Here is a 72,089-nt window from a genome sequence, read left to right on the forward strand (position 1 = left end):
GTCCAGAAGGGCAATTTTTTCACACAGAGGGTAGTGAGTGTCTGGAACAAGCTGCCAAAGGTAGTAGGAGAGGCGGATACAATTTTATCTTTTAAAAAGCATTTAGATAGTTCCATGAGTACAATGGGTATGGGAGAGATATGGGCCAAACATGGGCAATTGGGATTAGCTTAGGGGTTCTAAAAAAAGGTGGCATAGGCAATTTGGGTCAAAGGTCCTGTTTCCATGCTGTAAACCTCTATGACTCTATGGCTGTATGAGATTGTGCCAATCCCGGTTTTGCACCTAGCTTTGAACAGTTGCAATCATCCCAGTCCCTTCCTAATGGCAGAATTGGAATCGCATCCAGAAAGGGCACAAGGCTGATTAACAAATTTAAAGTAGTGTTTGAATATAGTCCATTTGACATCAGATTCTCCTAGTCCTGGAATCTTCCAACCTTCAGGCGCAGCGTGAGAATGGCGCGAATCATTACTGGGCTGGAACTATCTGGCTATTCATGACCCACCACTTCTGTCAGTGAGGAAGGTTACTTGAATGCCTCAGACCTGAACTTCAGCATGCAATGGATGTCCGGGTTCGTCCATGGTTTCTGGTTGAGAAACACATAGATTTGCTTCTTTGGCACACAGTCTTCTATACAGTTACTAATGGAGCCTGTTACTGTCGTGGGGTACTCATTTAAGTTGGCTCCTGCATTCTTAAATATTGACCAGTCCGCCAACTCAAAGCAGTCCTGTAGGGGATCATCTGGTTCCTCAGATTAATATTGCACAACTTTATCGGATTTTCCCACTTGTAAACTGGGAGCAGGAGCACAGCCTTCTGGTCTGATTTGCCAAAGTGTGGGCGGGTGATAGGCATCAAAAACAGAAAATGCTGGAAAATCTCAGCAGGTCTGACAGCATCTGTGAGGAGAGAATAGAGCCAATGTTTCGAGTCTAGATGACCCTTTGTCAGAGTCAAAACGTTGGCTCTATTCTCTCCTCACAGACGCTTTCAGACCTGCTGAGATTTTCCAGCATTTTCTGTTTTTATTTCACATTCCAGCATCTGGAGTATTTTGCTTTTATTTTAGTGGTAGGCATTTTTGATGTTTGTGTAGTAGTGGTTGAAGATGTTTGAGCTTCTGGTGGGATAGAGACATGTTGGTGATATCTTGGTAGGACACTCCAGCTGTAGTAAATGTAGTAAAGAGTGAGCTGGACAATATCAAACCTTAGGAGCACATGGGAAAACCAGTGAAATGTTAAATGAAATGCACAAGTTAGCTGAAATTTAATAAAGGAAAATGTGAAGAGATGCATTTTGGAGGGAGGTATGTGGGACTGAATATAAACAGAATGAAACAATTTTAGAAATGGGTGTTGGAACAGTGGTAGGACAAGTTGAGAAGTTGTCTAAAAAGCATTAAAAATACATTTAAAAGTGTATGTTATAAGGAGACACTGGATAGGCTGGGATTGTTTTCTCTAGTGCAGAAAAGGCTGGGGGGGCGGCATGATTGAGGTGTATAAGATTATGAGGGGTATGGATAGGTTGGGTAGGAAGCAGCTGTTCCCCTTGGTTGAGGGGTCAATCACAAGGGGGTATGCCTTTAGGGGAAGGGGCAGAAGATTAGGAGGGATTTGAGAAAAAAAGATTCACTCAGGAGGTGGGAATCTGGAATGCGTTGCCTGGGAAGGTAGTGGAGGCTGGAAAACTTACAATCTTTAAAAAATATTTGGATGAGAACTTGAAATATAACATTCAAGGATTTGGGACAAGTGCTGGAAAGGATATAAAATGATGTAGCATAGAAAGAGACTGTGTGGAGCATAAATACCAGCATAAATTAACTGGGTCAATGGTTAGTTTCTGTGCGGTAAGTTCTGTGGAAAATTGCAACTTTCCCAAATGTCTTTTCTCCAAGTGGTCATCTGTGAACTTTGAGAATGTGAGTCTGATTTTAACTCTGTGTGGGTGAATAGGTGAAATCACTGCACTGAAGTCCAATCATGTCTTCTTAGTCATAGAATCTCTATGGTGCAGTGGTGGTCATTCGGCCCAGTCAAGTCTGCACTGAACCACATTTTTATCTTACCCAGGCCCTGTGTAAGTTAAGGGGATTAGTGGGATAAATATGTGGATAGCTCCAGATATTTATCCCACCAATCCCCCTAGCCTGCGTATCTTAGGACACAAAGGGGCAACTTAGCATGGCCAATCACTTAACCTGCACATCTGTGGAAGGAAACTGGAACACCTGAAGGCAACCTACTCAGACATGGGGAGAATGTGCAAACTCCACACACAGACAATCACTCAAAGCTGGAATTGAACACAGGTCCCTAGTGCTGTGAGGTAGCAGCACTAACCACAGTGCCACCTTCATCCAATGTCCGCACCAAAGGGGTTCTGGCTCATTTTACCCTCCCTAACATCACAGCTCTGAAGTTAATTGTCTCACACTTAACAGCCACACACAAATTAACTTTCCAGCAGTGAGTTAGAAAATTGTTGAGTGTGAACCTGGCTGACTTTTCCTTCTCTAAATCAGGTGAATCTATTATATTTTGTGTTGGTCTTCATAGTGGAACATAAGAACATAAGAACATAAGAAATAGGAGCAGGAGTAGGCCATCTAGCCCTTTGAGCCTGCCCCGCCATTCAATAAGATCATGGCTGATCTGTTGTGGCTCAGTTCCACTTTCCCGCCCTCTCCCCATAACCCTTAATCCCCTCTCTTATCAAGAACCCATCAACCCGCTTCTTAAAAATATTTAGCGAGGCAGCCTCCACCACTTCAACGGGCAGAGAATTCCAGAGATTCACCACCCTTTGAGTGAAGAAGTTCCTCTTCAACTCCGTTCTAAACCGCCTCCCCTTTATCTTGAGGCTGTGCCCCCTAGTCCTACTGTCTTTTTTGAGCGGGAAGAGTCTCTCCACCTCTATCCTATCCATCCCATTCATCATCTCATACGTCTCAATGAGATCTCCCCTCATTCTTCTAAACTCTAACGAGTACAAGCCTAGTTTATTCAGCCTCTCCTCATAGCTCAATCCCCTCATAACATGCCAAAAATTGATGACAAAAAGGTTATGATGGGTGAGGGCCTAGAAACTATTATCACTAAATAAGTGTTGGGCAAGCTAATGGAATTAAAGGTAGACAAGTCTCCTGGCCCAGATGGAATGCATCCCAGGGGACGAAAAAGAGATGACGGAGGAAATAGCAAATGCATTAGTGACAATTTACCAAAATTCGCTGCAAGTTAGAGTGGTTCCCACAGATTGGAAATCAGCAAATATGATGCCACAGTTTAAAAAAAAATAGACAAAACGCAGGTAACAATGGGCACGTTAACTTAACTTCTATAGTAGCCAAAATGCTTGAATCTATCATCAGGAAATTGCAAGACATAAACTGTCCCATTGGTAAGACACAACATGGGATCATTAAAGGCAGTTCATGTTTAACTAATATGGTGGGATTCTTTGAGGATGTTACGAAAGTGGTGGACAATGGGGAGTCTGTGGATGTAGTGCACCTGGACTTCTAGAAGGTATTTGACAAGGTGTCACATCAAAGACTGCTACATAAGATAAAGGTGTATGGTATTATGGGTAATGTATTAGCATGGATAGAGGATTGGTTAACTAACAGAAGGCAAAGAGTAGGGGTAAATGGGTGTTTTCCTGGTTGGCGATCAGTGACTTGTGGTGTTCCTCAGGGATCAGTGTTGAGACCGCAATTGTTTACAATTTACATAGATGATTTGGTGTTGGGGACCAAGTGTAGTGTGTCAAACTTCGCAGATGACACTAAGATGAGTGGCAGAGCCAAGTGTGCAGAGGATATTGAAATTCTGCAAAGGGAAATAGATAGTGTAAGTGAGTGGGCAAGGGTCTGGCAGATGGAGTACAATGTTGGTAAATGGACTTTTATTTAAATGGGAAAAAATTGCAGCATGCTATTGTGCAGAGGAACATAGGTGTCCTTGCGCATGAATCACAAAAGGTTGGTTTGCAGATACAGCAGGTAATTAAGAAGGCAAATGGAATTTTGTCCTTCATTGCGAGAGTGATGGAGTTTAAAAACAGAAGGTTATGGTGTAGCTGTATAAGGTACTGGTGAGGCCACACCTGGAGTACCATGTACAGTTATGGTCTCCTTAACTGAGAAAGGATATAGTGGCATTGGAGGGGGAGCAGAGGAGATTCACTAGGTTGATTCCGGAGTTGAGGGGGTTGGCTTATGAGGAGAGACCGAGTAGACTGGGGTTATACTCATTGGAATTCAGAAGAATGAGGGGGGATACTATAGAAATATATAAAATTATGAAGGGAATAAATAAGATAGAAGCAGTGTTTCCACTGACAGGTGAAACTAGAACTAGGGGCCATGGCCTCAAAATGACGGAAGCACATTTAGGAGTGAGTTGAGGAGTAACTTCTTCACCCAAAGGGTTATGAATCTGTGGAATTCCCTGCCATTGAAGCAGTTGAAGCAGCTTCGTTGTATGTTTTTAAGGCAAAGATAGATAGATATTTTAACAATAGGCAGCACAGTGGCACAGTGGTTAACACAGCTGCCTCACAGTGCCAGGGACCCAGGTTTGATTCCTAGCTTTGATCACTGTCTGTGTGAAGTTTGCACATTCTCCCCGTGTCTTTGTGGGCTTCCTCCGGGTGTTCCAGTTTCCTTCCATTGTCCAAAGATGTGTGAGTTATGTGGATTGACCATGCTAAATTTCCCCTTAGTGTCGGGGGACTAGCTAGGGGAAGTACATGGGGTTATGGGGATAGGGCCTGGTGGGATTGTACTTGCTGCAGACTCGATCGGCTGAATGGCCTACCTCTGCAATGCAGGATTCTATGAATAAAGGAATTAAGGAATTAAGGGTTATGATGAGCAGGCAGATAAGTGGTCCATGAAAAGATCAGCCATGATTTTATTGAATGGCGGAGCAGGCTCGAGGGGCCAGATGGCCGACTCCTGTTCCTAGTTCTTATGAATCACTCTCTTTGCTTTACAGAGACCAGGGTTTTAACTTGTTTGCATAGCTGAGCTTGGCCAAATGGTGTATCTGTTTATCAGGTCAGTGGAGAGCTTTTTAATCTGCTTTAAGGTCTGCTCATAGTAACACAGCACTTTGTTACAGAGGACCAATGGTGTATCTAGCTTCCTTTTTTAAACATCCATCAACTTCCTTGCCATGAATTTGGAAAGTGTGGCTTTGTATCCCCTTTCCCAATAAAGGTCACACAGTCTATTTTTAAAACGCGCCATAGTTTTTCTGTTTGTCTCTGTATTTTTATAATCTTTCATTTGAACTAAACATTCGGCCACAAGCTGAGTTTTCATTTCATGCAATTTATATTATCACCCAACAGCCAACATTTCAGGGGATGTTTCTTAACATACCAAAACTGGTTGGAGATATACATGATACACACCCCTTCTTTTTCATGTCACGGCAAAAGGAACGATCATTTCATTGATGCAATGCAGGATTATACTTTTAGGATTAAAGACAGACTCTGTCTCTTTCAGACGCAGCAGAGTGTGCAGCAACTTAGTTTTATTGGAGAACCTCCATTTCCAGCTTGCGAGTTGATCTTTGGAAGAAGTAAGATAAAGGCAGCTGCCAGGCTGCAGTGGTAGAAGCTGTGTACATAACTATAATCCCATTCCTACAAAGAGAGAAAAGTGAACCTGTATCAATTGGCCCAATACTTATTTCTGAATATTACACACAATTTGTAAATAATCATTCATTTGCTCAGCATATGAACAACAACCTTGCATTTATATAGTGTGTTTCATGCAATTTATATTAAGGATTGAGATGTGAAATATTTTAAAAAATCATCAGCTGGGCTACTTTATAAAGTTTTTTTGTGCATTTCAAAATGGATAATGGATAAGCAAAAATAAAACGGCTCCAGTTGCTCACCTAATGCCTTGCAGCATTTTTAAAGTTACAATGGCCACATGGACAGTGAGTCTGCTTCAGCCACATTCAGCAAACCTCTGCAGGTCTTAACCTCCCATAACAGCCTAAGTATGAGCTGTTCTAACACAATAGTTTCAATAAAAGGGTTTTGTCTAGTTACACCTAAAGCAGTGTCTTCTGAAAACTACTCCAATCGGAACTGACTCCAATTAAATGTCTTAAGCTTCCACAGAACCAAAACAGCACAAAAACAGGCCTTTTGGCCCTTCTTGTCTGTGCTGAACCATTTTTCTGCCTAGTCCCACTGACCTGCACCTGGACCATATCCCTCCACACCCTTCTCATCCACGTACCTGTCCAAGATTTTCTTAAATGTTAAAAGTGAGCCTGCATTCACCACTTCATCTGGCAGCTCATTCCACACTCCCACCACTCTCTGTGTGAAGAAGCCCCCCCAATATTCCCTTTAAACTTTTCCCCCTTCACCCTTAACCCATGTCCTCTAGTTTTTTTTCTCCCCTAGCCTCAGTGGAAAAAGCCTGCTTGCATTCACTCCATCTATACTCATCATAATTTTATACACCTCTGTCAAATCTCCCCTCATTCTTCTATGCTCCAGGGAATAAAATCCTAACCTATTCAACCTTTCTCTAAAACTCAGTTCCTCAAGTCTCGGCAACATTCTTGTAAACCTTCTCTGCACTCTTTCAACCTTATTAATATCCCTCCTGTAATTAGGTGACCAAAACTGCACACAATGCTCTAAATTTGGCCTCACCAATGTCTTATACAACCTCACCACAACATGCCAGCTCTTATACTCAATACTTTGATTTATAAAGGCCAATGTTCCAAAAGCACACTTTACGACCCTATCTACCTGTGACGCCACTTTTAGGGAATTATGTATCTGTATCCTCAGATCCCTCTGTTCTACTGCACTGTTGAGTGTCCAACCATTTACCATGTATGATCTACCTGGGTTTGTCCTTCCAAAGTGCAATGCCTCATGCTTGTCTGCATTAAACTCCATCTGCCATTTTTCAGCCTATTTTTTTAGCTGGTCCAAATCCTTCTGCAAGCTTTGAAAACCTTCCTCACTCTCCACTACATCTCCAATCTTTGTATCATCAGCAAATTTGCTGATTCAGTTTACCACATTATTATCCAGATCATTGATATAGATGACAAACAACAATGGACCCAGCACTGATCCCTGTGGCACACCACTAGTCACAGGCCTCCGCTCAGAGAAGCAGAGAAGCAATCCTCCACTCTCTGGCTTCTTCCATTGAGCCAATGTCTAATTCAATTTACTACCGCTCCATGTATACCTAGTGACTGAATCTTTCTAACTAACCTCCCATGCAGCACTTTGTCAAAGGCCTTACTGAAGTCCATGTAGACAATGTCCACTGCTTTCCCTTCACCCACTTTCCTGGTAACCTCCTTGAAAAACTCTAATAGATTGTAATAGATTGTTAAACATGACCTACCATGCACAAAGCCATGTTGACTCTCCCTAATAGGTCCCTATCCATCCAAATATTTGTAGATCTTATCTCTTAGTACTCCTTCCAATAATTTACCTACTACTGATGTCAAACTTACCGGCCTATAATTTCCCGGATTACTTTTTGAGCCTTTTTTAAACAACAGAACAACATGAGGGACACATTCAGCACAACTTTGTGGGCCAAAGGGCCTGTATTGTGCTGCAGTTTTTCTATGTTTCTATGAGCTATCCTCCAATCATCCGGCACTTTACCCATGGATATCAATATTTTAAATATATCTGGGTAAAAAGTCTGACAACACCAGGTTTTAGTCCAACCTATTTATTTGATAATATACTCACAAGCTTTCGAGGGACACCCTCTTCGTCAGGTGAATGGAGAGTTCTGGCCTCAGACAGAGCATATAAAGCACAGACAGTTTAGAGATTACTGATTAGAATGCGAATCTTTACACCTAACCTGCTGTTCAAGACCTGAAGTGGCTGATAATGTGAGTGGAAGGAGCACTGATCACAGTTTAAAGAGATGTGTATTGTCTCCAGACAGTACAGTAACCTGGTGTTGTCAGACTTTTTACTGTGTTTACGCCAGTCCAACGCCGGCATACCCACATCATTAAATATATCTGCCAGAGCCCCTGCAATTTCAACACTAGTCTCCTTCAAGGTCCAAGGGAATACCTTGTTCGGTCCTCGGGATTTATCTACTCTGATTTCCCTTAAGACAGCAAGCACCTCCTCCCCTTTAATCTGTATAGGTTCCATGACCTCTATACTTGTTTGCCTTATTTCCATAGACTCCATGCCAGTTTCCTTAGTAAATACGATGCAAAAAACTGTAATATCTCCCCCATTTCTTTTGGTCCATACATAGCCAACCACTGATCTTCAAGAGGACCAATTTTATCCCTTACTATCCTTTTGCTCTTAACATACCTGTAGAAGCTCTTAGGATTATCCTTCACCTTGACTGCCAAAGCAACCTCATGTCTTCTTTTAGCCCTCCTGATTTCTTTCTTAAGTAGTTTCTTGCACTTTTTATACTCCTCAAGCATCTTATTTGCTCCATGTTGCTTGTACATGTCATACATCTCTTTCTTCTTCTTTACCAGAGTTCCAATATCCCTCGAGAACCAAGGTTCCTTATTCTTATTTACTTTGCCTTTAATCCTAACAGGAGCATACAAACTCTGCACTCTCAAAACTTCTCCTTTGAAGGCCTCCCACTTACCAATCATATCCTTGCCAGAGAACAGCCTGTCCCAATCCACGCTTTTAAGATCCTTTCTCATTTCTTCAAATTTGGCCTTTTTCCAGTTTAGAACCTCAACTTGAGGACCAGATCTATCTTTATCCATGATCAAGTTGAAACTAATGGCGTTATGATCACTGGAACCAAAGTGTTCCCCTACACACACTTCCGTCACTCATTTCCTAATAAGAGATTTAATATTGCATCCTCTCTAGTTGGTACCTCTATATATTGATTCAGAAAATTTTCCTGAACACATTTTACAAACTCCACCCCGTCTACACCTTTAATAGTATGGGAGTCCCAATCTATATGTGGAAAATTAAAATCCCCTACTATCACAACTTTATGTTTCCGGCAGTTGGCTGCTTTCTCTGCAGATTTGCTCCTCCAATTCTCGCGACTATTGGGTGGTCTATAATACAACCCCATTAATGTGGTCGTACCTTTCCTGTTTCTCAGCGCCAGCTATATGGCCTCAATAGACAAGCCCTCTAATCTGTCCTGCCTGAGCACTGCTATAGCATTTTCCCTGGCTAGCAATGCCACACCCCCCACCCTTCATCCCTCTGCCTCTATCATCTGAAACATTGGAACCCTGGAATATTGAGCTGCTAGTTCTGCCCCTCCGGTAGCCAAGTTTCACTAATATAGAAACAAAGAACAATACAGCACAGGAACAGGCCTTTCGGCCCTCCAAGCCTGCGCTGCTCATGAGCCCAACTAGACCATTTGTTTGTATCCTTCTATTCCCAGTCTGTTCATGTGGCTATCTAGCTAAGTCTTAAACAATCCCAGCATGTCCACTTCAACCACCTTGCTTGGCAGAGCATTCCAGGCCCCCACCATCCTCTGTATAAAATACGTCCCCCTGACACCTGTGTTGAACATTGCCCCCCTCACCTTGAACTTGTGACCCCTTGTATTTGTCACCTCTGACCTGGGAAAAAGCTTCCCACTGTTCACCCTATCTAAGCCCTTCATAATTTTATACACCTCTATTAGGTCGCCTCTCATCTCTACTCATAGCTAAGACCCTCCATACCAGGCAATATCCTGGTAAACCTTTTCTGTACTCTCTCCAAAGCTTCCACGTCCTTCTGGTAGTGTGGCGACCAGAACTGGATACAGTACTCCAAATGTGACCTAACCAATGTTCTATATAGCTGCAACATCATATGCCAACTTTTATACTCTATGTCCTGTCCAATAAAGACAAGCATTCCATATGCCTTCTTCACCACCCTCTCCACCTTTAGGGATCTGTGGACTTGCACCCCCAGGTCCCTCTGTATGTCTATACTCCTGATGGTTCTGCCATTTATTATATAGCTCCCCCCTACATTAGATCTACTGAAATGTATCACTTTGCATTTATCTGGATTAAGTTCGATTTGCCATTTCTCTGCCCAATTTTCCAGCCTATCTATACCCTGCTGTATTCTCTGACAATGTTCATCACTGTCCGCAACTCCAGCAACCCTTGTGTCGCCCGCAAACTTACTGATCACACCAACTACATCGTCTTCCAAATCATTTATATATATCACAAACAGTAGAGGTCCCAGTACAGAGCCCTGCGGAACACCACTAGTTATAGACCTCCAACCAGAAAGACCCATCCACTGCAACCCTCTGTCTTCAATGGCCAAGCCAGTTCTCCACCCATCTAGCTAGCTCACCTTTTATCCCGTGAGATTTAACCTTTTGCACCAGCCTGCCATGAGGGACCTTGTCAAACGCTTTACTAAAATCCATACAGACGAGTTAGGGACCTGGAGCTGGAACTGGAGGAACTAAGAATTATTCGGGAAGCAGAGGCAGCTATTGACAAAAGTTACAGGGAGATAGTTACTCCTAAAAGTGATGAATGGGCAGTCAGAGCAGCAATCCCCTGAGGCTGTTCCTCTCCAAAATAAGTACTCTGTTTTGGATGTTGTTGGGGAGGAAGACTCAACTGGGGTAAGCCATGGAGTACAGGTCTCAGGGGTAGAGCCTGTCCCTGATACTCAGGTGGGAAGGGGGAAGAAAAGAACAGGATTAGTGATTGGGGATTCCATAGTTAAGGGGATAGATAGGAGAGTTTGTGGGAAAGAGAGAGACTCGCGGTTGATATGTTGCCTCCCAGGTGCCAGGGTCCATGATATCTCTGAGCGAGTGTTTGAGATCCTTAAGGGGGAGGGGAACCAGCCCCAAGTTGTGGTTCATGTAGGCACCCATGACATAGGTAGGAAAAGGGATGGGGATATAAAACAGAAATTCAGAGAGTTAGGGTGGAAGCTCAGGGCTAAAACAAGCAGAGTGGTTATCTCTGGTTTGCTACCTGTGCCGCGGGATAGCATGGAGAAGAATAGAGAGAGAGAACATTTGAACTCGTGGCTAAAGGGATGGAGCAGGAGGGAAGGGTTCAGATACTTGGACAATTGGGGCTCATTCTGGGGTAGGTGGGACCTCTACAAGAGGGATGGTCTGCACCTGAGCCAGACGGGAACTAATATCTTGGGGGGAAAATTTGCCAATGCTATTCAGGGGAGTTTAAACTGATTCTGAGGGGGGATGGGAACCTGAACTGTAGCTCCAATGTACAGGAGAACGAGAACAGGGAGGTCATGGATAAGGTTTCTAGGTCACAGCAGTGTATTGGCAGGCGGGAGGGTGGTTTGAAGTGTGTATACTTTAATGCAAGGAGCATACGCAATAAGGTGGACGAACTTGCAGCCTGGATTGGTGCCTGGGACTTCGATGTTGTGGCCATTACGGAGACATGGATAGAGCAGGGACAGGAATGGTTGTTGCAGGTTCCGGGGTTCAGATGTTTCAGTCAGAGCAGAGAACAAAGAACAAAGAACAAAGAACAAAGAACAACACACAGCACGGGAAACAGGCCCTTCGGCCCAACGAGCCCGCGCCGCCGTCCTACTATCTCAGTGACCTATTCATGATTTTAGTCTACGCCTAACGTGCGAGGATCAGGGAGGTCCAATTTAGGGACAATTTTAGTACCCAATCAATCAGCCTAAAAGCACATCTTTGGGGGATGTGGGAGGAAACCGGAGCACCCGGAGGAAACCCACGCAACCACGGGGAGAACGTGCAAACTCCCACAGACACAGGCCCAAATCCATGTGTCCGCACAGCAACAGAGATAGTCTCTGAGCTGTCATGTTGCCCTCGAGATGGTCCAGTTTAAGCACACTAACGACATGAAGCAATAGGCAACTCCCGAAGCAACATCCAAGAGCAGCCCACTACAACCTGCCGCCTGCATGCCCCTTGCTGGACTTAAATGCCTGTGGAGACAAAAAAATTCATTATTAAACAGGCAAAGACTAACATTCCTGAGGCAAAACGTATTCCCAAGCCTACAATGTTCAGTAAGGCCTACTATATCCCCCTATATGTAGCCCGCTCATATGGCTGTCTAAGTGACTCTTAAACAACCCTAGCGTGCCTGCTTCCACCACCTTACTCGGCAGTGCATTCCACACCCCCACTACCCTTTGCGTGAAAAACTGCCCTCTAATATTTGTCTTATACCTAGCCCCCCTCACCCTAAGCCCGTGACCCCTCGTTCTATCCATTTCTTGTAGCGGAAAAAGCTTACCACCATTTACTCTATCTATCCCCTTCATAATCTTATAAACCTCTATTAGATCCCCCCTCAGCCGACGTCTCTCAAGGGAAAACAGCCCAAGTTCATTCAATCTTTCCTCGTAAGACAGCCCTTCCATACCAGGCAACATCCTGGTAAATCTCCTCTGCACTCTCTCCAGGATCTCTACATCCTTCCGGTAGTACGGCGACCAGAACTGGACGCAGTACTCCAAGTGAGGCCTAACCAACGTTCTATACAACTGCAACATCAGACTCCTACTCTTATATTCTATACCTCTTCCTATGAAGGCTAACATACCATACGCTTTCCTCATCACATTCTGCACCTGTACCGACACCTTCAGGGACTTGTGCACTTGCACCCCCAGGTCTCTCTGCGTATCTATACTCCGGATAGTTCTACCTTTTATCGTATAACTCCCCTCCACATTATTCCGGCCAAAGTGCATCACCTCGCATTTCTCCGGATTAAATTCCATTTGCCATCTATCTGCCCAATCTACCAGCCTGTCTATGTCCTGTTGCATTGCCAGGCACTGCTCCTCAGTACCCGCCAATCCAACCATCTTGGTGTCATCAGCAAATTTGCTGATCACACCACCTACCCCCTCTTCCAAGTCATTAATATATACCACAAATAGAAGAGGTCCAAGTACCGAGCCCTGCGGCACACCACTGGTGACAGGCCTCCAATTGGAAAAGGAGCCTTCCACTACTACTCGCTGTCTCCTCCTCCCAAGCCAGTTCTCCACCCATCTACATACCTGGCCTTGTATCCCATGAGCCTTCACCTTTTCTATCAGCCTACCATGAGGGACCTTGTCAAACGCCTTACTGAAATCCATATAGACAACATCAACGGCTTGTCCTTCGTCAACCGTTTTTGTCACCTCTTCAAAAAATTCCACTAGATTCGTAAGGCACGACCTCCCTGTAACGAAGCCATGCTGCGTATCCCTGATCAGATTGCAGCGCTCCAGATGTTCATACATCCTATCCTTGAGGATCCTCTCCATTAGCTTGCCTATAACTGAAGTCAAGCTCACCAGCCTATAATTCCCTGGGTTATCCCTCTGACCCTTCTTAAACAACGGTACTACATTTGCAATGCGCCAATCCTCTGGGACCTCACCTGTGTCCAAAGAAGAGACAAAGATTTGCGTCAGAGGCACAGCAATTTCATCCCTCGCCTCCCTTAACAGCCTGGGTTAGATGCCATCAGGCCCCGGAGATTTATCCGTCTTTATACTGTCTAAAAGTCCCAACACTTCTTCCCTCGTGATGACTATATCCCTCAACGGATCCTCAAACTCCTCAAGCACAGCACCAGACATCAGGCCCCTCTCCTGCGTGAATACCGACGCAAAGTATTCATTCAGGATCTCCCCCATTCCCCCAGGCTCCAAGCATAGTTCCCCTCCTCTGTCCCTGAGAGGACCAATCTTCCCTCTAACCATCCTTTTATTTCTAACATAGGAGTAAAATGCCTTAGGATTTTCTTTAATCCTACCCGCCAAAGCCATTTCATGGCCCCTTTTTGCCTTTCTGATGCCCTTTTTAAGTTCTCTCCTACATTCTCTGTATTCTTCTAACGCTATCTCTGTCCTCAAATGCCTAGATCTAATGTACGCCTCTCTCTTCCTCCTGACCAGGTCCTCAATATCCCTAGTTACCCACGGCTCTCTAATCCTACCCTTCCCATCCTTCCTCTTGACTGGCACGTGCCTTTTCTGCAAAGATTTTAGTTTTCCCTTGAGAGACTCCCACATACCCAGTGTCGACCTGCCATCAAGCAGCTTACCCCAGTCCGTATCTTTAAGATCCTGCCTAATCCGGTTGTATCTAGCCCTCCCCCAGTTTAACACCCTCCCCTTAGGACAGGCTTCATCTTTATCCATTAATATCTTAAACCAGACAGAGTTGTGGTCACTGTTAGCCACCTGCTCTCCTACTTCAACGTCAACCACCTGCCCAGGCTCATTCCCCAGAACCAAGTCCAGTATAGCCCCCTCCCTGGTCGGGCTATCCACATACTGCTCCAGGGATCCTTCCATTACACACTGTACAAATTCCTCCCCGTCAGCACCCTCTGATCTCGGCACCTTCCAGTCTACCCCGGGGAGATTAAAATCTCCCACTACCACCACCCTATTCTTCCTGCACTTATCTAGAATGTCCCTGCTTATCCCTTCTTCCACAGCCCTCGGGCTGTTGGGCGGTCTGTAGTACACACCCAACATAGTAACATCTCCCTTCCTATTCCTCAACTCCACCCATAGCGACTCGATTCCTATATCCTCTATTCCTCCCTCCCTCTGCACTGCTATGATGCAATCCTTAACTAACAACGCCACTCCCCCACCTCTCTGCGACCCACCCCTATCACGCCTGAAGCACTTATACCCGGGAACATTCAACTGCCAGTCCTGCCCTTCCTTTAACCAAGTCTCTGTCACCGCCACCACTTCCAACTTCCTTTCGAACATTATTGCCTTCAGTTCATCTGTTTTGCCAGTCACACTCCTAGCATTGAAACACATGCACCGAAGACACTCAGAAACAATCCGATCCTTCTTCCTACCCTCCGGGCTTACCCTATCCCCAATCCCAGTTCCGTGAAGGTGGTAGAAGAGGAGGAGGCGTGGCATTGTTAAGTCAAGGACAGTATTACGGTGGCAGAAAGGACGTTTGATGTGGACCTGTCTATTGAGGTAGTATGGGCTGAGATTAGAAACAGGAAAGGAGAGATCACACTGTTGGGAGTTTTTTATAGGCCTCCAAAAAGTTCCAGAGATGTAGAAGAAAGGATTGCAAAGATGATCCTGGATAGGTGCGAAAGTAACAGGGTAGTTGTTATGGGAGACTTTAACTTTGCAAATATCGATTGGAAAAGCTATAGTTCAAGCACGTTAGAGGGGTCAGTTTTTGTCCAATGTGTGCAGAAAGGTTTCATGACACAGTATGTAGATAGGCCAACAAGAGGTGAGGCTACATTGGATTTGGTATTGGGTAATGAACCAGACCAGGTGTTAGTCTTGAAGGTAGGTGAGCACTTTGGTGATAGTGAACACAATTCGGTCACGTTTACCTTAGTGATGGAAAGGGATAGGCATATACCGAAGGGCAGAAGTTATAGCTGGGGGAAAGGTAATTATGAGGCTATTAGGCGAGATTTAGGATACATAGGGTGGAGTAGGAAATTGCAGGGGCTGGGAACATCTGAAATGTGGAGCTTATTCAAGGAGCAGCTACTGCGAGTCCTTGATAAAATGTACCTGTTAGGCAGGGAGGAAGTGGTCGAGTGAGGGAACTGTGGTGTACTAAGGAAGTTGAATCTCTGGTGAAGAGAAGAAGGAGGCTTATGTAAAGATGAGACGTGAAGGCTCAGTTAGGGCACTGGAGAGTTATGAAATAGCCAGGAAGGAGTTAAAGAGAGAGTTAAGAAGAGCTAGAAGAGGACATGAGATGACTTTGGCGGATAGGATCAAGGAAAATCCTAAAGCTTTCTACAGGTATGCTAAGAATAAAAGATTAGTTAGGGCAAGATTAGGGCCAGTCAGAGACAGCAGTGGAAGTTGTGTGTGGAGCCTGAAGAGATAGGAGAGGCACTGAATGAGTATTTTTCGACAATATTCACACAGAAAAAGGTCAGTGTAGTCAAGGAGGATACTGCGATACCAGGTAGTAGACTAGATGGGATTGAGGTACATAAGGAGGAGGTGTTGGCAATTCTTGAGAGTGTGAAAATAGATAAGTCCCCTGGGCCGGATGGGATTTACCCTAGGATTCTCTGGGAGGCTAGGGAGGAGATTGCAGAGCCTTTGGCTTTGATCTTCATGTCGTCATTGGCTTCAGGTATAGTGCCGGAAGACTGGAGGATAGCAAATGTTGTCCCCTTGTTCAAGAAGGGGAATAGAGACCACCCTGGGAATTATAGACCAGTGAGCCTTACTTACTTCTGTTGTGGGCAAAGTTTTGGAAAGAATTATAAGGGATAGGATTTATAATCATCTAGAGGGAAATAAATTGATTAGGGATAGTCAACACAGTTTTGTGAAGGGTAGGTCGTGCCTCACAAACCTTATCGAGTTTTTTGAAAAGGTGACCAAAGAGGTGGATAAGGGTAAGGCAGTTGACGTGGTGTATATGGATTTTAGCAAAGCGTTTGATAAGGTTCCCCATGGTAGGCTATTGCAGAAAATGCAGGTGCATGGGATTGAGGGTGATTTAGCAGTTTGGATCAGGAATTGGCTAGCTGATAGAAGACAGAGGGTGGTAGTTGATGGGAAATATTCAGCCTGGAGTGCAGTTACAAGTGGTGTACCTCCAGGATCTGTTTTGGGGCCACTGCTGTTTGTCATTTTTATAAATGACCTGGATGAGGGTGTAGAAGGATGGATTAGTAAATTTGCTGATGACACCAAAGTTGGAGGAGTTGTAGACAGTGAGGATGGATGTTACAGTTTGCAGAAGGACATAGATAAGCTGCAGAGCTGGGCCGAGAGGTGGCAGATGAAGTTTAATACGGAAAAGTGTGAGGTGATTCACTTTGGTAGGAATAACAGGGGTACAGAACATAGGGCTAATGGAAGGCCTCTTAGTAGTGTGGACAAGCAGAGGGATCTCGGGGTACATGTGCATAGCTCCCTGAAAGTTGGCACCCAGGTTGATAAGGTTGTTAAGAAGGCGTACGGTGTGTTAGCTTTTATTGGTGGAGGGATTGAATTTCGGAGCTGTGAGGTCATGTCACAACCGTACAAAACTCTGGTGCGGCCGCACTTGGAGTATTGTGTACAGTTCTGGTCGCCGCATTATAAGAAGGATGTGGAGGCATTGGAAAGGGTGCAGAGGAGGTTTACCAGGATGTTGCCTGCTATGGTGGGAAGGTCTTATGAGGAAAGGCTGAGGGACTTGAGGTTATTTTCATTGGAGAGAAGAAGGTTACGAGGTGACCTGATTGAGGCATACAAGATGATCAAAGGATTGGATAGGGTGGACAGTGAGAGCCTTTTACCTCGGATGGTGATGGCTAACACAAGGGGACATAGCTTTAAATTAAGGGGGGTAATTATAGGACGGATGTCAGAGGTAGGTTCTTTACTTAGAGGGTAGTAAGGGTGTGGAATGCCCTGCCTGCAGCAGTTGTGGACTCGCCAACTTTAAGGGCGTTCAAATGGTCTGTGGATAGGCATATGGATAACATTGGAATAGTTTAGGTTAGAGGGTCATTAGATTGGTTCCACTGGTGGGCGCAACATCAAGGGCTGAAGGGCCTGTACTGCGCTGTAATGTTCTATGTTCTATGGCCCTTCCCTCATCAATCGTTTTTGTCATGTCTTCAAAAAACTCAACCAAGTTTGTGAGGCATGACCTCCCTCGTACAAAACCATGCTGTCTATCGCTAATGAGATTATTCCGTTCTAAATGCGCATATATCCTATCTCTAAGAATCTTCTCCAACAATTTCCCTACCACGGACGTCAAGCTCACCGGCCTATAATTACCCAGGTTAACCTTGCTACCGTTCTTAAATAATGGGACCACATTTGCTATCCTCCAATCCTTTGGGACCTCACCTGTGTCCAGTGAAGAGACAAAGATTTGTCAGAGGCCCAGCAATTTCATCTCTTGTCTCCCTGAGCAGTCTAGGATAGATGCCATCAGGCCCTGGGGATTTGTCTGTCTTAATGTTTCCCAAAAAACCTAACACTCCCTCCCTTGTAATTGAGATTTTTTTCTAACGGGTCAATACATCTCTCTGAGACATTACCAGTCAACATAGCCCTCTCCTTTGTGAATACTGATGCAAAGTATTCATTTAGGATCTCACCAACTTCTTTGGGTTCTAAGCATAATTTCCCTCCTTTGTCCCTGAGAGGTCTGATCCTTTCCCTGACAACCCTCTTGTTTGTAACGTATGTATAAAATGCCTTAGGATTGTCCTTATTTCTGTCTGCCAAGGACATTTCGTATCCCCTTTTTGCCCTTCTAATTCCCTGTTTGAGTTCTTTTCTACTCTCTCTGTATTCCTCCAGTGCTCCATCTGTTTTTAGCTGCCTGGACCTTACGTATGCCTCTTTTTCCTTTTTGATCAGACCCACAATTCCCCTGGTTATCCACGGCTCTCAAATCCTACCTTTCCTATCCTTCCTTTTTACAGGCACATGCCTGTCCTGCAGTCCCATCAACTGCTCCTTAAAAGACTCCCACATGCCAGATGTGAATTTACCCTCGAACAGCCTCTCCCAATCAACAGCCACCAAATCCTGCCTCATCCGACTATAGTTAGCCTTCCCCCAAATCAGCACCTTACCCACAGGACAACACTCATCTTTCTCCATTACTATTCTAATGGCTATAATGTCATAATTCTGTGTGTCAATCCATGCCCTTAACTCGTCTGCCTTCCCCATAATACTCCTGGCATTGAAATAGACACACCTCAGAAGATTATTACCACCACACACAATCTTTCTACTTGTGATTTTGCATTAACTATTAACATCATTTATTTTCACCCCTGCTCCACTATCTGCTCTGGCACTCTGGTTCCCACCCCCCTGCAAATCTAGTTTGAACCCTCCCCAATAACACTAGCAAGCCCCCCTGCAAATATATTGGTCCTCTTGTAGTTCAGGTGTAACCCGTCTCTCTTGTACAGATCCCACCTGCCCCAGAAGTGGTCCCAATGATCTAGAAATCTGAAACCCTGCCCCCTACACCAGCTCCTCAGCCACGTGTTCATCCTACTCTTACCCTCACTGGCACGTGGCACAGGTAGCAATCTTGAGATTACTACCCTCAGGGTCCTGCTTTTTAACTTCCTACCAAGCTCTCTATACTCACTCTTCAAGACCTCCTTACTCTTCCTTCCTACATCATTGGTACCGATGTGTACCATGACATCAGGCTGATTACCCTCCCACTTCAGAATGCTGTGCATGCGATCAGAGACATTCCTGACCCTGGCACCTGGGAGGCAACAAACCATCTGAGAGTCTCTGTCATGACCACAGAACCTCCTGTCTGTACCTCTGACGATCAAGTCCCCTATCACTACCGCTCTCTTCTTCTTCCACCCTCCCTTCTGCGCTGCAGAACCAGACTCAGTGCCAGAGATCCAGAGAACAGTATCCAAATCGGTATACCTGTCTTGGAGGGGAATGGCCACAGGGGAACCCTGCTCTGCCTGCCCTTTCCCCTTTCCTCATCTGATGGTAACCCTGTGCTCTGAGCCTAACTACCTCTCTGAAACTACTAGCTATAAACTCCTCATTCTCCCGAATGATCTGGAGGTCATCCAGCTCCTGCTCCAGTTCCCTAACGCGATTTGTTAGGAGCTGCAGCTGGACGCACCTCTTGCAGGTGTCATTGTCAGGGAGACTGGAGGTCTCCCTGACTTCCCACATCCTGCAGGAGGAGCATTCCAACATCCTGCCTGGCATTCTTTCTACTCTGAAGAAACAAAAAAAACTTATCAAAACCTACCCTCGCCTCTGCCTGTTCACGCCGAAGCCTGTTTGAGCCAAAGCTGTCCCACACTGCTCCCTCTCGCTCCACTGTCTGTTGGATAGAGCGGCCTGCTTTTTAAACCTTCCACGTGCTACTGGCTGATGTCAGGCACCTGCGCAGTCTCACATTCCAGTTGCTGTCTCCCTTGGTCCAACTCCCGGCTTAGAAAAAGAAACTCCGAAAAAGGTAAGATAAAAATCCCTCTTATGGACAAGCTCTCTTCACTGAATCACCAGAACAACTGCTCTCCAACAAGTTGCTTTCCTACTATGGAAATATGCACCCAAAAGAGAAAATGCTGGAAAATCGCAGCAGGTCTGGCAGCATCTGGAAAAAGAGAAAAGAGCTGATGTTTCAAGTCAAAGCTTTTGACAAAGGGTAATTTGGACTTGAAACGTCAGCTCTTTTCTCTCCTTACAGCTGCTGCCAGACTTGCTGAGATTTTCCAGCATTTTCTCTTTTGGTTTCAGATTCTAACATCCGCAGTAATTTGCTTTTATTTATATGGGAATATGCATCCTTTGTCCAACATTGAGGTATGTCACATGACTTCCTCTAAGCTGCACTGTAATATTGTCTGATGGAACTGAATTAACACAGTTACTGTTAGGATATAGAACACTCCAGCACAAACAGGCCCTTCGGCCCACAAGTTGCGCTGATCATATCCATACCTACCAGGCCTACCTATAACTCTCAATCCCGTTAAATCCCACGTACTCATCCAGAACCCCAGCATGTTTGCCTCTACCACCACCGACAGCAGCCGATTCCACTCACTCATCACCCTCTGAATGAAAAACTTACCCCTGACATCTCTGCTGTACCTGCTCCCCAGCACCTTAAACCTGTGTCCTCTCGTAGCGACCATTTCAGCCCTGGGACATAGCCTCCGAGAATCCACCCTATCTATACCTCTCAACATTTTATAAATCTCTATCAGGTCGCCTCTCAACCTTCGTCTCTCCAGGGAGAAGAGACCTACCTCCCTCAACCTATCTTCATAAGGCATGCCTCCCAATCCAGGCAACATCCTTGTAAATCTAATCTGTTTGACCTCCAAATTGAGCAGAATTCTGGGCAACAGCCTGTGTTGTCGACATTCAACTTGGTGGCAGCAGAAAGAGCTCTGGCCCTTATTAAACCTACCAACTGCTGGAACCTTGTGCGCCCAGACTAACTCCCTCAATGTGCTTTTCCTTATATGGAAGTCTTGGAAAGACAGAGCATTCCACAATCAGTCAGCCTCCTCTTGGAAGGAACATTGCAGTTGACTTCTGCATTTGGACTCTGGATGCCTGTAAAATCCTTACTTGTATTTTATCATGATTGTGCCTTGAACCTTTTTCTTTATCCTCCATTTATTGTGTGAGCATAAGAGGGGTGAACGTTGTGAAAGCCCTCTCGCGCATGTGCAAACGTAAAAATAAACCAACCTTTTTTATTTCATCTGACCTCGAGTTTGCTGTGTGAGTTATTAATAGGTGATTGGAACATTCCAAATTTAAGAGTTGGGAAAAAAAAGCACCATTTATAAATGGGGAAATGGGAATAAAAAACCACCTTTCTGTTTATGGACGGGTAGAGAGGAAGGAAACCATGAAACCCCCCTCTGATCCGTGACAAGGATCATGATACAACACAGGAGGCCTTTTGGTCTGTTGTGCCTGTCTAGTTCTTCAAAATTGTAATCAAATTTAGTTTCATTCCTTGCTCTTTCTCCATTATTCTGTAATTATTTTTTGTTCAAAATCAGGAATTGTTTTTGCAAAGTTAAAAAGGAGAAATTGTTTCCAGTGCCAGAAAAGTCTTTAACCAAAAAACACAGCCTTGGTTTCAGGTGATTGGAAAAAGGAACAGTTTCTGTGGTGTCTCTAAGTAATTGAAGTTCCTCGACACTGGTATCTTTCTAGCAAACCACCACCACACCCTCTGTAAAACATTAAAATTGTTCTTAAGATGAGGTGATGCCAAAGCAGTGTTTTATAAAGATTGAGCATAACTTCCTTGCTGTTGAAGATGTGGCCATGACACATCTGAGGAGAAGGAGGAAGAGCGCTGGGCAGTGGACAGGGCCAGAATTGACCATTGAATAAGAGATGCCCTGATCAGCTCTCATTTCAGGGAGGAATGGGAGTTGCAGGTGGTGAGATCTCCCACAATGGGTGTAAGGTTAAGCTAATGATGTAGTCCCACCAAGATCTAACCGTTTGGTTGCACATATTCAATGGCAGGGGGCTGAGGCCATTGATCTGACTGGCAAAGCAATGCTTCTCTCAGCCTCAGCGATATGTCTGACTCCTGCCTAACGAAGAGCTGCATGTGCAATACTAATAAATGGGCACATCATGGGTTTATCAAAGCTGGAGTAATAGTCTCAGGTACTACAGGCCCCTTTAAGTATGTGGCCAGGGTTTTGCTCTTTAGGGCAGCATGGTGGCACAGTGGTCAGCACTGCTGCCTCACAGCGGCAGCGACCCAGACTTGATTTCCAGCTTGGGTGGCTGTGTGAAGTTTGCACATTCTCCCCGTGTGTGTGTGGGTTTCCTCCTGGCGTTCCGGTTTCCTTCCACAGTCCAAAAGAGGTGCTGATTAGGTGCAATAGCCATGCTAAATTCTTCCTCAAGGCATCAAAGTGTGGCGACTAGGGGACTTTCACAGTAACTTTGTTGCAGTGTTAATGTAAGCCTAGTTGGGACACTAATAAATAAACTTTAAAACTGTCATGTTACACCCAAGGTGGGCAGGCAATCAGCATCTCAACAGCACCTTGCCCTCTACTGCTCAAGAGATGTAAAATTGAACTGCTCTGGTCTGGATGGATGGATGGAATGGGTTTGTTCCTTCCATGAACAGGGTCTCGGGAAGGATGGCAGGAATTGAAGCGGGGGGGGGTGGTGGGATTGCCTGCAACAGGGCTTCATTACTCTGTCCTCAGTGTGGGAGAGACACAGCACAGCCATTCTCACAGTCCACAGGGTGTGTACCAGGTTCTGCCAAGCTTGGTGGCATGAAATGCCAGGGTGGAGGCTCTGTGAGTGATTTATCACAATCTAGGTTCTCCTGCAGGATCTGCAGCTGAGGTTGAGGAAGCCTGCTGACTTCCATGTTGTGTTGTCTGAGGCAATCTTGGCAGGTGACCCCTGAACCATCAGGGCTTTCAGACAACATGGATATAGCAGTTGGTGCATGGGGCAGGAGGTGCTCCTCTCTGCCACTTATCCACTTTGGTAGAAATAATAGTAGGAGGGATTACTATTTAAAGGGCAAAAAGCTGCAGCATGCTATAGTGCAGAGGGACCTGGGGGTCCTTGTGCACGAGTCACAAAAACCTAGTCTGCAGGTGCAGCAGGTGATCAAGAAGGCGAATGGGATGCTGGCCTTTATAGCGAGGGGGATAGAATATAAAAGCAGGGAGGTCTTGCTGCAACTGTACAGGGTACTGGTGAGGCCGCAGCTGGAGTACTGTGAGCAATTTTGGTCGCCGCACTTGCGGAAGGATATATTGGCCTTGGAGGGAGTGCAGAGAAGGTTCACTAGGCTGATACCGGAGATGAGGGGGTTAGCCTATGAAGAGAGATTGAATAGACTCGGTCTGTACTCGTTGGAGTTTAGAAGGCTGAGGGGGGTCTTATAGACACATATTCTCGGAGGCTATTTCCCAGGGCTGAAATGGTCGCTACGAGAGGACACTGGTTTAAGGTGCTGGGAAGCAAGTACAGAGGAGATGTTAGGGGTAAGTTTTTCACTCAGAGGGTGGTGAGTGAGTGGAATCGGCTGCCGTCGGTGTTGGTGGAGGCGAACTTACTGGGGTCTTTTAAAAGACTTCTGGATGAGTATATGGGATTTAATGGGATTGGGAGTTACAGATAGTTCTATGGCTTGGTAAGTATGGATGCGATCGGCGCAACTTATGGGTCTGTTTGTGCTGTAGTGTTCTATGTTCTGTAAGATAATGAAGGGGATAGGTAGGGTAGAGGTAGAGACATTCTTCCCACTTAGAAAGGATAGCAGAACTGGAGGGCACAGGCTCAAAATAAGGGGGGGAGGGTGCAGTTTAGATCGGAGTTGAGGAAGAACTTCACTCAAAGGGTGGTGAATCTCTGGAATTCTCTGCCCGTTGAAGTGGTGGAGGCTACCTCGCTGAATATATTTAAGTCACGGGTAGATAGGTTTCTGATAGACAAGGGAATTAAGGGTTATGGGGAGAAAGCAGGAAAGTGGAACTGATCCAATTCAGATCAGCTATGATCTTAATGAATGGTGGGGCAGGCTCGAAGGGCTAGATGGCCTACTCCTGCTCCTATTTCTTATGTTACCACCCCCCCACTTTCTCAATACTACCTGTCCCTCTACATATCTTTGTATCACCTGCAAACTTAGCAACAGTGCCTTCACTTCCTTCTTCCAAATTGTTAATGTATATTGTGAAACGTTGTGGTTCCAGCACCGACTCCTGAGGCACACCACTAGTCACCAGCTGCCATCCTGAAAAAGACCCCTTTATTCCCAATCTGCGCCTTCTGCCAGTCAGCCAATCCTCTATCCGTGTCAGGGTCTTACCCTTAACACCATTGGCTCTTAACTTATTTCTCCTATGTAGCATCTTGTCAAAAGCCTTTTGGAAACCTAAATAACTTACGCCCAGTGATTCTCCTTCATCTAACTTCCTTGTTACCTCCTCTAACACATTTGTTAGACATGACCTCCCCTTGATAAAACCATGCTGACTTAGTCCTATTTTGTCATGCACTTCCGAGTACTCTGCAATTTCATCTTTAACAATGGACTCTAAAATCTTGCCAATGACCAAAGTCAGGCTAACCGGCCTATAATTTCCCATCTGCTGCCTCCCTCCCTTCTTAAACATTTTAATCATTAGTTACTTTCCAGTCCTCTGGGATCCTCCCTGCCTCCAGTGATTCCTGAAAGATCACCATCAATGCCTCCACAATTTCCTCAGCTATCTCTTTTAGAATCCTGGGGCGTAGTTCATCCGGTCCAGGTGATTTATCCACCTTCAGACCTTTCAGTTTCCCCGGAAACCTTTCTCCTTAGTAATGGCCACTGCCCTCACCTGTGCCCCCTGACTCTCCTGGAGCTCTGGCATCCCACTGGTGTCTTCCACTGTGAAGACTGATGCAAAGCTGGGCGAATGGGCCAGGAAATGGCAAATGGAATTTAATGTTGGCAAGTGTGAGGTGGTCCACTTTGGTAGGAAGAATGGTAGGAAGGACTATTACTTACGTGGCGAAAAACTGCAGCAGGCGACGGTGCAGAGAGACCTCGGGGTCCTTGTGCATGAGTCGCAAAAACCCAGCTTGCAGGTGCAGCAGGTGGTCAGGAAGGCGAATGGGATGCTGGCCTTCATAGCGAGGGGGATTGGATATAAAAGTAGGGAGGTCTTGCTGCAGCTGTATAGGGCACTGGTGAGGCCGCAGCTGGAGTACTGTGTGCAGTTTTGGGCGCCGCACCTGCACAAGGATATTTTGGCCTTGGAGGGAGTGCAGAGGAGGTTTACTAGGCTGATACCGGAGTTGAGGGGGTTGAGCTATGAGGAGAGGCTGAATAAACTAGGCTTGTACTCGTTAGAGTTTAGAAGAATGAGGGGAGATCTCATTGAGACGTATAAGATGATGAATGGGATGGATAGGATAGAGGTGGAGAGACTCTTCCCGCTCAAAAAAGACAGTAGGACTAGGGGGCACAGCCTCAAGATAAAGGGGAGGCGGTTTAGAACGGAGTTGAGGAGGAACTTCTTCACTCAAAGGGTGGTGAATCTCTGGAATTCTCTGCCCGTTGAAGTGGTGGAGGCTGCCTCGCTAAATATTTTTAAGACGCGGGTTGATGGGTTCTTGATAAGAGAGGGGATTAAGGGTTATGGGGAGAGGGCGGGAAAGTGGAACTGAGCCACGACAGATCAGCCATGATCTTATTGAATGGCGGGGCAGGCTCGAAGGGCTAGATGGCCTACTCCTGCTCCTATTTCTTATGTTCTTATAAAGTAACTATTCAGTTCCTCTGCCGTTGCTCTGTTTCCTATTGTTACTTCTCCAGTCCCATTTTCCAGTGGTCCAATGGCTATTTTTGCCTCTCTCTTACCTTCTATATATTGAAAAAATCTCTTCCCATCTTCTTTTACATTACTAGCTAGCGTACACTCATATTTCATCTTCTCCCCCCTTATTGCTTTTTTAGTTGTCCTCCGCTCACTTTTACAGATTTCCCAATCTTCTGACTTCCCACTAATCCTCACCACTTTGTATGCTTTTTCTTTTGCTTTTATGCTGACCTTGACTTCCCTCATCAGCCTTGTCCTCCCCTTAGTCTGTTTTCTCTTCCTGGGATGAATTTCTGTTGTGCCTCCTGAATAACTCTCAAAAACTCCTGCCATTGCTGTCCCACTGTCCTCCCTGCTAGGCTCCCTTTCCAATCAACTCTGGCCATCTCCTCTCTCATGTTTTTGTAGTTACCTTTATTTAATTGTAATAGTGTTACATCTGACTCCAGCTTCTTCCTCTCAAACTGCAGGGTGAATTCTATCATATTGTGGTCACTGTTCCCTAAAGCTTCCTTCACCTTAAGTTCCCTAATCAAGATTGCCGCATCACACCTCACCAACTAACCCCACACACCTACTCCACTAATCCTCCTAACACCACACACCTAATCCACCAATCCACCTAACCTATACATCGTTGGATGCTAAGGGGCAATTTAACATGGTCACTGGTCAATCCACCTAATCCGCACATCTTTGGACTGTGGGAGGAAACCAGAGCACATGGGAACATGGGGAGAACTCCACACAGACCATCACCCAAGGCTGGAATTGAGCCCGGATCCCTGGCTCTGTGAGGTGCGAGCCACTGTGTGCAATGGGGAGGATTTCAATGATTTCAGCTTGCTGGAAGGTCTCAGCAACATCCAATCAAAGCTGTGTGTATACAATGGGGCTGAGTGTACAGCTGTGCAGAATGGAACCCCCTTTCCCATCCCAGCCCCTCAAAGGCATCTGCTCACACCTGCTGCTTCTGACAGGGAGAAGGGGAAATCTTTGCTGTAGAATGGAGTGCTGCAGTAATCTAAAAGCCAACCAAAGGTAACCAAGGGATATGGAGATGAAAGTGACCTGTGCACTTCAAAACTTTCACAGCCGACAGGCAGGGCTGCCTAAAATCACCATGCCAGGAGTGATCTTCAAGTCTGCTAGGGCGAGAAGGGCAGTCTAGCATTGAGACCCTGGGGAAAGTGAAGAGGTGAACCCCTTTTCCCCAACCCCCAGGACCCTTGAGGGGCCCTTGCTCTGCAGGCTGGCAGCAGCAGAGGGGCAAATGGCCACTGGACCTATTTCCCTGACTCGTCTCTGAGCCCAAGATGCCAGCCCAGGATGTCAGTGTCAGAAGCAGTGCACTGTTGGCACTACCAAGAATAGGGTGCCTGAATGGGAGGGGGTGGGATGAGGGGGAGAGAGGTGTCTTCGGGAAGGGGCACCTGAGTGGGGGTTTAAGGAGAGAAGGGGGGCTGAGGAAGGTCTGAAGGGGAGCTGAGTGGAGGATCTGAGGGGGAGGGGGTTGAATGGGAGTTTGAGGGGAGCTGAGGGGGGAGGTGAGTTGAGGGGGGAATGGGGCTTGAGTGGGTTGTCTGAGTGTGGAGGGCATCTGAGTGAGATTGGCGAGGACTGAGGGGGAGGGTCTTCAGTGGGGAGCTGAGTGTGGGTTCTGAGCAGTGGGGGAGAGCTGAGGAGGGTGGGGGGGGGAGGTTGTGATGGGGTAGGGCCCAAGTGGGGTATATGGGGTCAAAGTGTGGTTGTAAGTGGTTGGATCACCCTTATGCCTGTAATGAACCAGGCCAGGTGTTAGATTTGGAGGTAGGTGAACACTTTGATGATAGTGACCACAATTTGGTTACGTTTACATTAACAATGGAAAAGGATAAGTATATACTGCAGGGCAAGAGTTATAGCTGGGGGAAAGGAAATTATGATGCGATTAGGCAAGATTTAGGATGCATAGGATGTGGAAGGAAACTGCAGGGGATGGGCACAATTGAAATGTGGAGCTTGTTCAAGGAACAGCTACTGCGTGTTCTTGATAAGCATATAGCTGTCAGGAAGTGGTCGAGTGAGGGAACCGTGGTTTACTAAAGAAGTTGAATCACTTGTGAAGAGGAATAAGGAGACTTATGTCAAGATGAGACGTGAAGGCTCAGTTAGGGCGCTTGAGAGTTACAAGTTAGCCAAGAAGGACCTAAAGAGAGAGCTAAGAAGAGCCAGGAGGGGACATGAGAAGTCTTCGGCAGGTAGGATCAAGGAAATCTCTAAAGCTTTCTCTAGGTATGTCAGGAATAAAAGAATAACCAGGGTAAGATTAGGGCCAGTCAAGGACAGTAGTGGGAAGTTGTGCATGGAGTCCAAAGAGATAGGAGAGGTGCTAAATGAATATTTTTTGTCAGTATTCACACAGGAAAAAGACAATGTTGTCGAGGAGAACACTGACATACAGGCTATTAAACTAGACGGGATTGAGGTTCATAAGGAGGAGGTGATAGTAAAGTGTAAAAATAGATAAGTCCCCTGGGCTGGATGGGATTTATCCCAGGATTCTCTGGGAGGCTAGGGAGGAGATTGCAGAGCCTTTGGCTTTGATCTTCATGTCGTCATTGTCTACAGGAATAGTGCCAGAAGACTGGAGGATAGCAAATATTGTCCCCTTGTTCAAGAAGGGGAGTAGAGACAACCCTGGTAATTATAGACCAGTGAGCCTTACTTCTGTTGTGGGTAAACTTTTGGAAAGGATTATAAGAGATAGGATTTATAATCATCTAGAAAGGAATAATTTGATTAGGGATAGTCAGCACGGTTTTGTGAAGGGTAGGTCGTGCCTGACAAATCTTATTGAGTTCTTTGAGAAGGTGATCAAAGGGGTGGATGAGGGTAAAGCAATTGATGTGGTGTATATGGATTTCAGTAAAGTGTTTGATAAGGTTCCCCATGGTAGGCTACTGCAGAAAATACGGAGGCATGGGATTGAGGGTAATTTAGCGGTTTGGATCAGAAATTGGCTAGTTGTAAGAAGACAGAGGGTGGTGGTTGATGGGAAATGTTCATCCTGGAGTTCAGTTACTAGTGATGTACTGCAAGGATCTGTTTTGGGGCCACTGCTGTTTGTCATTTTTATAAATGACATGGACGAAGGCGTAGAAGGATGGCTTAGTAAATTTGCGGATGACATTAAAGTAGGTGGACAGTGCAGAAGGATGTTGCAGGTTACAGAGGGACATAGATACGCTGCAGAGCTGGGCTGAGAGGTGGAAAATGGAGTTTAATGTGGAAATATGTGAAGTGATTCATTTTGGAAGGAGTAACAGGAATGCAGAGTACTGGGCTAATGGTAAGATACTTGGTAGTGTGGATGAGCAAAGAGATCTCAGTGTCCATGTGCACAGATCCCTGAAAGTTGGCACCCAGGTTGATAGGGTGGTTAAGAAGGCATACGGTGTGTTAGCTTTTATTGGTAAAGGGATTGAGTTTTGGAGCCATGAAGTCATGTTACAGTTGTACAAAACTCTGGTGCGGCCGCACTTGGAGTATTGTGTACAGTTCCAGTCGCCGCATTATAGGGAGGATGTGGAAGCATTGGAAAGAGTGCAGAGGAGATATACCTTGGTCTGGTGGGAAGGTCTTATGAGGAAAGGTTGAGGGACTTGAAGCTGTTTTCGTTAGAGAGAAGAAGATTAAGAGGTGACTTAATAGAGGCATATAAGATGATAAGAGGATTAGATAGGGTGGACAGTGAGAGCCTTTTCCCTCGGATGGAGATGGCTAGCACAAGGGGACATAGCTTTAAATTGAGGGGTGATAGATATAGGACAGATGTCAGAGGTAGGTTCTTTACTCAGAGAGTGGTAAGGGTGTGGAATGCCCTGCCTGCAACGGTAGTGGACTCGCCAACATTAAGGGCATTTAAATGGTCATTAAATAAACATATGGATATTGGAATAAAATTGGGTTTTAGATTGGTTTCACAGCTTGGCGCAACATCATGGGCCAAAGGACCTGTACTGCGCTGTAATGTTCTATGTTCTAGTTCTGGACTCCCCCACAATTGGGAACATTCTTTCTTAATCTACCCTGTTTAACTCTGTTAGAATTTTATAAGTTTTTATAAGATCCCCTCGCATTCTTCTAAACTCCAGTGAATATAGTCTCTCCTCATTTGAGAGACCTACCATCCCAGGAATCAGCCTGGTAAACCTTCACTATACTCCCTCTATAGCAAGGACATCCTTGCTCAGATAAGGATATCAAAACTGCACACAATACTCCAGGTGTGACCTCACCAATGCCCTATACAATTGCAGCAAAACATCCCTATCCCTATACCCAAATCTTCTTGCTACGAAGACCAACATACCATTTGTCTTCTTTACTGCCTGTTGTACCTGCTTGCTTACTCTCAGTGATTGATGCACGAGGATGCCAAGATTTTGTTGAGTAACCACCTCTCTCAATTTACACCCATTCAAGTAATAATCTCTTCCTATTATTGCTACAGTGCATATTTATCCACATTGTACTGCATCTGCCATGCATATACCCACACACTCAGCTTGTCCAAATCATGCTGAAGCATCTCTGCATCCTTCTCACAGTTCACCCTCCCACCCATTCTATTAACTACAAATCTCATGACATTACCTGTAATCCCATGTGTTTTAACTTTACACAGTAGTCTGTTATGTGAGACCTTGTCGAAAGCCTTCTGAAAGTCTAAATAAACAACACCCACTGGTTCTCCTTGGTCAACTGTACTAGTTTCATCCTCAAAAAATTCCAATAGATTCGTCAAGCATGATTTCCCTGTTGTAAATCTGTGCTGACTTTGTCTGATTATACCGGAAGACCATATATTACTGCCTTCCAAATGACGAGTTATAAAATCCTTATTGATGGACTCTAGCAACCCCCCCAGTCCAACCTTAGGCTCACTGGCCTACAGTTCCCTGTTTTCTCTCTACCTTCCTTTTTGAATAGTGGGCTTACATTAGCTACCTTCCAATTGTAACAACCAGTCCTGAGTCTGAAGAATTTTGGAAAATACTATTTGGATCTGCTATTTCCAGGACGACTTCCTTAAGTACTCTGGGGTAAAGATTATCAGGACCTGGAGATTTATCCACTTTCAATCCCATCAATTTCCCCATTTCTCTACTAATGCTGATTTCCTTCAGCTCCTCACTAAAACTTGTTTCGCTATAACTTCTCTACTTCTTAATTCTATCCCCTAGAAATGTGTCCTTGTTAACCTCTGATGCAACATTTGATGATTGATGTATTTGCATTCAAGGTCCCTTTGTTTCTCTCCCCCCACCTAGACTTGCAAATTCCAGGTAATAAGTAACCTCCTTATTCTTCCTTCCAAAATGTACTTACTACCTCATGTATATCTGCATTGAACTTCATTTGCCAATTATTTGCTCATTCAAATTTACCCCTGTCCTCCTGTAATTTGTTGCTGTCTTGTACAGTATTGTCTTGTACAGAATCTATGATTCTGACTCTATTGACTATTCTCCTAATTTGGTGTCATCCACAAATTTAGAACATGTGCTTTTGATGCTAAAGTCCTATCATCAATTGTGAACAGCTATGGTCCCATTTTTGATCTTTGTGGAACATCACTCCCAGTTTCTGCTATTTTTTTCCATCTAATCCCATGCCCAAAGAGTAGGAATTAATGGGTCCTTTTCCAATTGGCAGGCTGTAACTAATAAGGTGCCATAGGGATCAGTGCTGGGATCCCAGCTATTCACAAAATATGTTAATGATTTGGATGAGATGAGGTATTTTATGCAAGACTTTTATGGAGTGATTGCAGAGAGAATGTTTCTTCTTATTGTGAAGAGCACATCTAGAGGCTATCAATTTAAGATAGTCACCTCAAAGTCCAAAAAGGAATTCAGAAAAAAGCCCCTTTTACACAGTGTGATGAGATTGTAGAATTCGCTACCATAGGGAATGGTTGAAGCAAACGGTAGAGATTACATTTAAGTTAGCTAGAAAATTGGACAAGCGTAAGAGACAGAAGGGAACTGAGGATTATGATGATAACTTTAAATGGGAAAAGATGGAAGAAAGCCGGAGTGGAATATAAACACAGGCATGGACTACTTGTGCTGAATGACCTGTTTCTGTGCTGTGTATCTTACGTAATTTCACTCTCAATCCCTTCAGAATTTACTCAGAAGCTTGGTGCTGAGCTTTTACATATCAGCCATCTATCAGAAATTTTTAGAAAGTGTTAAGAACTTAGGGATTGTGAAACAAGAAAGATGAAACATCAAAGATTATGGATTCTGAGCAGTTTGGTTACAGCATTTAGTGACCGTGCAGGACTCCACCTTCACTGGCCTGGCACCATTTAGTTTCCTGCTCAGCTGAGGAATGGTGCATGGTGATGAAAAAGGACATCTGCAAATAGTTGACTATTTTAATACCATTACTAGAGAGTTTGCACACAACCAAAGGGAGAGAGAGTTCATTCGGACTGAGACTCAGCCAGAGTGAGGGTATCAGAAATTTGCAGCTGATTAGGAATTTGGTGCTGAGGGAGAAAAGGTACTTTCCGCCTTTTCCTTGCTTTCTAACTTCTACATCCTGGCTGTGGCCTTGCCCTGCTGCAGTAGCAGAGGACACAAGGGAAAATGATGATTGGTAAGCAGTAAGGCCAGGTAAATATTTAATTCTTCTTTCACTTACAGTTTCAGAGGTAATCTTTGTGTTTAGTTTGTAAGGGTTATATTTGGAAAAGTGACACCTGTGCTAAATTTGAAAAAAACACTGCAAAGCTAATTAATACAATGATTAACTGAGTCAAAATGGCTGGGCAGGTAATGTGCTGTAGCTGTATGATGTAGGAGCTGACAGATCCCCTTGTGAGCTGCAGTGACCTCATCTGCAGCAAGTGTTGGCTGCTTGAGGAACTTCAGCTCAGAATTGATGAGTTTGAGCTTCAGACGCTGCGTTACATCCAGGAGAGGAACAGTTACCTGGATGCTTTGTTTCAGGTGCTGGTCACACCCTGTAGTTTAAGTACCTCTAATTCAGTCAGTGGTCAGGGACAGCAGGGTCTCACTGCAAGTGAGTAAGGTAGAGGGATTCTGAATTCAGGAACAGAGGAGCCTCAGCTCTTGACCTTGTCCAAAGGTACGAGGTACTTGCTCCCTCTGTGGATGAGGAAAAGGGCTACAGGGAGAATGAAACCAAAAGAGAAAATGTTGGGAAATCTCAGCAGGCCTGGCAGCATCTGTAAGGAGACAAAAGAGCTGACGTTTCGAGTCCAGATGACCCTCTGTCAAAGCTAAAAGGCATAGGCATAGGTGGGAGATATTTATACTGCAGAATGAGGGAATGAAAGACGAGTCATAGCCACAGAAACCAGGGGAAAAGGCTGCTAATGGCAGCCCATAGAAAGAAATAAAGGGTGTGAATGGCCAAACGCCAGAGAAGCTGAAATCAGAGGGTAAACTGTGACAGATGAAGATGTGGGAGGAGGTGAGGGGAGAACGGGTGGGAGAGAGATAAAATTTAGAAAAAGGGGGAGAGGGGAAGCAAAGGGGGAGAAAAGGTAAGGAGAGGAGGGATAAAGTAGGGGAAAGAGTGGGCTGGGGTCAAAAAAGAAGAAAGACAATAAAGAAATGAAAGATAGAGAACAATAAAAAATAAAATAAAATGAAAACAAAGGGGGTGGAGGTGGGGTAGAACAAATCACCTGAAGTTGTTGAATTCGATGTTGAGATCAGAAGGCTGTAAAGTGCCCAGCTGGAAGATGAAATGCTGTTCCTCCAGTTTGCGTTGAGTTTCACTGGAACTTTGCAGCAGGCCAGGGACAGACGTGTGGACATGGGAGCAGGATCATGTGTTGAAATGGCAAGCAACCGGAAGGTCAGGGTCCTGATTGCACATAGACCGAAGGTACTCAGCAAAGTGATCATCCAGTCTACACTTGGTCGACATTGAAGACGACATTGGGAGCAGCAAATGTAATCCACCAAATTGAAAGAATGAATTGCTGCTTAACCTGGAATAAGTGTCTTGGGCCTTGGATGGTGAGCATGGAAGAGATAAAGGGACAGGTAGTACACCTTCTGCAATTGCATGGGAAGGTGCCATGAGTGACGGGAGAGGTGTTAATGAAAGAACAGCACTCCGAAAGCTCGTGCTACCAAATAAACATAGAACATAGAACAGTACAGGCCCTTTGGCCCTCGGTGTTGTGCTGAACTACATCCGAACCCAAGATCAAGCTATCCCACTCCCTATCATTCTGGTGTGCTCCATGTGCCTATTCAATAACCACTTGAAAGTTCCGAAAGAGTCCGACTCCACTAGCATAGCAGGCAGTGCATTCCACGCCCCAACCACTCTGAGTAAAGAATCTATCTCGGACGTGCCTCCTATATCTCCCACCGTGAACCTTATCGTTATGCTTCGTAGTAACAGCTACATCCACGGCGAGGAAATAATCTCTGCATGCCCACTCTATCCCCCCATCATCTTATAAACTTCTATTAAGTCGCCTCTCATCCTCCTCGCTCTAAAGAGAGAAGCCCCAGCTCCCCCAACCTTTCCTCATAAGACCTACCCTCCAAACCAGGCAGCATCCTGGTTGGCCTTTAACCTGGTGTTGTGAGACTAGTTACTATTTTAGATTTAGTATTATGTAATGAAGAAGGGTCGATGGTCTTGTTAGAGATCCTCTTGGAAAGAGTGGTCACAGCATGCTAGACTTTCAGATTCAAATTGAATGAGAGAAGAACAAAGAACAAAGAACAAAAACAGCCCGGGAAACAGGCCCTTTGGCCCAACGAGCCCACGCCGCCATTTTAACATTACCAGTCCCCCCTCCACCCATGACCCTTATCTATGATTATGGCATTCCACATTGAGGGGAGACTAATTTAGGGACAGGGTGCCATACTAGAGTTTTAGCATTGGGCAGAGGTAATTGTACAGGCCTGAGGAAAGAGTTGGCCCAAGTCAACTAGGCACAAATAATTAAGCACAGGGCATAGCTGAGGGACAATCAAGGAAATAGTGAATACCTCTCAATTAAAGTATATTTGTGAGAGAAAGAAGAATTGTAAAAGGGAGAAAAGCATTCTATGGCTAGACGAAGAAATGAAAGAGGATGTGGGCAGTATGGTGGCACAGTGGTTAGCACTGTTACCTCACAGCAACAGGAACCCAGGTTCAATTCTGGCCTCTGGGTGACTGTCTGTGTGGAGTTTGCACGTTCTCCCAGTGTCTGCGTGGGTTTCCTCCGGGTGCTCCAGTTTCCTCCCACAGTCTAAAAATGTGCGGGTTAAGTGGGTTGGCCATGCTAAATTCCCCCTTAGTGTCAGGGGCACTAGTTAGGGTAAATACATGGGGTTATGGGAATAGGGTCTGGTGGGATTGTGGTCAGAGCAGACTCGGTCGTCCAAGTGGCCTCCTTCTGAGCTGTACGATTCTATGACAAAGGCAGAAAATACAACATAATAAAGTGAAAAAGCTAATGGCAAGCTGCAGGATTAGGAGAACTTTAAGGTTCAGCAAAAGGCTACTAAAAAAATCAAGAGCTAAGATGAACGACATAAGGAAACTAGCAGAAAACATAAAGACAGATACTAAAAGCTTCTGTAAGTGTGTAAAGAGGAAAAGAATATCTAAAGTAAATGTTTGCCCTTTAGAGGATAATAATGCTGAGGCATTAATGGGAAATACAGTTGGTGGAGGCACTTTTGCCTGTCTTCACAATAGAGAATAATGAAGATTTTCCAAAAACTGTCCTTAATGCAGAGGAACTTGGTGCAATAACCATCATTAGGTAGAAGGTATTGACTAAACTACAGTTTATAGGCACATAAGTCTCCAGGACCTGATGGCCTGCACCTTGGGTATTAAAGGAAGTAGCAGCAGAGAGAGTGGATGTATTGGTTGTGATATTGCAAAATTCCTTGGATTCTGGAAACATCCCAGTGGATTGGAAACTTGTTAATGTGACGCTCCTATTCAAAAAGGGAGAGAGGCAAAAACTAGAAAACTATAGGCTGGTTAGTTTGACCTCTGTGGTGGGGAAGTTGCTGGAATTAATCATTAAGGACAAGATGACAGCATTTGGAAAGAGAAGCTCAATCCACCATTGTCAGCATGGTTTTATGAAGGATAATTCATGCTTGACAAACTTGCTTGAGTACTTACAGGGCATAACCAGCAAGGTTGATAGTGGAGAACTTATGGATGTGGTATATCTGGAGTTCCAGAACGTGTTTGACAAGGTGCTGCATAAAAGACTGATCCAGAAGATGAGATCACAGGAGATTGGGAGCAGAGTACTGGATTGGATTAAGTATTGGCTGATTGATAGGGAGCAGAGGGTCAGGATAAATGGGTCTTTCTCTGGCTGGTGAAATGTAACTATTGGAGTGCTGCAGGGGTCAGTCCTGCAGGCAAAACATTAACCCCTGTAATATGAGTAAAGGTACATCTGAAATCTGTCAGAAATGTTACTTGTCAGAATGAAAATGATTCCACTATACCTCAAAGAAGAATCGTAGCATCAAGGCAAGTGCCCCGAAACAGAAGCCTGGGCCAATCTGTTGTGTATAGATGCTCTTATCAGGGTAAAGGCCTTTTTTATCTTTCATCTTTTTTAACTGTGAAATTAAACGTAGCAGTTATTCAGCAATCTTCTTTATACTTATCCCTTACAGCAATAATTTTCCATTAAAGAATTAAAATGTGTCTCCTTTTCTCACATCAAAAATGTAATTTGTCTTGCATCTTTGGTTACCATGAAACTATTGTGTTTATTATTGTAAAATCCCATCTAGTTCACTCGTGCCCTTTAGGGAGGGAAATCTGATGTCCTTATTTGGTCTGGCCTACATGTGACTCCAGACCCAAAGCAATGTGGTTGATTCTCAACCGCCCTCTGAAATGGCATGGCAAGACATTCATCAATGGCAATTAGAGATGGGCAATAAATGCTGACTTTCTCACATCCCATGAAAGAATAAATTAAAAAGGAATACATAGTCCAAGTCTCACTGCATAGGAATGTGGTGATGACAGCTACTCTGTGCACTCTGACCTCTGTTGACCTGTGGAGGTCTTTGTTGTAAAACACTTGCTGGTGTCATTTGTAGAAGACTACGCTGGCTGAACTGATTGGCTGTTGGATCTCCTTCTCAATGGTGACCTTTTGAGAGAAGGCCATGGCCACTCCTTTAAGATATATGGGAAGTGAGAAATTGAGCTGTTTGGGTGTGGGTTGATAAACAAATTCAGTTTCAGCAACATTTAAGAACAGGATGAATTTCTTGTATGCAGAATTAAAGAGATCAAAAGTGGCTTGCAAATCTGGTGCAGAGTGCGCAACAACACTGTAATCATCTCCATGATGTAGATCATGTATGTCTATGGTGGGGAGTTTAGTTTTGGCATGGAGGCGACTGAGATTAAAGTATTTTCCATACAGATGGTATTTATTACTCATACCAGTGGGCATTTGATCTTTGTGGAGGTGAATAGTCACTGTCAGACAGACTTTAAAAAGTAAAGGAACTGTCTCACTGCCTTTCTTGATGAAATATGCGTTTTGAAGGCATCTGTTTCAGATCTTCCAATGAGGACAGTTGTGGTCATATCATCATGAAGCAATTGCAGAATTGCAGTGAAGTTCCTTGGATATCCAAATCAATCCATGGAGCCTTGTGATTTATTGATCAAATGCCAGGCCAGTAAATAAAATCATAATTTTATTTCTGCTTCACTTTTGATTTTTAAGTGAATCTTTATTGAATCTTACTTTGTAGACATAGATTCAAATCTAGATGTGATTGTGCTTTGATTAATTACTCAATGGGACAATGCTAGTTTATTATAAAGGATGTGATAACAGGACATTTAGAAAATATCAACAGGATATCAGCATGGGATTTATGAAGTGGAAAATCATGTTTGACAAACCCACTGGAGTTATTTGAGGTCCTAACTAGCAGAATAGATAAGGGAGAACAAATGGCTGTGGTGCATTTTGATTTTCAGAAAGCTTTTGATATAATCCCACATAAGAGGTTAGTGTGCAAAGTTAAAGCGCATGTGATTATGGGTATATACTGGCATGGATTGAGATTTGGTTGGCAGACATGAAAACAGAGAGTAGGAATAAATGGGTTTCTTCAGAATAGAAGACAGTGACAAGTGAGTACTATAGGGATCAGTGCTTGGATCCCAGCTATTCACAATATATATCAATGATCTGGATGAGGGAATCAAATATAATATTTCCAAGTTCGCTAATAAAACTAGGTGGAATTGAATGGTGAGGCGAAAGTAAAGTGGCTTCAAAGCGATTTAGACAAGTTGAGTGAATGGGCAAATCCATGGCAGCTTCAGTATGACATATAAGTGTGAAGTTATCCACTTTGGTAAGAAAAGCAGAATGGCAGGTATTACTTAAATGGTGATATATTGGGAAATGTTGCTATCTAAACGTATGGATTAAAAGCAGGGGTAGACCACTCAGCCTCTAGAGCCTGCTTGTAACTTCAACCCCACATTCCTGCCTACCCCTGATAACCTATCACCCTCTTGTTAATCAAGAATCTATCTAACTCAGTCTTAAAAACATTGAAACACACTGCTTTCATTGTGTTTTGTAGAAGGGAGATCCAGACACTCATGGCCAGTTGAAAGAAAAAGATTCTCCTCATCTCTGTTTTAAATGAGCAACCCCTTATTTTTAAACAGTGACTTCAGGTAATAGATTCCCCAGCAAGAGGAATCATTCTTTCCACATCATCCTGTCAATACCCCTCAGCATCTTACATGTTTTAATCCAGTCGCCTCTTATTCTTCTAAAGTCTACAGATCCAAGCCCAGCATCTCCAAGACAACCTGCCCATTCTTAGTTTTAGTCTAGTAAACCTTCTCTGATCTGCTTCTAACACATTTACATCTTTCCTTAAGTAAGGAGACCAATACTGTACACAATATTAAAGATGTGATCTTACCAATGCCCTGTACACCCGAAGCATAACTTCCCTACTTTTGTAGTCAATTCCCCTCACATGATAACATTCTTTTAGCTTTCCTAATTATTTGCATTATTTATATCCTGAAACAATAAAGTCGCCAAAGTTCCAGATGACTATAGGTGGGTGGTGATTTTAACTGGAGGATCTTTTTGCCATTCCTTGATGTTCTTTATATTCTTTCCAATCTTCTGAACTGCTACATGTTTTTGCACAAATACATATTGCTGCTCTAACAGTGCAATGGACTGGGAAACATCAGCAGGGGAGTTCAGCAAGTTCCTGCTGGGTGCCACGGCCTCCACGTGTCTCCGGCTTCAAGATTTATGGAATAATCAGCTCCGTACTAGAAATCAATTTAAACATTTAAATTGCTATTTCCATCCTAATTGCAGGCCTGAGACTGAAGTGTCCGGGCTTGTTAGCGTCTCCCCACCGTCCCACTCCCCATCAGGAGTGATTCATTGAAGCGGGGTTTACAACAGCTCCCTGATGATGGGAAGCAGGCAGCTGACTCCACTGAAGGGAACAGATGCTCTGGAGGCGCCCCCCCCCCCCCCCCCCCCGCACCCCCGGCGGTTGGGGGTAAGGAAGTGCCCCCAAGCATTGCTAGCATGGCAGTGGCAGCCTGGACCCCTGGCAATGCCCAAGGGGAACCTTGGCACTGCCCAACTGGCATCATGCAGTGCCAAGTGGGTGGAGCTTGAGGGGCATTTGGTGGGGTTGGGGAATCCTGCTGCCACTCTCCACAGGTACTGGTGACACAGGGAGGGAAGAGGGTGATTGGGACTGGACATCCAGGTGTTAGGGGATGGGGGGGGTGGGGTAGTGGTGTTGTAGGGGGCTTCTGTAGGGTGGGGAGGCCCATCGGGGTTGGCCAGGAAGGAAGACATCAAGGTTTACCCAGAGATGTCTGGAAGGCCAGTAACTGGGGGGTCACGGGGCTAGCCAGCGATTGGGAGACTGGCAAAGTGGCGTCAGTGTGCATGTACCAATCTTGGCCCTGACAGATCAGCGCATGCGCAGTGGTGCACTCAGTGCTATGCTGCTGGCCTCTCCAGCAGGAATGGGCCCTGCCCCCTTGATTTTCAGAGTGAATGACACTGGGCACTCTTCAGTGCTCAGAGTGTGGGAGATTCATTTTGAAAATCACCCTAAAAAAAATCAGTGGGAGTTATTCCAAGTGTCATGTGAATTCAGCACAGAAAATGTTTTGCTTTTTCCCCCAGTTTAATATTGTCTTTAGTTAACCACTGATGAAGGGCCCTTCCCTTGGAATTTTATTTCTCATTGGAATGTACTTATTTTAAATTATCCCTTCAAATGTCTGCCAATGGAACATCTGTTGATCTATCATTTAAGCATATTTGCCCGTTCACTTTAGCTAACTCTGCTTTCATGCCTCATAATTCCCCTTATTTAAGTTTAAAATACAAGTTGTGGGTGCACTCCTCTCTCCCTCAAAAGAATGTAAAATGCAATCATATTATGATTACTGATACCTAGGGCTGCCTTCACTCTGAGGTTATCAATGAATCCTCCCTCATTGCACAATATTAGCTCCAAAATCATCCGCTTTGTGGCTGGCTCCAGAATACGCTATTTTAAGAAACTTTTCATAGAACACAGAATGCAGAACATTACAGCACAGTACAGGCCCTTCAGCCCTCAATGTTGTGCCGAGCTATGTCTAATCCCAAGATCAAGCTATCCCACTCCCTGTCATTCTGGTGTGCTCCATGTGCCTATCCAATAACCGCTTAGAAGTACCCGAAGTGTCCGACTCCACAATCACAGCAGGCAGTGCATTCCACACCCCAACCACTCTCTGGACGAAGAATCTACCTCGGACATCCCTCCTATATCTCCCACCATGAACCTTATATTTACGCCCCGTAGTAACAGCTACATCCAGACATGGAAATAGTCTCTGCATGTCCACTCTATCAATCCCTCTCATCATCTTATAAACCTCTATTAAGTCGCGTCTCATCGTCCTCTGCTCCAAAGCGAAAAGCCCCAGCTCCCTCAACCTTTCCTCATAAGACCTACCCTCCAAACCAGGCAGTATCCTGGTAAATCTCCTCTACACTCTCTCCAATCCTTCCACATCCTTCTTATAGTCAGGTGACCAGAACTGAACACAAAATTCCAAATGTGGTCTCACCAATATTCGGTATAGTTACAGTATAACTCCATGGCTCTTAAACTCAAACCCCCTGTTAATAAACACTATCACACTATAAGCCTTCTTCACGGCTCTATCCACTTGAGTGGCAACTTTCAGAGGTCTGTGGATATGAACCCCAAGATCTCTCTGTTCCTCCACATTCCTTAGAACCCTGCCGTTGACCCTGTAATCTGCATTCAAGTTTGTCCCACCAAAATGAATCACCCCGCACTTATCAGGACTGAACTCCATCTGCCACTTTTCAGCCCAGCTCTACGTCCTATCAATGTCTCTTTGCAGCCTACAATGTTTTTTCCAAAAACATTCTATGAACTCTTCTCAGCTATCTTTGCACATTTCATTTTTCTAATGTTTATGTAGATTAAAATCCCCCATGATTATTGCTGTAGCTTTCTGACAAGCTCCCATTATCCCTTCTTTTATACTCTGCTCTACCATGTAATTACAACCAGGGGGCCTGTCCACCACTCCCACAAGAGACTTCTTGCCTTTATCGTTTCTCACCTCAACTGAAAAATACTTCTACATCCTGGTTTCCTGAACTTGGTCATTTCTCTCTAATGTGCCAATACCGTCATTAATTAACAGAGCCACCCCTCCAGCTGTTCTTAATTTCCAACCTCTCCGAAGCGTCGCATACCTTTCAATTTTCAGTACCCAAATTATGTTGTCCTGTAATAGCTATTGGATTGTAATTATTAATTTTTATTTGCACAATCAATTTATCTGTTTTGTTTTGAATGCTACATGCATTCAGATACAGGGCCTTAAATTTTGACCTTTTATTATTTTTGTGGCATCTAGCTTATTTGCTGATTTATTCTTAGATTTGTACTTTCTGTCCCTTCCTATCATGGTCTGTTTATCATTTCCCATATTGTTACCTTTCTCTCTTTCCTTGACTCTACTCTTTGGTAAACTACATCTTCCCAAATGTAATTGCTTGTCCCTACTATTTAGTTTAAAACCCTCTCTTCCTTAGGTATGCAACTTGCTAGAACATCAGCTGCAGCACAATTCGGATGTGGACTGTCCCACTGTTACAGATCCCACTTTCCCTACTACTGGTCACAGTACCTCACAAACTGGAACCCATTCCTCCCAAGCTAGTATTTTGAGCAATGTATTGATTTCTCTAATCTTATTTGTCCTGCGCCAATTTGCGTGTAACACAGATAAGAATCCAGAAATTATTACCTGAGGGTCTGTTTCTTAATTTGATGCCTAGTCATTCTGATTATGTAGAACCTCCTTCCTTGTCCTGCCAATGTCATTCAAACCTCTATGGACCATCACTGCCTGGATCCACCTCCTCCCACTGCAAGTTCCTCTCTAGCACTGAGCAGATGTCCTGAACTCTGGCATCAGGCAGATACTTCTACTGTACAAAAGGGACTGGGTGTCCTATACACTAGTTATTGAAAGCAAGCATGCAGGTGTAACAAGCAGCAAGGCTTACCTAACCCACATTCTGTGGGCTTCAGGAGGCCTTGAAACCCCTCTATGTGTTCTCCAGAGCCACTGTTAAAATACTGGTAAGACAGGTAAGTGAAGTTGAAGGTTCTGCAAGAGGAATGCTCCTTCAATCACAAAGTGTTGCTCTCCCACTAGTGAGCCAAGTAGCAGCAATTGTGGGAATGAAAGAATCTTTGTTAGGAGGAGCAGCAACATCAGTGGCGTTGAGCTTGCCGGGGAAGAAGAGATTTTTGGGAGGAGTGAGAGCACACAGGAAAACAAGGTTGTGTGGGTGTGTCTATGTGTGTGTGTAAGGATGAGCATGTGACAGGGAAACTCCTGAGAGGGAGAATGTAAGAGGGAGAGTGTGAGACAGCAAATGTGTGTGTGTGCGTCAGTAAGTGTGTGAGAGGGCAAGTGTGTGTGAGAGAGGGCAATTGTGTCTGTGTGAGGCAGGGTGAGTGTCTCTGTGTCTGTGAGACAGTGTGTCTGCATTTTCTTATTCATTCATGGACAAGTTGGGTTGAAGGCTGAAAGTAAATCTCTGACTGTACGACTCTAATTAAACTATTCAGCCTATGGAGTCCATGTTAGCTCATTTCCCCAGTCTGTCCCCGTAACCCTGCAGCTTTATTTCCGTCAATTTTCATTTGAAATAGGCATATGTTAAAATATTTATAAGGAGCAAAATCCTCAGAAGAAGCAGCCAAACTTTACACAGAAAACAGCCTGAAATAAAAGTGATTAAAAAGATAGGATTAACAGATACTTCTTTATTATGCTGCTTCTATACTGCTTAGAAAGGGGGAGATGGTGGAGTTGTGGTAATATTGCTGGATTAGTAATCCAGAGACCCAAGCTCATGCTCCTGTAGAATTTGAATTCTATTAATAAATCTGGAATATAAAATGAATCACCAATGATGGTGACCATGACTATTATTGATTATTGTAAGAACCCATCTGATTCACTAATGTCCTGTCACCCTTAGCTGGTCTGGCCTACATGTGACTCTTGACACACAGTTGACTCTTAACTGACTGAAATGACCAAGCAAGTCAAGCAATTAAGGATGGGCACCAAAGCTGGCCTTGCCAGTGAAGCCGACATCCCGTGATGGAATAAAAGTGAAATACAAGAACAGGAGAGAAACAAGGACAGATGGATAGCCATAAAGACTTGAAAATAACAAACTGTAATAGTGATATAACACCAAGACAAGTGTAAATGCTTTAGTACTCTACATACAAATTTGATGGTTATTATGAAGACAGCGGTTCCAATTGGTCCAGAGTAAACACCATAGCCCCACCGATCTTGATAGATCCGCACACTCAGAGTCAGCACTCCAAATATAACCAAAGTAGATCTTTTTGGTTCCTCAAATTCTGCTAATGCTAAATAATAAATAAGCAAAAAATAATGCATTTTTAAAGTTACTTATTATTTCATACAAATTGTGAAAGTGTTTAGGAAAATGTTGTAGCTATTTTATTCACAGGAATATCTTTCAAACAGCAATTAGATAAATAATTCACACATTAGACAACTCATTTTCCTATATTACTCAGTGCCATTTTATGAGATACAATATGTAAGCTTTGAGATTTTAACACCATATGAGCTGCTACTAGCCATGAAGAACCCAAATCAGAAATTTAATACAAAATATTGCTCAAGAAAAGAGACATGCCAGCTTTTCACCTTATAGTTATCAATATAGATCCAAACATACAAATTAGGAGCAAGAGTAGGTCTCTCAGTTCCTCCAGCCATTCAATAAGATCGTAGTTAATCTGACTGTAACTTCAACTCCAAATTCCTGTCTCCAAATAACCTTTCACCGCCTTGCTTATCAAGAAACTATTTGGCCCTGCATTAAAAATATTCAAAGGGTCCATTAACACCACATTTTGAGGAAGAGTGTTCCAAAGACTCATGAGCCTCAGAGGAAAAAAATCTCCTCATCACTGTCTTGAATAGTTGAAGCTTTGGGTGGGATTTTCCGGCCACACTGTAAATTACAGCCCAAGCTCAATGGACCTTTAAATCATCCGCCAAATGTTTTGTCTAGCCCACTACAATTTTCAGCCAATGTCTGTCTGGCACTGAAATAACAGAAGCTAATATAACAGTTTCGTAGAAACTGATACCTTGTTATTTCTGAAGAACGCGAACAACTCCCTATGGGTTGTGGAGAACAATTGAAAGGGCGTGATAGAAAGGCCATCTACATTTCATAAGCCAGACCAGGCTGATTCCTCTGCTAGGACAAGAATCATAGAAATCACAGAAACCCTACAGTGCAGAAGGAGGCCATTCGGCCCATCAACTCTGCACTGACCACAATTCCACCCAGGCCTTACTCACAAATCCCTACATACTTACTCGCTAATCCCTCTAACCTACACATCTCACGACACTAAGGAGCAATTTTTAGCATGGCCAATCAACCTAATCTGCACATCTTTGGATTGTGGGAGAAAACCAGAGCACCCAGAAAAAATCCACGCAGAAACGAGGAGAATGCGCAAACTCCACACAGACAGTGACCCAAGCTGGAATTGAACCCAGGTCCCTGGAGCTGTGAAGCAGCAGTGCTAACCATTGTGCTACCGTGTCACCCCAAAGGACCCCACAACCTCTCTTTACGACCTAATAGTTACAGCATTAACAATCTCAGGGACCTAGACAAAAGGATGCACACTCTATGTCAATGCTAGAATAGAGAGGTGGGAATCATGTAACATGACCCTGTAGCTAGTGGAACCAGTAATATTGCTTTGTGGTATAAAGAAAGCTCAGTCTGCCCGTGTGATAGCTGGAGAGGGAGGCTGAGTCGAGGCTGACTGTAGCAGCAGAGGCTTGACAGGTCTCTCTCTCTGAGACCTGTTAGACATTTGCTGGTTGAGGCTTGTATATGTGCAATGGCGCCTTCTGCTGCTATATCAGGTTTGCTGGTAATTTAAGCCTGCCTCCTTCCCTTATAGGCAAGGAATGGTTTAGCCCATTTATTACTGCACTGACTGGGTAAGATAGTGGATTTGAGCTCGTCCAAAAAATGGGTAAGAAATTCTCCCGCTTTCACGGCCATCCTGAACTTCAAATTTTTCAGTAAGATTCCTCCCCTTTTCTCTGTTCTTCTACCCTCAGATGCTGCCAGACTTGCTGAGATTATCCAGCAGTTTCTGTTTCTATTTCATATCAGCACAAAAATTGTTTCTGTCCATGTTTAAACAGCCCTGATTTCTCCTCTCATCACCCCTCCATAAAAAGAAGTGTTTTTAACCTGCTTCCCCCACTAGAAGTGGCACCGTGTTACCCAATCTGTCAAATTCAACGTGATCCAATTTTCTATTATTAATTCCACAACAGATTGGGCAGCCGAGTGGTACAGTGCTGCCTCATAGTGCCAGGGACCCGTGTTCAATTCCGGCCTCAGGTGACTGCCTGTCTGAACTTTGCACATTCTCCCGGTGTCTTTGTGGGTTTTGTCTGGGTGCACCGGTTTCCTCCCACACTCCAGTTGTGTTGGCTATGTTAAGTTGACCCTTAGTATCAGGAGGATTTAGGAATCATTCCTCATATCTACACCCAGACTCTCTTCAGGAATCATTTCTCACATCTACACTCAGACTCTCTTCAGGAAACATTTCTCACACCTACACCCAGATTCTCTTGAGGAAACGTTCCTCATATCTACATCCAAACTCTCTTCAAGAAACATTCCTGACATCTACATCCAGACTCTCCTCAGGGAACATTCCTCACATCTACGCTCACTCTCTTCAAGAAACATTCCTCACATCTACACCAAGACTCTCTTCAGGAAACGTTCCTCACATCTACATTCAAACTTTCTTCAGGAAACATTCATCCAATCTACACTCAGACTCTCTCTGTTCAGGGAACAATCCTTACATCTACACTCACTCTCTTCAGGAAACATTCCTCACATCTACATACAGACTCTCCTCAGGAAACCTTTCTCACATCTACACCCAGAAGGAGCAGAAGGACCTTGGAGTCCGAGTCCATAGGACTCTTAAATCGGCCTCGCAGGTGGAGGATGTGGTCAAGAAAGCGTATGGTGTACTGGCCTTCATTAATTGAGGGATTGAGTTTAGGAGTCGGGAGGTAATGCTGCAATTTTATAAGACTCTTGTCAGACCCCACTTGGAGTACTGTGCGCAGTTCTGGTTGCCTCACTACAGGAAGGATGTGGAAGCTATTGAGAGGGTGTACAGGAGATTTACAAGGATGTTGCCTGGATTGGGAGGCATGCCTTATGAAGATAGGTTGAGGGAGCTTGGTCTCTTCTCTCTGGAGAGACAAAGGCTGAGAGGCGACCTGATAGAGGTTTATAAAATGTTGAGAGGAATAGATAGGGTGGATTCTCGGAGACTATTTCCCAGGGCTGAAATGGTCACTATGAGAGGACACAGGTTTAAGGTGCTGGGAAGCAAGTACAGGATGTTAGGGGTAAGTTTTTCACTCAGAGGGTGGTGAGTGAGTGGAATTGGCTGCCATCGGTGGTGGTAGAGGCGAATTCGCCGGGGTCTTTTAAAAGACTTCTGGATGAGTACATGGGATTTAATGGGATTGGGAGTTACAGATAGTTCTATGGCCTGGTAGGTATGGATATGATCAGCGCAACTTGTGGGCCGAAGGGCCTGTTTGTGCTGTAGTGTTCTATGTTATATCTACACCCAGACTCTCTTCAGGAAACGTTTCTCACATCTACATTCAGATTCTCTTCAGGAAACATTGCTCACATCTAGAATCAGTCTCTCTTCAGGAAGCGTTCCTCCCATCTACATCCAGACTCTCTTCAAGAAACATTCCTCACATCAACATCCAGACTCTCTTCAGGCAACATTCCTCACATCTACATCCAGACTCCCTTCAGGAATCATTCCTCACATCTACACCCAGACTCTCTTCAGAGAACATTCCTCACATCTACACCCAGACTCTCCTCAGGAAACGTTTCTCACATCTACACTCAGACTCTCTTCAGAGAACATAAGAACATAAGAAATAGGAGCAGGAGTAGGCCATCTAGCCCCTCGAGCCTGCCCCGCCATTCAATAAGATCATGGCTGATCTGTCATGTCTCAGTTCCACATTCCCGCCCTCTCCCCATATCCCTTAATCCCCTTGCCTATCAAAAACCTATCAACCCGCGTCTTAAATATATTTAGCAAGGCAGCCTCCACCACTTCAACGGGCAGAGAATTCCAGAGATTCACCACCCCTTGAGTGAAGAAGTTCCTCCTCAACTCTGTTCTAAACCACGCCCCCCTTTATCTTGAGGCTGTGCCCTCTAGTCCTACTGTCCTTTCTGAGCGGGAAGAGCCTCTCCACCTCTATCCTATCCATCCCATTCATCATCTTATACGTCTCAATGAGATCTCCCCCCATTCTTCTAAACTCTAACGAGTACAAGCCTAGTTTATTCAGCCTCTCCTCATAGTTCAACCCCCTCAACTCCGGTATCAGCCTAGTAAACCTCCTCTGCACTCCCTCCAAGGCCAAAATATCCTTGCATAAGTGCGGCGACCAAAACTGCACACAGTACTCCAGCTGCGGCCTCACCAGTGCCCTATACAGCTGCAGCAAGACCTCCCTACTTTTATATTCAATCCCCCTCACTATGAAGGCCAGCATCCCATTTGCCTTCCTGACCACCTGCTGCACCTGCAGGCTGGGTTTTTGCGACTCATGCACAAGGACCCCGAGGTCCCTCTGCACCGTCGCATGCTGCAGTTTTTCGCCATGTAAGTAATCGTCCTTCCTACCATTATTCCTACCAAAGTGGACAACTTCACATTTGCCAACATTAAATTCCATTTGCCAGTCCCTGGCCCATTCGCCCAGCCTATCTAGATCCTTCTGCAGACTCTCCACACCCTCTGCACAATTTGCCGTTCCACCAATCTTGGTGTCATCAGCAAATTTTGACACCATACACTCGGTTCCCTCCTCCAGATCATCTATATAAATGGTAAATAGCTGAGGCCCCAGCACCGACCCCTGGGGCACTCCACTAGTCACCAACCGCCAATCCGAATAGCACCCATTGACCCCCACTCTCTGCCTCCTATTTGACAGCCAATCCCCTATCCACGCCAACACCCTACCCCCAACTCCATGCCCCCTGACCTTCTGTAATAACCTCTTGTGAGGCACCTTATCAAACGCCTTCTGAAAATCAAGAAACACCACATCTACCGGCTCTGCTCTATCCACCGCCCTCGACACATCCTCATAGAACTCCAATAAATTTGTCAGACACGACTTCCCCTTAACGAAACCGTGCTGCGTCTACTCTACCAAACAATTCTCCTCAAGATGCCTCGCTATTTTCTCCTTGATCACAGATTCTAACATTTTACCTACAACAGACGTTAAACTAACCGGCCTATAATTCCCTGCCTTTTGCCTGCCACCCTTCTTAAACAATGGCATAACATTAGCCGTTTTCCAATCTTCCGGCACTTCCCCGGAATCCAGCGACGTCTGGAAAATAATCACCATTCCTCACTTTCGCATCCAGACGCTTCTCAGGAAACATTCCTCACTTTTACACCCAGACTCTCTTCAGGAAACATTCCTCATCACTGCATGCAGACTCTCTTTGGGGAAAATTACTCACAGCTACACCCAGACTCTCTTCAAGAAATATTTCTCACATCTAAACTGACTCTCTTCGGGAAACATTCCTGACATCAACACTCACTCTCTTTATGAAACATTCCTCACAGTTGCTGACAAGAGTTGGGGCCACATTTGACTTGGTATTGGGTAATGAACCGGGCCAAGTGTTAGATTTGTTTGTGGGAGAGCACTTTGGAGATAGTGATCAGAATTCGGTGTCCTTCATTATTGTAATGGAGAGGGACAGGGCCATATGGCAAGGCAAGGTTTACAATTGGGGCAGGGGTAATTATGATGCGATTAGGCAAGAATTAGGGAACATAAGATGGGAACAGAAACTGTTAGGTATGGGCACAAATGAAAAGTGGAGCTTGTTCAAGGAACAAATACTGCGTGTCCTTGATAGGTATGTCCCTGTCAGGCAGAAAGGAAATGGTCAAGTGAGGGAACCATGGTTCACAAAGGAGGCTAAATGTCTTGTCAAAAGGAAAAAGGAAGTGTACGTAAGAATGAAAAAACAAGGTTCATTTGGGTCGGTTGAGGGTTACAAGGTAGCTAGGAATGAGTTTAAAAAAAGGGCTTAGGAGAGCTAGGAGGGGGCATGAGAAGTCCTTGGTGGGTCGAATAAAGGAAAACACCAAGGCTTTTTACTCTTATATGAGAAATAAAAGAATGACCAAGGTGAGGTTAGGGCCAGTCAAGGATAGTAGTGGGAACTTGTGTATGGAATCAGATGAGATAGGTGAGGCGTTGAATGAATACTTTTCTTCAGTGCTCACTAAGGAGAGGGGCCATGTTTTTGAGATGAGAGTATGATACAGGCTGATAGGATGGAGGAGGTAGATATTCTGAGGGAAGATGTATTAGCAATTTTGAAAAACCTGAGGGTTGATAAATCCCCTGGGCCAGATGGGATACATCCTAGGATACTTTGGGAGGCAAAGAATGAGATTGCGGAGCCTTTAGCTTTGATCTTTGGGTCCTCACTGTCCACGGGGATAGTGCCAGAGGACTGGAGAGTGGCGAATGTTGTTCCTCTCTTCAAGAAAGGAAGTAGGAATGACCCTGATAATTATAGACCAGTTAGTCTTACTTCGGTGGTTGGTAAGTTAATGGAAAGGGTCCTGAGGGATAGGATAGAAACCATAGAAAATTACAGCTCAGAAACAGGCCTTTTGGCCCTACTTGTCTGTGCCGAACTATTTTTTGCCTAGTCCCACTGACCTGCACTTGGACCATATCCCTCCACACCCCTCTCATCCATGTTTTTCTTAAATGTTAGAAATGACCCGGCATTTACCACTTTATCCGGCAGCTCATTCCACACTCCCAACACTCTCTGCGTGAAGAAGCCCCCCCTAATATTCCCTTTAAACTTTTCTCCTTTCACCCTTAACCCATGCTCTCTGGTTTTTTTCTCCCCTAGCCTAGTTTTATGACCATTTGGAAAGATTCAGCTTAGTCAGGGATAGTCAGCACGGTTTCATGAGGGTAAGTCCTTCCTCACAAATTTGATTGAATTCTTTGAGGAGGTAACTAAGTGTGTAGACGAAGGTAGAGCAGTTGATGTCATACACATGGATTTTAGTAAAGCATTTGATAAGGTTCCCCATGGTAGGCTCATGAAGAAATTAAGGAGATGTGGGATAGCAGGAAATCTGACCGATTGGATAAGTAACTGGCTATCTCATAGAAGACAGAGGATGGTGGTGGATGGAAAATTTTAAGACTGGAGACCAGTTACCAGCGTTGTACCACAAGGATCAGTGCTGGTTCCTCTGCTATTTGTGATTTTTATCAATGACTTGGAAGAGGGGACTGAAGAGTGGATTAGTAGATTTGTTGATGACACCAAGATTGGTGGAGTAGTGGATGACGTGGCGGGCTCTTGTAGGCTGCAAAGAGACATTGATAGGATGCAGAGCTGGGCCGGAAAGTGGCAGATGGAGTTTAACCCTGATAAGTGCGAGGTGATTCATTTTGGTAGGACCAACTTGAATGCGGATTACAGGGTCAACAACAGGGTTATGAGGAATGTGGAGGAACAGAGAGATCTTGGGGTTCATATCCACAGATCTCTGAAGGTTGAACATAAGAACATAAGAAATAGGAGCAGGAGTAGGCCAGCTAGCACTTTGAGCCTCCCCCGCCATTCAATAAGATCATGGCTGATCTGAAGTGGATCAGTTCCACTTTCCTGCTTTCTCCCCATAACCCTTAATTCCCTTGTCTGTCAAAAACCTATCTACCCGTGACTTAAATATATTTAGCGAGGTAGCCTCCACCACTTCAACGGGCAGAGAATTCCAGAGATTCACCACCCTTTGAGTGAAGAAGTTCCTCCTCAACTCCGTTCTAAACTGCTCCCCCCCACCCCTTATCTTGAGGCTGTGCACTCTAGTCCTGCTGTTCTTTCTGAGCAGGGAGAATCTCTCTACCTCTACCCTATCCAACCCTTTCATTATCTTATCGGATTCGTTAAGGGGAAGTCGTGTCTGACAAATTCATTGGAATTCTATGAGGATGTGACTAGTGCGGTAGACAGAGGGGAACCGGTGGATGTGGTGTTTCTCGATTTTCAAAAGGCATTTGATAAGGTGCCGCACAAAAGGTTGCTTCAGAAGGTTAGGGGACATGGAGTTGGAGGTAAGGTGTTAGCGTGGATAGAGGATTGGCTGTCTAATAGGAGGCAGAGAGTTGGTATCAATGGGTGCTATTCTGATTGGCGGTTGGTGGCTAGTGGAGTGCCGCAGGGATCGGTGCTGGGGCCTCAGCTATTTACCATTTATATAGATGATCTGGAGGAGGGGGCTGAGTGTAGGGTGTCGAAATTTGCTGATGACACGAAGATAAGTGGAAAAGCAAATTGTGCGGAGGGTATGGAAAGTCTGCAGAGGGATCTAGATAGGCTGAGCGAGTGGGCGAGGACCTGGCAGATGGAGTACAATGTTAGCAAGTGTGAGGTTATCCACTTTGGCAGGAATAATAGTAGGAGGGATTACTATTTAAAGGACGAAAAGCTGGAGCATGCTACGGTGCACAGGGACCTGGGGGTCCTTGTGCATGAGTCGCAAAAACCCAGTCTGCAGGTGCAGCAGGTGATCAGGAAGGCGAATGGGATGCTGGCCTTTATAGCGAGGGGGATAGAATATAAAAGCAGGAAGGTCTTGCTGCAACTGTACACTGTACCGGTGAGGCCGCAGCTGGAGTACTGTGTGCAGTTTTGGTCGCTGCACTTGCGCAAGGATATTTTGGCCTTGGAGGGAGTGCAGAGGAGGTTCACTAGGCTGATACCGGAGATGAGGGGGTTGGACTATGAAGAGAGGCTGAATAGACTGTGTCTGTACTCGATGGAGTTTAGAAAGATGAGGGGGGATCTTATAGAGACGTATAAGATAATGAAGGGGATGGATAGGGTAGAGGTAGAGAGATTCTTCCCGCTCAGAAAGGACAGCAGGACTAGAGGGCACAGCCTCAAGATAAGGGGGGTGCAGTTTAGAACGGAGCTGAGGAGGAACTTCTTCACTCAAAGGGTGGTGAATCTCTGGAATTCTCTGCCCGTTGAAGTGGTGGAGGCTACCTCGCTAAATATATTTAAGACATGGGTAGATAGGTTTTTGGTAGGCAAGGGAATTAAGGGTTATGGGGAGAAAGCGGGAAAGTGGAACTGAGCCACTTCAGATCAGCCATGATCTTATTGAATGGCGGGGCAGGCTCGAAGGGCTAGATGGCCTACTCCTGCTCCTATTTCTTATGTTCTTATGTTCTTATACGTCTCTATAAGAGCCCCCTTCATCCTTCTAAACTCCAACGAGTACAGACCCAGTCTATTTAGTCTCTTTTCATAGTGTAATCCCCTCATCTCCGGTATCAGCCTAGTGAACCTCCTCTGCACTCCCTCCAAGGCCAAAATATCCTTCCGCAAGTGCGGCGACCAAAACTGCACACAGTACTCCAGCTGCGGCCTCACCAGTACCCTGTACAGTTGCCGCAAGACCTCCCTGCTTTTATATTCTATCCCCCTCGCTATAAAGGCCAGCATCCCATTCGCCTTCTTGATCACCTGCTGCACCTGCAGACTGGGTTTTTGCGACTCATGCACAAGGACTCCCAGGTCCCTCTGCACTGTAGCATGCTGCAGCTTTTTGCCCTTTAAATAGTAATCCCTCCTACCAATATTTCTGCGAAAGGGGATAACCTCACACTTAGAACATATAGAACATAGAACACTACAGCACAAACAGGCCCTTCGGCCCACAAGTTGCGCCGACCACATCACCTACCAACCTACAGACCTATCTATAACCCTCAATCTCATTAAACCCCATATACTCATCCAGAAGTCTTTTAAAAGACCCCAGCGAGTTCGCCTCCACCACCACTGACGGCAGCCGATTCCATTCACTCACCACCCTCTGAGTGAAAAACTTACCCCTAACATCACTTCTGAACCTCCCTCCCCTCACCTTAAATCTGTGTCCTCTCGTAGCGACCATTTCAAACCGGGGAAATAGCCTCTGAGAGTCCACCCTATCTATTCCTCTCAACATTTTGTAAACTTCTATCAGGTCGCCTCTCAACCTTCGTCTCTCCAGGGAAAAGAGTCCCAGCTCCCTCAACCTAACTTCATAAGGCATGCCTCCCAGTCCAGGCAACATCCTTGTAAATCTCCTCTGCACCCTTTCAATAGCTTCTACATCTTTCCTATAGTGAGGCGACCAGAACTGCGCACAATACTCCAAATGAGGCCTGACAAGGGTCTTATAAAGTTCCAGCATTACCTCCCGACTCCTAAACTCAATCCCTCGATTAATGAAGGCCAGTACACCATACGCCTTCTTGACCACCTCCTCCACCTGCGAGGCCGATTTAAGAGTCCTGTGGACCCGGACCCCAAGATCCTTCTGCTCCTCAACACTACTCAGACTTCTGCCCTTAATAGTGTACTCGTTCATCCCGTTGGTTCTGCCAAAATGGACGACTACACATTTATCCGCGTTGAAGTCCATCTGCCACTTCTCCGCCCAGTCCTGCATCCTATCTATGTCCTGCTGCAACTTTTGCCATCCTTCCAGATCATCCACAACACCACCGACCTTCGTGTCATCAGCGAACTTACTTACCCATCCCTCCACTTCCTCATCCAGGTCATTTATGAAAATGACAAACAACAAGGGTCCCAGAACAGATCCTTGAGGCACTCCGCTGGTGACTGACCTCCATTCAGAAAAAGCCCCATCCACAACCACTCTCTGCCTTCTGCAGGCAAGCCAGTTCTGGATCCACAAGGCCAAAGGCCCTTGGATCCCATGCCCTCTCACCTTCTCAAGAAGTCTTGCATGGGGGACCTTATCAAACGCCTTGCTAACATTGTACTCCATCTGTCAGGTCCTCGCCCACTTAGCCTATCCAGATCCCTCTGCAGACTTTCCATACCCTCCGCACAATTTGCTTTCCCACTCATCTTTGTGTCATCAGCAAATTTTGACACCCTACACTCAGCCCCCTCCTCCAGATCATCTATATAAATGGTAAATAGCTGAGGCCCCAGCACCGATCCCTGCGGCACTCCACTAGTCACCAACCGCCAATCAGAATAGCACCCATTGATACCAACCCTCTGCCTCCTATTAGACAACCAATCCTCTATCCACGCTAACACCTTACCCCCAACTCCATGCCCCCTAACCTTCTGAAGCAACCTTTTGTGCGGCACCTTATCAAACGCCTTTTGAAAATCGAGAAACACCACATCCACCGGTTCCCCTCTACCACACTAGTCACCTCCTCATAGAAATCCAATAAATTCGTCAAACACGACTTCCCCTTAACAAATCCATGCTGCGTCTGCTCTATCAAACCATTCCTTTCTAGGTGCCTCGCTATTTCTTCTTTGATGATGGTGCCACTCGAGTGGATAGAGCCATGAAGAAGGCTTATAGTGTGTTAGCGTTTATTAACAGGGGCTTGAGTTTAAGAGTCATGGGGTTATGCTGCAACTATACCAGATGTTGGTGAGGCCACCTTTGGAATTTTGTGTGCAGTTCTGGTCACCTCACTATAAGAAGGATGTGGAAGCATTGGAGAGAGTGCAGAGGAGATTTACCAGGATGCTGCCTGGTTTGGAGGGTAGGTCTTATGAGGAAAGGTTGAGGGAGCTGGGGAGAAAAGATTTTCTCTTTAGAGCGGAGGAGGATGAGAGGTGACTTAATTGAGATTTATAAGATGATGAGGGGGATAGATAGAATGGACATGCAGAAACGATTTCCTTGAGTGGATGTAGTCTTTACTTGGGGCCATAACTATAAGGTTCATGGTGGGAGATGTAGGAGGGATGTCTGAGGTAGATTCTTTGCTCAGAGAGTGGTTGGGATGTGGAATGCACTGCCTGCTGTGATAGTGGAGTCAGACACTTTAGGAACTTTCAAGCGGTTATTCGATAGGCACAGAGAACACAGCAGATTGATAGGGAGTGGGATAGCTTGATCTTGGGTTCAGACATAGCTCAGCACAACATCAAGGGTCGAAAGGCCTACTGTGCTATTCTGTTCTATGTTCTATCTACACTCAGACGCTCTTCAGGAAACATTCCTCACAACTACACTCACTCTCTTCAGGGAACATTCCTCACATCTACTCCCAGATCCCTTCAGGAAACATTCCTCTCATCTACACCCAGACTCTCTTCAGGAAACATTCCTCACATCTACACCCAGACTCTCTTCAGGAAACGTTCCTCTCATCTACACCCAGACTCTCTTCAGGAAACGTTCCTCTCATCTACACCCAGACTCTCTTCAGGAAACATTCTTCCAACCTACACCCAGACTCTCTTCTGGAAATGTTCTCCTACCTACACCCAGACTCTCTCCAGGAAACATCCCTCACATCTACACTCACTCTCTTCAGGAAACACTCCTCACATCTACATCCAGACTCTTCTCAGGAAACATTCCCCACATCTTCACCCAGACTATCTTCAGGAAACATTCCTCACATCTACACTTACTTTCTTCAGGGAACATTCCTCACATCTACACCCTGACTCTCCTCAGGAAATGTTGCTCACATCTTCACCCAGACCCTCTTCAGGAAACATTCCTCACATCGACACCCAGACTCTCTTCAGGGAACATTCCTCACATCTACACTCACTTTCTTCAGGGAACATTCCTCATATCTACACCCAGACTCTCCTCAGGAAGCATTCCTCTTGTCTGTATATGTGGATTAGGATTTTCTTGTTTCAGTATTTGTTCAATATTGAGATACAGGAAAATTGGAATCTTGGTTCTTGCTTTCCTATAGAAACACTTCTCTAATAAGTTCTGTGATGCTGCACTGATTCTGCTGCCATTAATATGACATGGGGCTTACTTTCACTATTTGAGCTCCTCTAGGAAAAAAAACTGCAGATTAAACTTCTTTTTACCTATTAAAGTGACCCACATGGACAGAGCAGTGCCATAAACACTGAAATACTGCAGAATGTCGTGGCGCATGATACATAAAACCGTCAGGCCAGGCCCTTCACAAGCGTGAAAAAACTGGAAAGGAAAGAAACAAAGTTTTAACAGATTTAACGCATTAAATAAATGGGTGAAATCGCTAAAACTTCTTGGGAGCGAATCAATCATTTTCACTTTTGGAAGAAGCAGTGCATGTAGTGACTGCTTGCTTGACCTCACCATTTTATTCGGTGCCTAGTTGCAGGAGTGGGATAACCCATTGATGCCACACGGCTTATCATGATAGCTGGCCTTCAGCACTTCATTATCTGATACCTTGACTGATAACTATAGAATGTTAAAAATATTCTCTCACCGCTATGAAAAACATTGTGAAGAAGTAGACCATAGCTTCCATGTGGAATCTCCGCTTGGCTGCAATGGTGATGGTAGGGAGGAATATCAGACTGCTGAGTGTTGGAAGGAGAAGTTTGGCAATTGCAGCTCCCATCTAAACATCCCAGGAGAAACAGGAGTTAAAAGCAAATATACATCAGGAAATGAACTCAAACTCTTGAGCTGAAAGGGGTTGAAACGTACCGTATCCTGTTGGTTGCTGAATGTTGCAAAACAGCTGCTGAAAGGACTTTAAAGTTTAAAAGTCCAACACCCAGCCCTTTCCAACACGTCATTGGAGACCAGCAGCTGTGGCTTCTCCAAGCCTATTGGGAAATGAACCAGTGGCCGATTTATAATAAACATCAAAACATTTGCTGTTGTTTCTAATCCTGTTGAGCAACTGCTACATCCTCGCTGTAATTTGACTTCTAATGTCACAGGTTTTAAGAATCATATAATGAGGCAGCGCAGGAAGCCATCTGGCCCATTTGGTAGAACTATTCAATTAACCCAGTTCCCCCTGCTTTTCATCCTTGCATTTGTTCCCCATTCATGCAATTAATTGCTCAGTTTCTTTTCAAAGTTATTCTTGAATCTGCTTCCATTACTCTTTCAGACAATGCATTCCAGATCACAATTTGTGTCAAAAAAACTCTTCAATTACTTTTGGTTGTTTAGACAATAAACCCATAGTAGCTGCTTGACCTTCTATGTTAAAGGTCTTTGTTCCCCTTTCAGTTGATGAACATCTTGGACTGGAATGTTGAGAATGTGAATTTACTACCACAAGGAGTAGCTGAGACAAATAGAATAAATTCATCTAACGTAAGTTTGATAAACACATGAGGGAGAAAAGAATACCCTCTCCCAATTGCTGCCTCCCCACCCTTCCAACTGCCCACTGCCCATTGCCAGCTGTCAGCTTCCCTATTGCCAGTTGGCCAGTAGCTGGCTCACCTTCTGCCCCTCACACAATGGCTGAAACGCATACTTGCCCTCCCCCCGTGATTGGCATCCTTCATAACACATCATCCCAGTGGCTGGCACACCTACTGCCTCTCTCTCAGTGGCTAGCAGCAGCAATATGGAAGTGTCCAGGGCAATTCTTTGCCTCTTGCCCAGTCTTCCTTTCTCTTGAACTCATTTTAAATATCAGCAGTTCATTCATTTGCTACATCGCAGCAGGAAATCCACACAGCAAGACGCTCTCATAGATCCATTCAAAAAAGCTGATGGGCTCAAGGGGACAAATCTGTCATCACCTGTTGCATTAGAGAAAGAGACAAGTATTTTACATCGAGAAAGTAGGATTAAATGTCCAAGTCGATGACTTTCCAACTAGGGTGTACACTAAAGAATAATCTTAAAATCATATAAATCTTTCTGTTCATACTGAAGTTTTCCAACCAGGGTAAATGATATTTGAAATAAATAACCACAAAATTGTGACAATGTTATCAGTGGTTTTACTTACGTAAACATATAGTAGCTCCAAAGCAATTTCTAGTTTAAAAAAAAGTTTCGTGAATAAGCTGCGATCCTACTTCATATCTAGCTTTAGCAATACTGCAATGAATTTCTAACTAGCACCTGTCTCTGACAGCAGCTGATCACAGCTGTTTGCAGTTCAAACCCAATCACTACTCTCAAAAATAACTCCAACACCAACAATCCAATTTAAAGCCACTTTTATATCAACCTCTCCCATCTCAACTCTTTCACAGCAATCTTTTTAATACCAACTCTTTCAATACTAGTCTAGTACATGACAGGAATACATGCATGCTAAACAGCAGGGATAGCAAGCTCAAAATGAATTGGTCCCACAACCAACAGAACAAATAACAAAGAACAAACAAAACAGCACAGGAACAGGCTTTTCGGCCCTCCAAACCTGTGCCGCTCATGAGCCCAACTAGTTCATTCGTTTGTATCCCTCTATTCCCAGTCTGTTCATGTGGCTATCTAGACAAATCTTAAATGATCCCAGCATGTCCGCCTCAACCACCTTGCTTGGCAGTGCATTCCAGGCCCCCACCACCCTCTGTGTAAAATACGTCCTCCTGACATCTGTGTTGAACCTTGCACCCCTCACTTTGAACTTGTGACTCCTTGTGTTCGTCACCTCCGACCTGAGAAAAAGCTTCCCACTGTTCACTCTATCTACGCCCTTCATAATTTTATACATCTCTAATAGGTTGCCCCTCATCCTCCGTCTTTCCAGGGAGAAAAACCCCAGTTTACCCAATCTCTCCTCATAGCTAAGACGCTCCATACCAGGCAACACCCTGGTAAACCTTTTCTATACTCTTTCCAAAGCCTCCATGTCCTTTTGGTAGTGTGGCGACCAGAACTGGATACAGTACTCCAAATGTGGCCTAACCAATGCTCTATATAGCTGCAACATCATATGCCAACTTTTATACTCTATGCCCCATCCAATAAAGTCAAGCATGCCATATGCCTTCTTCACCACTCTTTCCACCTGTACTGCCACCTTCAGGGATCTGTGGACTTGCACACCCAGGTCCCTCTGTGTGTCTATACTCCTGATGGTTCTGCCATTTATTGTATAGCTCCCCACTACATTAGATCTACTGAAATGCATCACTTCGCATTTACCTGAATTAAATTCCATCTGCCATTTCTCCGCCCAATTTTCCAGCCTATCTATATCCTGCTGTATTCTCTGACAATGTTCATCACTATCCGCAACTCCAGCAATCTTTGTGTCGTCCACAAACTTACTGATCCCACCAGCTACATTTTCCTACAAATCATTTATATATGTCACAAATAGCAGAGGTCCCAGTACAGAGCCCTGCGGAACACCACTAGTCACAGACCTCCAACAAGAAAAAGACCCCTCCGCTGCTACCCTCTGTCTTCTTTGGCCAAGCCAGTTCTCTACCCATCTAGCTAGCTCACCTTTTATCCTGTGAGATTTAACCTTTTGCACCAACCTGCCATGAGGGACCTTGTCAAACGCTTTACTAAAATCCATATAGACGACATCCACGGACCTTCTCTCGTCAATCGTTTTTGTCACCTCCTCAAAAAACTCAACCAAATTTGTGAGACATGACCTCCCTCATACAAAACCATGCTGTCTATCGTTAATGAGATTATTCCGTTCTAAATGTACATATATCCTATCTCTAAGAGTCTTCTCCAACAATTTTCCTACCACGGACGTCAAGCTCAACTGGCCTATAATTACTTGGGTTATCCTTGCTACCCTTCTTAAATAACGGGACCACATTTGCTAAACAAAAAAAACTCAAATCATAGCTCGCTACCCACTCATGATGAATGTGGTTGCAATTAAACTAACGGGAGGAGGAGGCGGCTCCTTCCATACCCCACACTTGGTGATCTTGGAGCACAGACAGAAAAAGGGGAACTCTGAAGCGTTTGCAATTTTTTTTGACCAGAACTGCAAAATGGATGATTCATTTTGAACTTTCCTGAGGTCCCAATCATTATAGATACTCTACAGGGAATGAAGCAGTGAACCAGAGGCCAAGGTTCAGAGACTGGGGGCAGAGGCAAAGGCCTGGAAACAGAGGTTTGAAGACAGAAACAAAACAGCAGAGGGTCAGACAAAGAGGCCTCAAAATTAAAGGGCAAAGGGTCCAAGATGGAGGGTCCAAGATGAAGGGTCAGAGGATCAAAGGTAGAGGTTAGAGATTGGCCACTTGTTATGATGGCTGTGGAGAATTGTTAATAGATCTCTCTGAGGACCTCATAGAATAGGAGCTTCCCTATTCAGCAGTGGATGTTTGCCCAAGAGGGAAGGAGCTGCAGTGGGTTTAAAACTAGCTGGCTCCACTCAGGCTGGCAGTCGATAGACTTTGGGGTTGACAGTAAACTGTAGCCACTGAGCGGTACTTTGAGCACGTTGTAAATAAAGGGATGGAAGACTGGCCTCAGTAAGATTATTACAATGGCGACGAGGCATAAAGTGAATTTTCTCTTCCCTCCAACTTTACTGTTGAGATAAGTAATCCTCCAGGAAGAAATATTCCTCTTTTTGGTAATCTTGAAGCCTATGATGTAAGCATAGAGGATAGGGCTCAAAATGTAAACCGAATCATAGAATCATACAGCGCAGAAAAGGCCCTTCGGCCCATCGAGTCCACACTGACACATTAGAAACACCTGAACTCCCACCTAATCTCATCTGCACTTGGTCCATAGCCCTGAATGTTATGATGTGCCAAGTGCTCATCCAGATACTGTTTAAAGGATGTGAGGCATCCCACCTCGACTACTCTCCCAGGCAGCGCATTCCAGACCATCATCACCCTCTGGGTAAAAATGTTTTTTTTCACATTTTCCTCCCCACCAAGTCTCCAACCCCTCACCTTGAGGGAACCTATGTCCCCTCCTGACTGACCCTCCAACTAATAAGAAATAGGAAATAAGAAATAGGAGCAGGAGTAGGCCATCTAGCCCTTCGAGCCTGCCCCGCCATTCAATAAGATCATGGCTGATCTGTCGTGGCTCAGTTCCACTTTCCCGCCCTCTCCCCATAACCCTTAATCCCCTCTCTTATCAAGAACCCATCAACCCGCTTCTTAAAAATATTTAGCGAGGCAGCCTCCACCACTTCAACGGGCAGAGAATTCCAGAGATTCACCACCCTTTGAATGAAGAAGTTCCTCCTCAACTCCGTTCTAAACCGCCTCCCCCTTATCTTGAGGCTGTGCCCCCTAGTCCTACTGTCTTTTTTGAGCGGGAAGAGTCTTTCCACCTCTATCCTATCCATCCTATTCATCATCTTATACGTCTCAATGAGATCTCCCCTCATTCTTCTAAACTCTAACGAGTACAAGCCTAGTTTATTCAGCCTCTCCTCATAGCTCAATCCCCTCAACTCCGGTATCAGCCTAGTAAACCTCCTCTGCACTCCCTCCAGGGTCCAGCTGCTCCTTATCCACTCTGTCCATGTCACTCATAATCTTGAACACCTCAAACAGGTCACCCTTCAGTCTTCTCTGCTCCAGAGAAAACAACCCAAGCCCATTCAACCTTTCTTCATAACTTAAATGTTCCATCCCAGACAGCATCCTGATGAATCTCCTCTGCATCCCCTCCAATGCAATCACATCCTTCCGATAATGTGGCGACCAGAACTGCCGCAGTACTCCAGCTGTGGCCTCACCAAAGTTCTATATAACTGGGTTTCCTCCAGGTGCCCTGGTTTTCTCTCACGTTACAAAGATGTGCGGCTTAGATCGATTGGCCATGCTAAATTGCCCCTTAGTGTCCTGGGATGCATAGGTTAGAGGAATTAGCAGGGTAAATGTGTGAGATTGTGAGGGTAGGTCTTGGGTGGGATTGTTGTCAGTGCAGGCTCGATGGACCGAATGGTTTCCTTCTGCACTGTAGGGATTCTATGAACTCCAACATAACTACCCTGCTTTTATAATCTATGCCTCGATTGATAAAGGCGAGTGTCCCATATGCCTTTCTCACCATCCTACTAACATGCCCGTCTGCTTTCAGAGATCTGTGGGCAAATACACCAAGGTCCCTCTGTTCCACAGAACTTCCTAATGTCCTACCATTCATTGTCAAATTACTCTTTCCAAAGTGTGTCACCTCACACTTTTCAGGGTTAAATTCCATCTGCCACTTATCTGCCCATTTGATCATTCTGTCTATATCTTCTTGTAGCCCAAGACACTACACCTCACTGTTAACCATCCGGCCAATCTTTGTGTCATCCGCAAACTTACTAATCCTATCCCACACCTTGATCAGGTTGTCCCTCAGTCTTCTCTGCTCCAATGAAAACAACCTAAGCCTAACTTAATAACTTAAATGATCCACCCCAGCAGCATCCTGGTGAATCCCCTCTGCACCCCCTCCAGTGCAATCACATCCTTCCGATAATGTGGTGGCCAGAACTGCACACAGTGCTCCAGCCTGGCCTCATCAAAGTTCTAAACAACTCCAATATGGCTTCCTTGCTTTTGTAATCTATTCTTCAATTGATAAAAGAAAGTGTCCTACATGCCTTGTTCACCACCCTACTAACATGCCCTTCCCCCTTCAGAGATCTATGGTCAAACATGCCAAGGTCCCTTTGTTTCACAGAACTTCCTAGTGTCCTCATTGAATACTTCCTTGTCAAATTACTCCTTCCAAAGTGTATCACCTCTCACTTTTCAGGGTTAAATTCCATCTGCCACTTATCTACCCATTTGATCATTCTGTCTATATCTTCTTGGAGCCCAAGACACTCTGCCTCACTCTTAACCGCCCAACCAATCTTTGTGTCATCCATAAGCTTACTATTCCTACCCCCCACACAGTCATTAATATCATTCGTATAAATGACGAATGTTGTTCATCCATTGTCATAGATGAGAACCTCAACACCATTAGTCATTTTGAGGCTAGCTACGGTGTGTCCGAAGATGACTGATCAGGCCAATTCGGACACAGAATGTCCTGGCACATATTGGACAGACTTGTGTAGACAGTGTAGTTGCTGCGCTGGTGGCTCTGGGCTTGCACAGCTCGTGTTTAAGTTGTGCTTCAGCAATACACCTTGGTTCGTGAGCTTGACAGCCTTTGTGGATGAGGCAGCGCCAGGTAGTCTAGAGTCCAGTCTAGAGACTAAATAGTCTGGGTCTGTACTCGTTGGAGTTTAGAAGGATGAGGGGATATCTTATAGAGACGTATAAGATAATGAAAGGGATGGATAGGGTAGAAGTAGAAAGATTCTTCCCGCTCAGAAAGGATAGCAGGACTAGAGGGCACAGCCTCAAGATTGGGGCGGGCGGGCAGTTTAGAACAGAGTTGAGGAGGAACTTCTTCACTCAAAGGCTGGTGAATCTCTGGAATTCTCTGCCCGTTGAAGTGGTGGAGGCTACCTCACTAAATATATTTAAGTCACGGGTAGATAGGTTTTTGACAGACAAGGGAATTAAGGGTTATGGGGAGAAAGCGGGAAAGTGGAACTGATCCACTTCAGATCAGCCATGATCTTATTGAATGGCGGGGCAGGCTCGAAGGGCTAGATGGCCTACTCCTGCTCCTATTTCTTATGCTCTTATGTTCTTAGAGAGGGCGGTTTTCCCAGTGTTTCCCAGGCGGACGTGTCAATGTCAAGCGACTTCAGGGAGGCTTCGAGTGTGTCTTTGAAACGTTTCTTTGCCCTCCATGCGAGCGTCTTCCAGCAGAGAGTTCCCCAAAAAGGAGCTGCTTGGGTATGCGCTCGTCTGACATACGGATGACATGACCTGCCCACCGGATCTGCGCTCTCATCAGCATGTGTGGACTGATGGTAGGCTTGCTCTAGAGAGAACTTCAGTGTCTGGTACTTTGTCTTGCCATCGGATGCATAATATTCTGCGAAGACAAGTCATGTGGAAATGTTTGAGCTGTCTTGCATGCCTTCGATACACAGTCCACGTTTCACAGGCATACAGGAGGGTAGTGAGTACCGCGGCGCTGTAGACCTTCAGTTTTGTTGCTGGGCTGATTCCTCAACATTCCCATATAGTGGAGCGCAGTCTACCAAAAGCAGAACTTCCCTTTGCTATTCTGCTGTTAACTTCTGTATGAATAGTCACTGCTTGGGAGAGGGTGCTGCCAAGATAAGTGAACTGGTCCACTGCCTGTAGTTTCTGCCCTTTGACTGTGATTACGGCTTCTGTGTACGGTGCATGAGGAGCAGGCTGGTGCATGACTTTGGTCTTTTTAATGTTGATGGTGAGTCCAAAGTTGTCACAAGCCGTGGAAAATTTGTCCATACTGACTTGCATCTCTGGCTCTGAGCCAGCATACAGGGCGCAGTCATCGGCAAAGAGGAAATCTCTCAGAACACTCTCTTTCACTTCGGTAATAGCTTGAAGTCTCCTCAGGTTGAAGAGTTTTCCATCCACTCTGTACTTGAGGCTGATTCCAGCAACACTGTCCTGGAAGGCATCATTCAACATGGCAGTAAACATCATGCTGAAGTGTGGGTGCGAACACACAGCCCTGTTTGTCGCCATTGGTGACTAGGAATGCCTCAGAGGATTCTCCGCCATCCAGTACTCTGGCCATCATGCCACCATGGAACTGGCATACCATCTGAATGAATTTGGGTGGGCAGCTGAACTTTGACATGATCCTCCACAGGCCTTGCCGGTTTACGGTATCAAAGGCTTTCCCTAGGTCAACAAAGGTTGTGTAGAGCTTGCGATTCTGCTCCTGACACTTCTGGCAGTGGCAAAATCATGTCAGTAGCCCCACAACCTTTGTGGAAGCCAAACTTTGACTCTGGAAGCAGGCCCAGCTCCAGATGAACGGCCAGACGATTTAGCAGGACTCTTGCGAGGGTTTTTCCTGTGATGGAGAGCACCAAGATTCCTCGGTGGTTGTCGCATACTTGCTGATTGCCCTTCCTCTTGTAGAGGTGTACAATGGAAGCATCTTTAAGTTCCTGAGGAATGGATCCTTGCTTCCAAAAGGACTGGAACAACTCAGTGAGCTTCTCAATAAGTACAGGACCAGCAGCTTTATAGATCTCTGCAGGTATGGCATCTGCCCCTGGGGCTTTGCCACTGGATAGCTGGCTGACAGCCTTCGTGACTTCGGCTACCAGTGGGGTCATCCATGGCGCTGTTGATATCAACCTGGGGAATCCTGTCTATTGTCTCATCGTTAATAGATGACGGTCAGTTGAGGACGGCTTCAAAGTCTTCAGCCCATCTCTGCAGGATCTGAGCCCTCTCTGTAATGAGAGTTGTACCATCTGTACTCAGGAGGGGGGAATTCCCTAGAGATTGAGGTCCATAGAGAGTGTTGAGGGCTTCATAGAACCATTTCAAGTCGTTTCTGTCAGCATACCCCTGTATTTCATCTGCCTTGGCGCTCAGCCAGGCATCCTGCATCTTACGCAGTTTATTCTGGACTGTCCTGCGAGCACTGGTAAAAGCATTTTTCTTGGCAGCTGAAGATGGGTCGTTCTGACAGGCCCGATGAAGACGGTGCTTTTCAACAAGTAGAACCTGTGTCTCCTCATCATTCTCATTGAAACAATCATGCTGCTTGCAGGTGGAGGGCCCAAGCGTCTTCAGTGCAGATATATGGATAGCAGCCCTGAAGTGTTCCCAGTCATCCTCAGCGCTGCCTGCAAGGTGTAGGTCAGCAAGCTTGATTTCTAAGTCTTCAGCCAGTGATCAAGCAATGCTGGGGTTCTTTAGCTTGGCCGCATTGATTCTTTTCATAACCTTGCTTTCTTGTGGTCGCCTCTTTGGTCTGATGCGGAGCCTCATTTTGGAGATAATGAGCCTGTGATCTGTCCAGCAGTCAGCACCACACATGGCCTTGGTCACTCTGACATCCTGCCTGTCTTTTCTCCTGACAATGACATTGTCGATAAGATGCCAATGCTTAGAGCGGGGGTGCATCCATGAGGTTGTGTTGGTGATGAGGAGGTCGTGTGCTGCACAGGTCTTCATTAAGAGTAGGCCATTACTGTTACACTTGCCCACTCCATGCCTCCCAATGACTCCCTGCCAGATTGCAGAGTCACACCCTACTCTTGCACTGAAATCACCAAGCAAGATCAGCTTGTTGGTACTGCTCGCTGCTAATAGTAGGGCATCTAGTTCTTTGTAGAACTTGTCTTTCATCTCATCCGGGTTGTTCATTGTGGGGGCATAGGCGCTGATCAGGGTGGCTTGACTTCTGTTCTGTAGCAGAAGCTGTAATGTCATAAGTCGGTCGTTCACACCCTTGGGCAGACTATCAAGTCTCTGAACAAGGTGACTCCTGACTGCGAATCCAACTGCAGTATCACGATGCTCATCGCTGCCACAACTGCTCCAGAAAAAAGTGTATCCACCTCCAGTTTCACTCAACTGATCTACGTTAGCAAGACGAGTTTCGCTCAGGGCTGCAATGTCAATGTTGTATCATGCAAGCTCTCTGGCAACTAAGGCTGTTCTCTCTGGTCTGTCTGCTGTAGGGTTGTCCAAAAGCGTGCGCACGTTCCCAGTGCCAATGGTGAGTGGTGTCACCTTGTGTTTTATTTTGTGTGTTCGACTGCAAGATGGGATCCCCGCCAGCTGCGGTAAACTGGCCAGGGTGTAGTGAAGCAGGTAATGTTTAGGGCACCTTTTCTAGCCCCTTCCTCATTCTACGGAGGTGAGCAGTGTGTTCCTGAAGAGGACTGCTCAGTCGCCCAGGTAGACGCCGAGTTTCACTGCTGCTTCGGTCAGCGGAAAATGACCATTAGACCCGAGCCGCCTGCGTGCAGGTCCGTGACTACCGCTCCCAGTGTATCCACACCTGCTGCTTCATCGCTCGCTCATCGCCACAGGACTTCAAGGGTTAAACAGGACAGTGATGATGATGATGATAGTGTCGAAACCACTGCTTGATTTGGATTAGAGTGAGGGAGAGTTGTGCAGCGTCAGCCTCACTCTCTCTTCCCAATTCCCATCTCGATCCAGTGGCAAGACAAGAGTCAAGACGGCTGGAAATGGGACTAAGCGCAGTGGATGACCAGGACGTCTTCTGTGTCTTGTCCAGCTCTTCGTGTTCCACGACGCTTGCAGAGACCGCCTTCTTGACCATTGGACATTCCATTGGTCTCTTCTGCTCAATCCGCCGGACTCTGTCTTCACATGCTGGGATAGACATCTCCCTATCTCCCCAAGGGTTGAGACCCGTCGGCTACCCTCACCTGGTTTAGCCGGCTTGTCGAGTCCGTTGCCCGGGGTGTGGCCGCTGTCACATGCAAACAGCTACAGGGAGCCACAGGTGAGAGCTGAGTGCCAGATGGGGACAAAGGATGGACAAACCGCCCTGAAAGGACGCAACATGTTCCTCCACCAAAAGTATTACCCTCCTTGACACCCCATACACACCCAAATGACAAATAATAGGGGGCCCAACACAGATCGGTGATACGCCACTGCATACTGGCTTCTAGTTACTAAAGCAGCCTTCTGTCACCACCCTCTGTCTAGCACTTTCCCTGCGGACAGAGTGAAATTGAAAATTTGGGTCAGAGCCCCTGCAATCTCCAGGTCAAAGTGATTAAGGCACATAGTGTGCTTGCCTTCATCAGTCAGGACACTGAGTACAAGAGAAGGCAAATCATGTTGCAGCTATATAAAACCTTGGTTAGGCCACATTTGGAGTACTGTATGCAATTCTCGTCACCACACGACCAGAAAGAGATGAAAGCTTTGGAGAGAGTGCAAAGAAGGTTCACCAGGATGTTGTCTGGTCTCAAGGGTATAGGCACTGAAGACAGGTTGAGTAAACTAGCATTGTTTTCACTGAAAAGATGGAGGCTGAGGGAAAGACCTGATAGAGGTCTGCAAAATTACGAGAAGCATAGTCAGAGGCTTTTTCCCAGGGTGCACAGATTCAAGATGAGAGGTGGAAATGTTTAAGGGAGATGTGTGGGGAGAAGTTTTTCATGCAGAGAGTGGAGTGCCTGGAACACACTGCTAGAAGAAGTCATACAGTCATAGAGGTTTATAGCATGGAAATAGCCCTTCAGCCCAATATGTCCATGCCACCCAGTTTTTACCATTAAGCTAGTCCCAATTGCATTTGGCCTCTAGACCTCAGTAAAATATAACAGAATCCCTTTCAGCGATGGAGCCCAAGTCACATCACCAAGCAGTTCAAGAAGAGCAGAGAGAGCCTTTAGACTTCTAGGATGCATATTCCAGAAGACTGTTGATACGAGACTGTGGACTATTTCAAGTGCTGCGTGAGACCATAACCAAGGCAAAGATATAGTTACAATTAAAATGCTTACTATTTTGAAGAAAGTCCAAGGCCAATACTGGACTGTACCTTGCAGGTATGTCCACAACCAGGAACAGAGACAATGCAATTAAATCACATCTCCAGGACAAAGATTGTCCCCATAATGGTGGAGTTGTTAGTAAATGGCCAGCCATTAAAAATGGAAGTACATACAGGGGCTTTGGTCTCTCATATTGGGGAGCAGTCTTATGATCGCATCCGGACTGGTGTTCAGCTCCTGAACTTAGAAAACACAGAGGCTAGGTTGGCCGTCAGCACAGGGAAGCCATTGCAAATAAAGGACACCACAGAGACCTGAGAGACTTACAGGCAGCAGTCAACTCAACTTCCATTCATCATTGCATGGGAACAAGGACCTAGTCTTATGGGGAGACATTGGCTCCAACACATCAGACTGAACTGACTGGAGATCTTCAGGTTGGGCCTATGGGGACTGTACAAAGTCATCAATAAGTATCCCGAAATTTTCCAGGAAGGGATTGGAAAAATAAAAGGTGCCAAAGCTAAGATCTACGTCGACCTTGATGTTACATTCAAGCATTTTAGAGCGAGACCAGATCCACACTCCCTGTTGGAAAAAGTAGAGTCATAACTGGGACACCTGGAAAAGCTTGGCATAATAAGACCCATACAATTTGCAGAGTGGGCTATACCTATTGTTCCTATCCTTATGCCAGATAAGTTGGTCCAACTTTGTGAAGACTAGAAGCTTACTGTTAATAGGATTTTTAAACTTGACAAGATACCCCTTGCCCGGATTGAAGACCTGTATGCCAGGTTAACTGGGGCCAAGCACTTACGAAGTTGGACATGAGTCAGGCATATCTCCAACTTGAATTAGACGAGCCTTTCCAAAAGTACATGACGATTAATACACAAAAAGGCCTATATGAGGAAATTTGCCTGGCATTTGGGATCTCATCTGCAAGCACCATTTTTCAACGGGTCATGGAGAACATACTCCAAAGACTACCTCAGTTAGCAATGTACTTGGACAATCCTGGTCATAGGAACTTTGGAATGCGAACATCTAGAAAACCCGGAAGAGGTCTTACGGTGATTCTTAGAGGTCAGAATAAAAGAAAAAATGTGTCTTTCAAGCAAGTGCCTTGACTTATTTGAGCTGTTGGGTGGATGGCAAGGGCCTTCTTCCAGTGGAAGACAAGGTGAGAACCATTAAGGAGGCGCCAACTCCAAGAAATCCCATGGAAATCAAATCCTTCCTAGGATTAGTGAATTAATCCAGGACATTTATTCTTAATTTAGCTCCTTTCCTGCCACTTTGCATACTCTTCTACGGAAATAGCAAAGGTGGTCTTGTGTGGGTGCCACAACTGAAGGCTTTCAACAGCATTAAAACAACAACTTTTGTCCCCTACTTTATTGGCCCATTTTGACCCCGCAAAATACATTATCTTGACTTGTGATGCCTCCTCTTATGGGCTTAGAGTGGTACTGACACATCATTGGAGAGATGGAACAGAGAAACCCATTGCATATGCATTTAGGACTCTCCTGGAAGCTAAGTGGAGGTATTCCCAGATTGAGAGAGGTTGGCAGTTGTCTTTGGCGTTAAAAATTGTTTTTTTATTTGTTCATGGGATGTGGCATCATTGGCTGGGTCAGCATTTAGTCCCCATTGCCCTTGAACTGAGTGGCTTGCTAGGCCATTTCAGAGGGCAGTTAAAAGTCATCCACAGTCCAAAGATGTGCAGGTTAGGTTGATTGGCCATGATAAAATTGCCCCTTAGTGTCCTGGGATGTGTAGGTTAGAGGGATTAGCGGGTAAATGTGTAGGGATATGGGGATAGGGCCTGGGTGGGATTGTGGTCGGTGCAGAGTCGATGGGCCGAAGGGCCTGTTTCTGCACTGTAGGGTTCTATGTTCTGTGTTCTATCGCTGTGGCTCTGGAGTTACAGATAGGCCAGACCAGATAAGATATTAGTGAATTAATTTTAAAAAATTGATCAATATGTCTACGATAGATGCTTCATCATAATGAATGGTCATAAACCATTGCTGGGACATTTTAAAGACATGGCAATATGCCTCATTGCTTCCATCTGGCTACAGCATCAGCCCTCATTACTGGCAGCTTCTGAATACTCCCTAAGAGTACCAGCTCAGGGCCCAGACAGCTAACGCTGATGCACTGAGTTGTCTGTTATAGCCCAGTGTGCTAAACGCCTTTTTCACCACTCTCAACCTCTGACACCGCTTTCAACGAGCTATCTACTTGTACTCCAGGTTCCTCAGTTCCTCAACACTCCCCAGAGTCCTCCCATTCACAGTCTAAGTCCTACCCTGGTTTGACTTTCCAAACATGAACACCTCACGCTTATCTGTATTGAAATCCATTTACCAATTCTCGGTCCACTTCCCTGATCAAGATCCCCCCAGAAATTTTTGATAACGTTCTTTGCTGTCAATATTACCTCCTAATTTAGTATCATCTGCAAACTCACTAACCATACCTTGTACATTCTCATTAAAATCATTGATATAAATAATAAATAACGGTCCCAATACCGACCCCTGAGGCACACCACTAGTCACAGGCCCCCAATCTGAGAAACAGCCTTTGACCATCACCCTCTGCTTCCTACCAGTAAGCCAATTTTGAATCCAATTTGTCAGTTCTCCCTGGATCCCATGCGACCTAACCTTCAGACTAGCCTGTCATGGGGGGGCTTGGTAAATGGCTTTGCTAAAGTCCATATAAACAATATCTACTGCCCTACCCTCATCATCCTCTTGGTTAACTCTTTGAAAAACTCTATGATATGACTCCACAAGCACAAAGCCAAGCTGACTATCCCTAATCAGACCCTGACCTATCCAAATGTTGGTAGATCCTGTCCCTCAGAATCCCCTCTGGTAACTTATCCACCACTGATGTCAGGCTCACTGGTCTGTAGTTTCCTGGCTTGTCTTTTCTACCCTTCTTAAACAACGGAAAAACATTAGTACCCTTCTACCTTCTGGAACTTCGCCAGTGGAAAGACTTGAAGCAAATAGTTCAGCAAGGGCGTCTACAATTTTTTCCCTAGCCTCCCAGAAGATCTGAGGATGTAGTTAATCAAGCCCAAGGGTTTTATCCACCTTAATGCGCTTTAAGGCTACAAGTACCTCCTCCCTAGTAATGTGCATGTGGCCCAAGACATCACCATTGTTTCCCTTACTTCTTTGGCATCCATGATGTTCTCCACAGTAAACACCGAGGAGA

At 45.2% G+C, this 72,089-nt stretch overlaps 1 protein-coding gene across 1 annotated transcript; it reads right to left on the reverse strand.

Moving 5' to 3' along the window:
- Window positions 1–5,331: 5,331 nt before the first annotated feature.
- Window positions 5,332–57,179, reverse strand: mymk (myomaker, myoblast fusion factor). Its single transcript, XM_080212075.1, has 5 exons — window positions 57,045–57,179; window positions 56,653–56,767; window positions 43,809–43,957; window positions 36,416–36,532; window positions 5,332–5,676 (listed from the first exon to the last, which is right to left on the reverse strand). The coding sequence occupies exons 1-5, from the start codon at window positions 57,177–57,179 to the stop codon at window positions 5,533–5,535; spliced, it is 660 nt and encodes a 219-aa protein (XP_080068201.1). The 3' UTR covers window positions 5,332–5,532.
- Window positions 57,180–72,089: the final 14,910 nt, after the last annotated feature.

Source organism: Carcharhinus amblyrhynchos, chromosome 25 (genome assembly GCF_965287045.1).
Source record: "Carcharhinus amblyrhynchos chromosome 25, sCarAmb.v2.hapA, whole genome shotgun sequence".
Taxonomy (NCBI): Eukaryota; Metazoa; Chordata; class Chondrichthyes; order Carcharhiniformes; family Carcharhinidae; genus Carcharhinus; species Carcharhinus amblyrhynchos.

Excerpts from the sequence above, each read along its gene's own strand:
- mymk (XM_080212075.1), bottom strand. The coding sequence starts at position 57,179 with ATGGGAGCTGCAATTGCCAAACTTCTCCTTCCAACACTCAGCAGTCTG. Across the intron at positions 43,958-56,652 it reads CATGTGGGTCACTTTAATAG|CATTAGCAGAATTTGAGGAA; the intron begins GTAAAAAGAAGT and ends TTTATTATTTAG. Across the intron at positions 5,677-36,415 it reads TGCTACGATTCTTCTTTGAG|GAATGGGATTATAGTTATGT; the intron begins GTATAGTGGAAT and ends CTCTCTTTGTAG.